A 60,948-nucleotide genomic window follows, 5' to 3' on the forward strand; every position below is an offset into this window, starting at 1 on the left:
TTAGTATTAGTATTTAATTTAAAATAATAATTAATATTTTTTTACTTGCATTTATTTTTTATTTTTAATACAATTTAATTCAAGCAAAATTTAAATATTTTAAAACTATTTATATTTATAAAAAGATATTATTAAATTACCATATAATTTAATTTTAATTATTAATAAAGAATAAGCATTTCTAGTAAAAAATATCTTCATATTATTTTTTTCATTATATATTAACAATGTTAAAAGTAAAAAAATAAATTAAACAGTCATGTTATGATTTAGCCAAATAATATAGACAAGAGTTTGCTTCACGTAAGAAATATTGAAGTTGACAAGTCCACTGTTAATAAAAAAAATTATGATAATCTTGTAAGTTAAAAATAGAGTTTTGTATCAACCATTCAAATCAGATTAGTGCAAATAAAATTTTCATTTTAATATAGTTTAATTTTAGTATTTAATACAAATAATAACTTTAACTACTTATTTTGTTTAACACTCTAAGATTAAAATATATAATAATTTAATAACATTAAATAAAAATAAGTATTTGTAATACGTTTAATTTTTTTAAGATTAATTTTGTTAAAAAAATAAAAAATACAAATAAATAATATAATATTATATTTTAATTAGATGTTAAAACTAACTTGTGCTAAAAATAGTCTAATTTGATAGTAAATTTAATCTTAGATGAATTTAATATTTGATAAAAAGTTCAAAAATTAAGTTATAACTTTAAATTACTAATTTTATTTTTCGACTAACATATTTTTCGATTAATATGGAAGAAAATAGTAGCTAATTTTAAAATAATAAAAAAATATAAAAATCAATTTATATATCAAACTAAATTTGAGAGGGTAAATAATATTTAGCCCTTGAGAAAAAAAAGAAAAAAAAAAAAAGAAGAAGCTATGTAACATTTTGGATGTGGCAAACAAGTTTATACTTTGATTATTCATTTGGTAATCGTTTATCCCCATTTACTAATTATTCTCTTTTTTTTTATCTTTAAAAAAAAAAAAAGACAGAACGAAAAGAAAGAAGGAAAGAACAAGCTGGGTTTTTCTTTTAATTTAATATATTTCTGAAGACTTTCCATTACCTGGACGGAATATATATGTACAAAATTCAAAGTATTAGTATTGATAGATTAAATAAAATATATGGTACTTTATTCCTTGCATTATTATAGGGTCGAAGGGGGGCACTGGGTACTAGTGTTCTTTGTCATTGACAAGTGTTGGAAAAGAGTGCAGCATCATTTATTTCTTTCCTTTTGGGTATTGGCTTGTTTTAATAAATATATTTAAGAAAATAAAAATAAAAATCTTTGTAGCTATATTTTGAGTCCAATTTGCATTGGACGGTCCAAACTTCTATATTTAGATAAAAAATGGTTCCCCACTTGTTTTGTCATTTTTGTTAATTTTGGTTCTAAAAGTTGGAAATGATTATTATTGTCTCGTATGGATTGCATCCAATCTTCCAGCAGCTTTTGACCTTTCCAATTTCTCATTTTGTTTTTCTTATGCCCTGTTTCCTAATTTCTGTGTCTCCTACATTCTTATTTTTTTCATTATCATGACATACATCATTTCATTTTGCTGCTTATCAATATAGGGCAGAATTAAAACTTGCATCTTAATATTTGTCATTTTTTGAGAATAATTATTTGACCATTTTAAATTTTATTTAGTCTTTTGTAGTCATTTTAAGCAATTTTTTTAACCTTAAAAATCTTATTTTGTTGTTACTAGAAATTTATATAAGACAAACGTTATGATATAAAATTGATTTATATGGGTATTAAAAAAATACGACCTAATGCATGTGTAGCCTCTTAAACTTTTTGAAAATAGTCACTTAATTATTTGGATTTTTGCCTGGTCATATAACCGCATGAACTAGTTCTTTTAAAATCCTAAATTTCCATATCTCTTTATGTAATCAGCTTTGGTTGACATATATTCAAATATAAATAATTATATAATGCACATATATTTGATGAAATTTTTTAAAGAAATATTATAACTTGAAGAGTGGATATATTCAAAATGAAAATATAATTTTATAATTATTATAAAAAAATTAAATTTATTAAATATTAGAAGCAAAGTTTAAAATTTGGAGATTTAGTATTCTAAACAGCATTGTTTTGCTTTCCTGGCTTGTTTTTCAATATTTTTTTAACACTTATACAATCAATTTCATGTCAAAATATTTGTCTTACACGCGTTTTTAAAAACAATAAAATAAAATTTATCTTATCCAAAAGAACTTGTTCAAGTGGCTATAAGAATCAAACAAAAACTCAAGTTGCTAAGTAACTATTCTCAGAAAGTCCGAGGGGTCATGGATGCATCGATCTTGAATATTTATATCATACTAATTTACTTCCAATTGTCTTTATTTACATGGATACACGCACATATACAAGTCAGCAGCATATGATTAATGTGATCCAAAAAAACTAGTTCTTGTGGTTATAAAGACCAAATAAAAGTTTAAGTGGCCAAGTAATTATTCTCAAAAAGTTCAAGGAGCCACATATGCATTTGGTTTTTTTTTTTTTTCAAATCTTGTTTCTCAACATTTAAAAAGTCAGACACTATTGTATTCTGGGTGGGCTTTGAATTCGAGACTCTTTCTTTTCTTTTTTTAAAATTGTAATTATTTTTAAAAAATATTATATTTATTTATTTTGTTTGTGAGTTTCTATTAATACGTAATTTTATGAAGTGAGATTAGCAAATTCAACATGAATTATAAATTTTAACAAGTTATGAAACATATTACCTTTTTGGGGTTTTGGCAAATTTGAGCATATCTATTATTTTACAAGCTTTTTGGAAAAAAGATTCTAGCTTTAACAGTTTAGGAAAAGAAGGGAGCCAAAAAAGCAATGAAAAAAGAGAGAAAAACATAAAGGAAAGGAATACAAAGAAAGGAGAGAAATGATGCTTGAGAGGTAAAGGCAAAAGGTTTGTGAGATAAAGTAAATAACTTGGAGCAGAACAAGAAACATATATAGGACATGAAAATAAAATTGCATTAAAGAGTTTAGAATAATCTAATAACATAATCAAGTTCAGATTATTATAAAAATGCATGAAATTAAAGTAAAAGTCAATTTTTAAAGTTTAATTCAAGCTGCAATAATATTTTCCTTAAAAATAAGAAATTTAAGTTTAAATACTCTCTTTCATAGGATATATATTTTATGACGAAAATAAATGAATAGCTACTTTTGATAGTTCATGACTTATAGGATGTCGTATGAGATTTTTCTTTTTTTAAATAAATGAAAAAAGTATATAAGTAAAACCTAAGCTTGAATTTATAAGATGAAGATGATAACAGATCATTAATTTTGCTATCAAATGTTGGACTAATAATCATAATGATTTATTCTAGTATTTGAAGGCTATTTTTAGTTTATCTGTGATGACTGTGTTATTTGTCAATTTTTTTTTTTGAAAAAAATATAAGATTTGATCATGTAATTTAATTTTTTTAACATAAGAGGTTTTTATGGTTTTTTTTATGATATTTTAGTACTCGGCGAATTAAAACATTAACAATTTACATTCAAGTTTACTAACATTGTTAATTAAATAATTTTAATTTATTTATTTAATATTCATTATTTGCAATTCTATCATCATTCCACTTCTTACTAATTTAGCTTTTATTCAAGATTAACAAAGTTAATTTTATAGAATTTTGAGAGAAAAATTAAAAAGAAAAAAAATATTTTTATAATTTTAATTAATTTTGATAAATTTTAAATAATTTGATAAGATTACAGAATTTAATATTTTGTTATCTATCCAATAAAACTAATTTTTACAGTGATTAGATTTCGTTTGAGATTTAATTTCAAAAATTATTAACAGTGTGAATAAATTTAAATAAAAATTACTAATAATATAATTCTCAAAGTATAAAAATTTATCTATAAAATACTAAAATTTTATAAAAAAAATCACGTCACATTTTGTGTCAAAAAAATTAAACGATAAAGTCAATTTTTATATTTTCCTTTTTTTTTTTTATTTACTGTTGCAAGCAGCTGACATCGCAAGCGATGCAGACAGATGAAATGACATTTTGTACTAAGCCTTTTAGGACATCTCTCAGTACCCAAAATTGTTTTCGGCCGTGGTTATTAGTTTTTTAAGGTTGTCAGGTTCCTCTCAAACGGCATACCTATTCTAGTTTAATTAAAATTTAAAATTTAAAATTTGAATATGAGATTAATTTTAAATTTTTAAAATAATATTTTAAATTTATAAAAATTATATTTGGTATCTCTAAATTAGTAAACTAACTTTTAATAATAGATAAAAAAATATAGATTGATTTTAAAGCCACTAACTTTTAAATGGATAAAAATAATAAATATCTAACCCGCTTAACTTATAATGCAGGACTAAATAAGTCTAACTTTAATTATTTTAATAAATAAAAACTTTTATTTAAAAATAAAATAGATCTAAATTCTAAAAAAACTATGAATGTGTCGTACTCTTTATTTAAATTGTTTAAATAAAATAAAATTCAGACAAATATTAATTTTTAATATTAAAAATTAAAGTTTTTAAGTATAATATTAATTTTTTTCTATTTTATTAAAAAATTGAAATTAATAATTATGTTACTATTCACTATTATTGCCGATTTTGACAAATCACCGTTTCATCAGTTTTAGTTAAAATCTAGATCTATTTGTTAAAACAATTAAGATTAGACATGCATTTGATTCTTTGTCCATTTTTAAATGTGCATGTGATCATTTATCCATTTTTGGATATGCATTAATTAGAACTTGTAATTAAGATTAGAAGTATAGATCTATTTGCTAGAATAATTAAGATTAGATATGCATTCCATCATTTAGTTGTATTTCCGTAATACAAGTTGGAATAAGTATTTGATGGTTTGTGCATTTCTGGATATGCATTAATTTCCCCTCACCAGAATTACTTAAAACTTGTTCAAAACTTTTCCCTGGATTGAAATATTCCTTTTTTTGGCAGTCGAACACTTTTGGAGTGTTTCCTTCTTGAGAGCAATCCCTCTTTCTCTTTTTCCAGCCCTATAATCTCATCAAGAAAATCAACTTTATTACATTAAACACAAAGTCTAATAATACAAATTTCATGCGACTAAACATAATGTTTTTATATTTGCATTTTCCACCAAATTAATGGACTGTCCACATTAAGAAAAAGAAAATAAGATAGAGAAAGGCACTGGGTTTTCCTCAAAATCCTCGACACATCCATTGATACATTTGAAGCACCTAAAAATGATTTATTTATATATATATATATATATATATAGAAAGATAATTTAGGCTTGGTATATACACTACGATTAGTAGGAGAGTAATATATATGTATAAGTATTTTATATTTTGGTATTAAATGATTGACACATATTTTATCATTTAAAATTAATGAATAGACATCAATCATCTATCGATTTTATGTATAAATTGGGACATATAATAAGTCTAGGCACAAATTCTCCATATATCTTTTATATTTCTTTTTTAACATAATTTTTAACCATATTTTCAATTTATCTCTACTTGCACAAATGTTGAATTCTCAATATAAGTCGAAATAATATATTTAATGTATTTACCATAGATAAAATCTAAATTATAATAGTTGAATAATTTATTAAAAATAATAAATAATTATTAACATTAGTTACTAATTAATAAGAGGGTAAAGAAACCAGTTCTAATAGAATAAATTTAATTTCTAGAGTAAATATAAACCTTTTTGGCTTGAATTTTATTTAACTACAATCAAATATATGAAAAATAAAAATTGAATACCACTTGATAAATTCAATATAGTAAAAATAAAATAAGTTAACAAATTAAAGTACTTTATATATAGTATGCAGATTACATAAAATATCTATCGTTTTAAAGTATGGATCTTAATTTTAAAATTAATGGCAAATTAAGTTCAAAACTAAAGCATTGAAATTATTTGATATTTTCTATACTAAATTATTATATATCATACAATTATAACTCAAATATTAACCTAAAAGATAAAACTAATTATTTTTTAGTAATAAAAGAGAAATTATCGATTGCTTCATTTTGGAACAATACTTTAAAACTTAATTAAGAATAAAATTAACATGCAAATTCAAAAAATAAATATCAGAAATCAAAAAATCAAAGCCTAATATGACATGACAAACAAACACGTACTAAAACATCAAAAGATAAAATCAAGACATAATAATAATAGATCAAAAATATAAAATCAAGACATAATATAATATCTCTATTAGTACCAAAATTTTATCCTATACTTCCAATTGAACTAATCCTTTAACTTTTTTCTTTTTGGTATTGAAACTTTAATTTTCGTTATAGACGACGGTACGTATTAGGAATCCATCTAGTTTTTTTATGACGTGGAGGGCGGAGCTCCGCATCATCATTCCACTTATCGCCACGCCATGCTTGACTTTTCAATAAATTACTCTGCTGGTACTAAAACTTTGCTACTTCTATCCAAATAGTATCAATTCTTTAATTTGTTTCTTTTTAATACCATATTTATTATTTTCTTTTTCAATCTACGATAATTGATGGAGACTCACCTAAAGATGAATCTTCATGCGAGTTAAGAACTCGTCAATGCTTGACAGTCCATCTAGATCACTAACATACTAAATGGGCGAAACCACTATTCCATATACCTACAAAGCACTACTCATTAAACACCGGAACCCACGTTCCTCCTGATCTTTAAGACCACACCAGACATTAAAATAATTAACACTTCTCTTATAAACACCTACCTAAAACATTGATGAAAGACTAATACTAATACAACCCTTCAACACTATTCCTTAAACCCTTGAAATGAATTACATTGTTATTACCTTACACTTTTCGTCACATTAGTACCCATTAGAATTTCAGTAATTTTTACTGATGTGGCGACCGAAATTTTATCTAAACATGACACTAATTAACACATAAATAAAAAATTACCGGAATCCTAATAGGTATTATTAATTGAGATATAACTAATGAATGTGATACTAAAAAGAGACAAATTGAAAAATTGATACTATTTGGATATAAGTGGAAAAAATTTGATACCAATGAGGTAATTTATCCAAAGTCAAATATAACGTAGACGATGAGTGGAATGCTGATGTGGAGCTCCACTCTCCACGTCATAAAAAATTGAATGGATTTTCAACAGGTACCATTGTCTATGACGAAAATTAAAATTTTAGTACTAAAAAGAAAAAAAATTAAAATATTAGTACCAATTAAAAACACATGCTATAATTTTAATACCAGCGGAGCTATTTACCTGATGCCGAAGTCAAACTCTCTCTAACTGGATGACCAATCATGAGACCTTTGTAAAAGGTCTTGCCTATTCTATCTTCAAATATATACTTTTGTTATCAATTCTTTAATTTGTTTCTTTTTAATACCATATTTATTATTTTATTTTTTAATCTACGATAATTGATGGAGACTCACCTAAAGGTGAATCCCCATGCGAGTTAAGAACTCGCCAATGCTTGACAATCCATCTAGATCATTAACATACTAAATGGGCGAAACCACCATTCCATAGACCCAACTCCTTAAAAACTGGAACCCACGTTCCTCCTGATCTTTAGAACCACACCATACATTAAAATAATTAACACTTCTCTTATAAACACCCACCTAAAACATTGATGAAAGACTAATAGTAATACAACCCTTCAACACTATTCTTTAAACCCTTGAAATGAATTACATTGTTATTACCTTACACTTTTGTTGACATTAGTACCCATTAGAATTTCAGTAATTTTTACTGATGTGGCGACAAAAATTTTATCTAAATATGACACTAATTAACACATCAACAAAAAATTACCGGAATCCTAATAAGTATTATTAATTGAGACATAAATAATGAATGTGATACTAAAAAGAGACAAATTGAAGAATTGATACTATTTGGATATAAGTGGAAAAAATTCAATACCAATGAGGTAATTTATCCAAAGTCAAATATAACGTAGACGATGAGTGGAATGTTGATGTGGAGCTCCACTCTCCACATCATAAAAAATTGAATGGATTTTCAATAGGTACCATCGTCTATGAAGAAAATTAAAATTTTAGTACTAAAAAGAAAAAAATTAAAAATATTAGTACCAATTAAAAACACATGCTATAGTGTTAATAACAACAGAGCTATTTACCTGATTCCGAAGTCAAACTCTCTCTAACTGGATGACCAATCACGAGAGCCTTGCAAGAGGTCTTGCCTATTCTATCTTCAAACTATATACTTTTGTTGTTGAAACTTGAAAGAAAAAAAAAAGAGTAATTACCATTTGCATTTTGTGTTTTTCCATATTATACTAATTACTTTCAACATTTGAAAAATATATTTTTTTATTTTTTTATTTTGTAATTTTATACTAAAAATTCCTTCATCGAAAATTTGTTAAGGAATGATTAATTAGGTTTGATTTTATACTATTTGTCCCTTTATTGTTTGTATAATATACAAAATTTTTCTATATTTTATTTCTTGCATTAATATTCTCTTGCATTTTAAAAGTCAATACAATTAAAGAACTAAATTGATAAAAAAATATAATTTGATCCTCAAACTTTTTATCAAAGTTACAATTCTACTGTAATAAAATTAATAATAAGAATAATCTCTATTTTATTTTAACAATTTAAAGTTAAATTATATGAATTTTTAATATTTTGATTAATATAAGTATTTTCAAGATATTTAAATTTTATTAGAATTTAATTATGTTAAAATTAGAGTAATTAAAAAATACTAGTTAATTATTTTTGTATAGACACTAAAATTGATTTTTATATAAAAATTAGACAATGGGGTTTTAGTATAATATATAAACTATAAGGGGCAATTTGTATATTACATCAAAAATCAATAGGTAAATTGTATAGACCAAACTAAATTACCGGTTGTTTAGTAGAAATTTTGATGGAAGGGGCTTTCAGTATAAAATTATAAAATAGAAAGATGAAAAAATATCTTTTTTAAATGTTAGAAAGTAACTAATATAATATGAAAAAATACAAAAGAAATCACCATTAGCCATGAAGATAGCTCTTGAATTTTTCTGCAGACTAAATATAGAACATGCATAAATAAATTGATTAAGAAATTTCTAGCTTTTTTAATGATGTTTATTTTAAATAGTATAATTTCTATAATAAAGAGTATTTAAAATATATTCAAACATAAAGAGTAAAATATTTTATTCAAATCAAGTAGACTCTTTATATTTTATTTTTTTATCTTACTTTTGTTTTATTTGTCATTCATTTTTTTAAACTTTTATCGATAGATAAGTAAGAATTATATATATCAATTAAATCAAATGTGTATAGACTTGTAGTGCATTTATTAGATATAGAATAGAGAGTGGAGTTTGGCTCTCCATATATAGAGTCGAATTAGCTCTCCACTCTATATTTAAAGAATAAAGAATGCATTGGAGTATCATTTTATGATATGACTCTTTAAAATAAAGAGTTTGGCATATATAAATAGTGTATTAGAGATGCTATTTACTGAACATAAATTTTTTTAAAAAAAAATTCTTTAGATTTGGTATATTGTCCCCACCTATACACTAAATCGATAGATGATTGACATAGATTTACTAGTTTTAAATGAATGAATACGTGTCAATAATCTAATACCAAAGTGTAAAACACTCATAATATATATAATTTTTTTATTAATTTTGGTGTATACAATAAGCCTAGATAAAAATTATCCAACTTTTTAATTCTAATTTTAAAAAAGTTTTATCCTTTAAAAGCTTTACAACTATTAAACTATCAAACTTGGAGACTTATCATTCTTAAGAAAGAGTTTTAACATGTAAGAACTTTAAAACTATTTTACTATTCTTAGATCAGTGATTTTAGTATATAATAGTTATTTACTTGTAGGCTGCACAACTATTGTTATTATTTTATTATAAAATTAAATTTATAAGTAAATAATAAAATTTTTAGTATTTTATAATTAAAAATATTATTTTTAGAATTAGAATTATTATCTAATTATAATTAATTTACTAATTAATATAATTAATATTTTATTTCTTACAATAAAATTAGAATTATTATTTAATTAAAAAATATTTTATTAGTTAATATAATATAAAATATAATCAATATGCTATCTTTGAGAATTAGAGTCATTATTTAATTAAAAATGTAGCATATTAATTAATATAAGTTTGAATCTTATGTACTAACATTAAATATACATGTTAAAAAAAAAACTTATGTGTCAAAACATAAATACATATATCAAAACAATTTTATATCTCAAAAACTAATATATATATATAAGTAGATACCCCGAAAATAGATACTAATAATCCATTTATAATCATAAATTATGGTATGAATTGAGACTGGAGTTTAAAATTTAAATTTAAGGGATCGATACGAATATTTTACCGTCCAACTAAATTATACATCTTATTTTTAGCGTCTTTAATAAACATAACTGAAGCTTTTCTCCTTTAGTATTTTAGAAAACCTAAATATTATTTAATAGTTTATTAGTTGTTACTATTCATTAATATTATTAACTTTAATGCATTCTACAATTATTTTGTTTCAGGATAATTACTATACATCTCTTATATTTTTATATATTATACTATTTATCTCTTAATATTTAAAAATTATATTTTTTTCATTCTTTTATTTTATAATTTTATACTAAGGAATCCTTCCATTTATTCAATAATTAGTTTTGGTTAAACACTCTTTATTTTTTAATTTTTGGTCTAATATGTAAATTATCTTCTATATTTTATTTATTATATTAGCATTTTGAAAATCAACACAATTAAATAAATAAATTGATAGAAAATACTTAATTTGATCCTTAAACTTTGTATAATGTAATAAAAATTATATTCAGTTTATTTTGATAATTTAAAAGTAAATTATATAAATTTTTGATATATTGGTAAATGTAATTGCTTTTAAAATGTTTTAATTTTACTAGGATTAAATTATGTTGAAAATTATAGCAAGTAAAATAATATTAGTTAATTATTTTTATATGAATTCTAAAACTGATTTTTCTAAAATAAATTTTAATTTTAATTTAATAAAATAATTTTAAATAAATTTGCTACTTAATAATAAATTTAATAATTAAGTTGAATTTTTTAATTAATTGAGTCTTTTAACGATGTTAATTTTTAAAAAATAATAATTAGGTTTATTAAAAATAAAAAAATTTCATTATAATAAATAAAATATATAAAATAGTTTGTGTATCAAACAAAAAATCAAGAGATAAATCTTATTTAATCCAACATGTTTAACGATTGTTTAATAAAAACTATAATTAATTTTTTAATATAAGTTATAAAATTAAAGTCTATATTTTAAATATTAAAAAGTAATTAATATAATATAAAAAATAGAAAGACAAATAATAATTACTCTTTTTATTTTCTCACCATTTTGTTTTCAGTTTTTCTTTTCATTTCCATTATAAGATAGGTAAACTTTCATCATTCAAGGTATTTCATAATAAAATATAATTTACTTAATTTTCTAAAGACCAAGTCACTATATCGGGTGCCTTAGTTTTAGTTTATGTATAAAACATTATTAGAATTACATATAAACTCACATATTTAAATTTTTAATGTATTCAAATTGCTTAAATATCAAGTGGTTTTAATTTCTAAATAAGTCTACAGCCTTTAAAATCTTAAAAATAAATATTCAATTTTTAGTAAATAATTCTTTATATATTTTAAAATTTTATTACTATAATTTTAAATACTTTAAATCAATATATTTATTATTTTTAGATAAGAAGTACGGATAAGCCCATGAATTTTTATTAAAGTATAACTAACTCCTAATTTTAAAGTAGCTCAATTATATTTTTAGACCGACAAGGAGAACAAATACCTAAAGCTAATTTATTTTTAACTAATAACAATGATTTTATTTTTTATCAAATAAAAATTATTATTTTATAAATTTTTAATACTAAAAAATATAACTAATATTTTTGTAGATGAAAAGAAAATGTAAACTTGAAAGAGTTAGAGTAGTTTCTTTTAGTGCTAGAACAAAATTATGTGTTTCATATTATTATGGGGTGAAATATCTACAATTAACTATAAAAATGTGATTTTTATATTAAATTTTATAAATATAGTTAAATTATTTTAAAATTTAATTATATTTTAATGAAAAACTCAAAAGCGTTTATTAGTGTCTTTTTACTTATTTTTAAAAACTTGAGGTATATATTGATATTAATGTTAAAGAGGTTGGTTGGTTAGCAAGAAAGAGGCGTAGAGATTCTTATCTTCAAAGGATTGAAAACGAAAGAAGAAGTGAATCAAAATAATGTTAGAAAAGAAAAGAAAAGAAAAGAAAATGTGGCTAGTGAAATTAAGTTATGGTTTTGGTTTTTGAATCTGATTTTTGGGAAATGTAATGTTCGCATACAGAATGTTTGTGCTTAACCGAAAGCTATTGCCTTCCTATGCACGTGCATCCTCACACTCCTCCCTTATTTTGACTTTACACTTACTATTCCTTTCTCGCCATTCTTTTCAACTTATTCACCATTTTGCCACTCTTAGCTTCAATTCAAGGAGTCCTTACTTATTTACTTTATTTATTTTCATTATATATTTATTTTTCAAACAAGAAATATCATTGTGAGTACCTCTTTATTTATTTATTTGTGTGAGCATATTTCGTATATATTCTTATTTCCAATTGAATTTTCTATGTTCAGCTCTTAAAAGCTAAAATTTTTAATACTCATATTTAATTTTTATATAAAGTTATTGATAAAAATAAATAATATGCATAAACTATCTGTTTAAACATAAATTAGGATTTAAGTAACAAAAATTAGTAATTTTCTATTTTAATTTCAAGACACTTATTTAACAATTACAAGAAAAAAAATATGGCGCACCTACATATTTACAAAATTATTTTTGTTTTTTTGTATATAAATATTTTTGATAACTAAACTCTCAAATATTTTGCTAGTTTGATAATGCTAAGTATATACATTGAAACAACAATGATATTAGTTTTATCTCTATAATAATAAATGACATTATATTTTATATTCCAATGGTAATGATTTTTTATTAAAAGTAAAAGAAAAGTTATTATAAATTTTCTCTATGTATATGAATTTATATTTTGAAATAATTTTTAGAACTAAAATTATTTTATATATTTAATTTATATATTAAATAAATCTTTTCTGCATTCGTCTAAAAATAATAATACTGTGCTCAATATAGTTTTCGACCTTGATGAGACATGTTAGTAAGTTACATGCTAATATAATGAAAAATATTGAGCCGAGTTGGATCAATGACTTATTAAACTGTGATTTAATAATTAAATAATTAAATAATAAAATTAATAATTATTAAATTTTAAATATATATTATCCAACATGAGTAATATGATAATAATAATTGATCATAATAAAAATAATTAAATATTTATAAATTAAATTTTTAATAGTAAAATATTTCTTTTATCATAATTTATAATTACATATCTCTTTATATTATATATATATATATATATATATATATATATAAAACGTTAAGATTATTATATACTTTTTTTATATTTATCTCTATTTTTTAGTATAATAATTCTAATGATTAAATACTTAATAATTTTAGATTAAGTAATACACATCCATTATTTTTTGCGTACGTTTTACCTATTTCTTGTGACATCGCTATTTTTATAAAATTATTTTTTTAATACCTTAAAATAAGTAATGCTACACATTCTATTACTTTTTACCCCATCTTTTATCCACACATTATTAGTTTTATAAAATTATCTTTTGATATTTTAAAATTAAAAAATAATTTTATAAAAATAATAAATATCATATGAGATGGACAAATATTTAGTAGTTTTTTTTAAATTAAAAAATAATTTTATAAAAGTAATAAATAGGAGGTCAAACGGGTAAAAAGTGAAAAAAAAATGTTTACCATTTTTCTTTTATGCATAGTCACGTGACAGCAGTGTTGGAGCACCACCCATCAACATCACAATACTAATTACACACCTGAATTACCATTTAAGATTTGTCTTCTAAGCCCACCCACCAGCCCACTTCGTCCCTTCCTATACGTACGTTTCTACACTAAATTTCTGTATTGGATGGGGTCCACTTCCATTTCAGTCATTTTAAATTTAATCAGACGGTACACTCAGTTTATTCGCTCTCCACTCCTCAAATCATCCTTTTGTCCCGGTAGTAAGCGGGCCACCACTACTACAGTAACAGACACCCTACGTCATACATGCTCCGAACTATGACAATTGAGGGACTATGCAACTCAATTTTAACATAATTATTGATTAAAAAATTCTATTATAATTATACTATAATATAGTTAACTTTTTTCAAACTTTGTTATTTTATTATAAATAATTAATTTTTATTTTTAATTTATTTTTTATATAATTATTTTTTAGTTATGAAATAAAAAGTGAAAGGTGTAAGATATAATTCTTAAAGAAAAATATAAAAAAATATTTAGAAATTATTTTTTAAAATTTTAAAATAAAAAATGTGACTCTTAGATTATTTTAAAATTATCTTCAATACACATCCTCCACATTTCAACAATGAAATTTTACTTTTTATTTTGAATTGATAAATGCATTATACATTTTTGTATGTTTTATTAATTAATATTTTTATTTATTTTTATATAATAAAATAAAAATAATATTATAAAATAAAATAAAATAAAGAATAAATTATATAAAATCCATTAAATTTAAATAAATTAAAAAAATTATTATATAAATTACACTTTTTAACAAACAGTATTATAAATCTTTTATAGTAAATAACTAGGATGACTCGCTATTATTAATAAAATAATATATAATTTTTTTGTAATAGTTATTGAGTTTTTTCAGATTTATGTTCTTAATTGATTATGTAAATTTTATATTTTAAACATTTCCAACTGAAGAAACATTAATTTATATATTTTTGAAATACAATTTTTAAACTCCAAATTCAGAGATGGGCTCATTGTTTTTTTTTTTTTCTTTTTCTATAAAGAAAATGGGCTCATCGTTATGTCAGGGGGAGAGTGTAATAGCGCCGTTGATTTGACCATTTTGAGAAATATGGGACCGGCTGGGTATTTGGTAGATAAGTGAGATAAGAGGGGTGAATTTGGAAATGCTGAAAATCAATAAATAAGAATAATAGGAAGGCTTATAGAAGACAGAACAGAAGATAGAGAGAGAGAAAGAGAGAGGGATTTGCAAATTGTTCTGTTTCTCATAATATTTATATCTTTATATTTAAATTTATTTTGTTTTTTGTTTACTTTTGGTTACTTTATTATCTGTTGCACTACTTTTTACTTTGTTCCAAGTTCCCTCTTCCTCCTTTCTTCCTTTCTTTGTTCTTCTTCTTCTCTGTTACTTTCTTTGTTTCTGTTTCTGCTTCTTCTTCTGTTTGTGTTTGTGCAACCAATTTTTTTTCTTTTGAAACAAAAAGAGAAGAGAGGATTAGTAATGGCAGAGATAAGCCACCCTCCAATGGAACAACTTCAAGACCTTGAGTACTGCATAGACTCTAACCCTCCTTGGGGTTCGTGCTCTCATTTTCTTTTCTTCTTATGCTTAACTCAGTGACTACTGCTGTTTCAACCTGCTCATTTTCATTATTCTTGATCATCGTTTATTTCCTTTTCGTTTGCTAGGAGTGCACTGAGATTATCTGGTTTCACTTCTAAAAGAAAAATGAGTTCATGTACTATGGCATTTAGAGAAGAAACAAATATATGAAAAAGAAAAGAAAATGGAAAGACGTGTGTCAATATGTATTTCAAGAATAAGTTCTTTGGGTTGGTGTGTTGTGTGTGTTATTCTTTTATTATTATTTTTTAAAATTTGAAGTCGGTCGTTCATGCAGACTTTGCGGACGAGCTAACGAAGATATAGGCATTTAGTTTTCTTTTCTATTTTCTCGACTTTTCGAATTTTAAAATTTTTATTTTCTGTTTGGCTACTGGGGAATTACTGGACATGCTCTTGATAGGGAGGGAAAAAAAAGAAAACAAAGGAAGTTTATAATAGAATGTAGGGATGAACATGAATATTTTTAATTTCAAGTAATAAATTCTCCATTTGCTTTTTATTAGCAGACTTGCCGATGTTTGTATGTCGAGGTGTCTCTCTCCTCTATTATGATTATATCTTTTTTCTTTCGTGTCGTGTTGCAGCTGAAACTATCTTATTAGCATTTCAAAATTACATATTGATGCTGGGTACAAGTGTAATGATCCCTTCTTTACTGGTTCCTGCAATGGGTGGCACTGATGTAAGTATGCTACCCCTGTTCTGGTTTGTTTTGAGCTTGCATTTGTCTTTATATATTCACTCTTGGAGTTTAGTGTCATTGCATTTTTGGATTTTTCTTGAAATGCTGAGTGTTCTGCCATGACTGTAACTGGAGCCTATGAATTAAACCCGCTTGCTCTTCTTTTCCCAGTTATGCCACTGCCAAGCTTATAACGTGAACTTGAATTATCTTGAATGTGCACATTGCACAATAATTGCATCTAATTGGGGTTTGGCCTTCAGAATTTATGTTTCACTTGCACTATGCAATAAGGGCCTTTTGTATTTTCATTTTTATTTGAAGTTCTATATTTGACAATATTACTGTTCATGCAACCAGGGGGATAAAGCACGGGTGATACAGACTCTTCTTTTTGTATCTGGTCTTAACACACTTCTTCAAGCACTGTTTGGAACCAGGTTGCCAGCGGTAGTGGGAGGGTCCTTTGCTTATGTCATTCCCATAGCTTATATTATCAGCGACTCCTCATTGCAACAAATTACTGATCGTCATGAAGTAAGTTTGCCTCTCTTCTTCCTTCCCTTCGTTTGCACAATATTGGAGATCCCATGGAAAAATGGTTAGTTAGAACTTCTACCATGCATTTGAATAGTCAATGCAGTACTTGAGTGAAAATTTACAACCATGACCATTTCATTTGATCTTTTACTTAAAAAAGAAAACAGGAGAAAAACAACCTTGGCCCTTTAGTCATTAAAATTAGATGGTCATATCCATTGATCTAAGGAATTTCTTTTTTCTTGATTATCTTTCTCCTTAAAGGGATAATTTGAAAGGCAACTTAAAAAAAAATTGTCATTTATGAGGAAAATGCAGCTCAAGCTAACCATGTCTAATTGTGTAACTGCCCAAATCTCCAATGTATTACTAGTCAGTGCTTTTAGGTTCTTTTTAGTCTTGAACTATTACCTTAATGTTCAGTTCAAATCCCATGAAATCTCAAAGTAGTTTATTTGCTTTTCAGAAGTTGTGCTCAGTAACTCTTTTATTTGATAGGGTATTGAAAGAGATCTTCCCATGTGATTGGTTTGCAGAGATTTATTCATACAATGCGGGCTATCCAGGGAGCTTTAATTGTAGCCTCAAGCATACAAATCATCCTGGGCTACAGCCAAGTTTGGGGTCTCTTTTCAAGGTATATTTCTTGTGTTGGAAGATTAAATGATTAACCAGTTCAATGTTTCTCTTGCTCATCATTTTGTTTTTAATCTACTTTTAGGTTTTTTAGTCCTCTTGGCATGGCACCTGTCGTTGGATTGGTTGGGTTGGGACTGTTTCAACGAGGATTTCCAGAAGTATGTATTGCCTCTGATGTGCCATATACGGTTTTAATTTGACATCTACATGGCTACAGCTTCTGTCTTTCTTTTATCTTGCAGCTATTGTGTCGTCCTCGTTAGTCATGTATTCCAAAATTTAAATGTCAGCATAGTCTCAACGGCTTAGTACTTAGATATGATTTTTTGCCTATGCTTTATCTTTCAACTCTTAAGTCAAATTGAGAAGTGCAACATTCTGATTGAAATTTGCTAGAAACTCTTACTCTTGAATGAGATATATTTGTCTTAGTTTTTGTACAGCATTACCTATCGAACTTGGATATCAGATGAAAAGTGCTGTTATATCTAATTTCCTGTAATCACAATAATTGATATATAATTTATACTGCCATATTCTTAATCAATGTAACTAACAGTTCATTTTACCATTTCAGTTGGGCAATTGTGTGGAAATCGGATTACCCATGCTCTTGTTGGTTATTGGATTGTCACAAGTAAGTGATCGTTTGTAATTGGAAATTATTGCTATAGGATTATTTCACAAGGTTGGATCTTGGCATTGCAGTATCTAAAGCATGTGAGACTGTTTAGAGAACTTCCGATTTATGAACGATTTCCAGTGTTGATATCCATCACAATCATCTGGATCTATGCTCTTATTTTAACTGCCAGTGGGGCTTACAGGGACAAGCCAATTAGAACCCAACATAGTTGTCGTACAGACAGAGCAAATCTTATATCTACTGCCCCATGGTATATCAAAGAATCAACTCCCATTTCTTGAAGTGTGAACAATATTATGGCTTCTAGAGTTACAAGTATTATGTTATTTCAGGTTTAAGTTCCCATATCCTCTGCAGTGGGGCCCACCTACTTTTTCAGCAGGCCATTCGTTTGCTATGATGTCCGCAGTTCTTGTGTCTATGGTTGAGGTAAGTGCCACTGGGTTGTCATCTTGTTCGCTGTTTACTTCTGCATTTGCATCCCTTAAATGGATTCATGTAAGCAACCTTTTTTGGTTGCTTTGTTATGTTGTTTCAGATCTTCAAAGGTGTCAGCTCTTTTGAAAATGTAATAGTATGAATAACACCATCTTTGAGAGTATACCTGTGTAATTTTAGAATGTTGATGCTACAGTCCACTGGTGCATATAAAGCAGCATCTCGACTGGCTATTGCTACTCCACCTCCTGCATATGTACTGAGCAGAGGCATTGGTTGGCAGGTAAAGCTGGTTTAACACAATTGTCACTACTTGTAGATATATTTTTTTTATTGTGTCCAACTTCAATGAAGAATTGACTGAGAACTATAACATACAATTAAACATTCTGAGCTGTAGAATTTTACCCCTTTCCCCACAACCTAAATGTTATAATACTGTTGCTTGTTTTGGCAGGGCATTGGTGTATTGCTTGATGGTCTTTTTGGAACAGGCACCGGTTCCACTGTTTCTGTGTAAGGGGCACGCTTGAATGAGCCATCTGTCTCATCTTCTTATATCCTGTGTAGCATTTTCAATATAATTTTGGTTTTACCAACTTGGGTATGGCCCAGATGGTACATCGTACACCTGGGGTGATCCAACATGAACAAAACCCTAGGCCTAACATCCATAAACTTTTTATAAAGATCCTGGTTCATGTATTTCAGGGAAAATGTAGGCCTCCTTGGATTAACCCGAGTTGGAAGTCGCAGAGTTGTTCAGATTTCCGCTGGCTTTATGATATTCTTCTCTATCCTAGGTTGGTATTCTTGTACTTCTATACCATGGAAATTTCGCAGCATGACCTGAGCCACAAAGTTCTTTCAATATAGCTGCCATGAGCATTCATTGTACAGAAACACAAATGGCAAGCCAATTTATTTTAAGAATCAGTTTTCAGTTCTAGTGGCTGGAATAAAGGAAATTATTAGCATTGTGTTTCTCTCGTTCAGGTTGCATGGTTGCAAATTCTACCTGTGATGTTTCACTGTTTCTTGATTAGGATTGACTCATAACTATTATATATGTTTTAAACAGGTAAATTTGGAGCTGTGTTTGCGTCCATACCTTTTCCAATATTTGCTGCATTATACTGTGTTCTCTTTGGACTAGTTGGTACGTCCTTATATTTATTTGTTGATTCTGTGTTCTCTATGCTTCATATCTGTGTATGACAATTTCTTTCCTGTTTCAGCTTCCGTGGGACTATCATTTCTTCAATTCACAAACATGAATTCAATGAGGAACCTCATTATTACTGGGCTTTCACTCTTCCTTGGGATTTCCGTTCCGCAGTTTTTCAATGAATATTGGAATCCCCCACGGCATGGTCTCGTTCATACCAATGCAGGATGGGTAAGTACTATCTCAAAATTGAGTACCAAGGTTGAAAAGCTTACTGTCAAACAACAAAATCTTGAAGTATTGCCTGTTGGCCAGCACTTGGGGAAAGTCAAAAGGTCTGAACTGTTTGTTCTGAATTGTTTCTGAGCTATTTATCTATCCATCTCTTTTGCAGTTCAACGCTTTCCTGAATACAATATTCTCATCTCCGGCAACAGTGGGTTTGATCGTGGCCGTGTTTCTGGACAATACAATAGAGGTGGAGAAGTCGAAGAAAGACCGGGGAATGCCATGGTGGGTGAAGTTCAGAACATTTAGAGGAGATAACAGAAATGAGGAGTTCTACACATTGCCATTCAACCTGAACAAATTTTTTCCACCAACATAATTGACCCAAATTAGAGCTAATACATTTTGCAATCTCATTCCAATTCTAATTGACATTTTTCTCGAGCTGTATAGCCAGAATCATTTAGCAGAATGCTGATCTATGTTCTTTTAATTATCAATCCATTTTTTTGTGGACCGCAGAGTCCAGGACAACATATTCAGGGCATGATTGGAAGCGCAATAAGAGTGGAAAATGGCCAATTATTTTTCTTTCACCTGTAACCAAATATTTAACATCAATTGAAAGGGGATTAGCAAAGACCCATTCAATATTTTTCTATAATCTTGCCTTAAAATGGGCATATTTCTTGGCCATTGCATTAATTAACATCCCACTAATGAGAACAAACTAGTTTTCAGTCAATTATCCTGGGAAAGGGCAAGTTTCAAGAACAGGCACCAAACGTACAGACAGCCCTTGTTAATCCAACTAATACCCATGAAAACAATTGATTCGTTTGATCATCAACTAAAATTAAGTTCATTCAACATTATTTTTTTCAAATTTTTCTGTTACTTTATTATTTAATAAAGGCAAAACCCATCAATAAACCCTTAAACTTTTTAATTAAACCCTTCCAACTTTTCAATTATATTTATCAAGCTCCTAAATTTTTATTTTATCCTAAAAACGTTTGTACATTTATTTTTATTTAAATTAAAATTCTTTATACATGTTTTCTAAAATTTTTATTTGATCTATTAAACTTTGCATTTTATTTGATCTTTTATTCAAAACTATTGAATTTTTAATTAAAAAAATAATAATATTACAGTTTAATTAAATAAAATAAAATTAAAAAGACATAATAAGATAAAATTAAATTTTTTTAAGATTTTGCTTTAATAAACTATGATTTACTTTATTTAAAATAAAGTCGCCGTAAAATGTTAAAAAGGCATATTAAAACGCTGATTATTGCGTTACTATCATCCGTTCGTAAAAAGAAAAGACAGCCAAGTTGAACCTGAAATTGAGAAATTGAATTACTTGCATGATATGAAGCCTCAGAAAGCCAGTCTAAAATTGACATCAAATGAAATTCAGCCGGTAATTCCAACTAAAAAGAAATCATCATTGGCCTCATTCTTCACAAATTCCTCTTTTTTCTAAATAAAAGAAAAGGGAGTATTGTTTTTAATAATCAATATAAAAAAAAAGTACGTTGGTGGAAAGAAAGAATGTAATCGCCGAAATCGGCTCCATGAATCAAAAGAAATCAGATCCACAGATTCCTATCAGGCAGCGAAACAAGAAATTGATTTAGGTCCAATCATAGCATCGCCGGTCAACGCCTCATGGCTACCGGCGACGTGGCATTGGACCGATCAACAAGTTGCATTAATCTAATCAATTAAGAAAAGAAGATATAACCCTCAGAGACCCGTTTCAAATCATCCACACAACGGCACACTGTAAGCCCGCACAGAGCAGGCTACTAAGCGCAACCGCTGCTGGTTAAAGTGTCATACGGCACTTCCTATCTTTTAAGGGATTTCTTCCTCATTGGGAGAGATAAATTTTGCAATTATCTTCAATCACCCAAAACAAAAAAAGAAAAAAGCAACCCTAACTTTAGGGTACAAGAAAATCAGACATTGCGACTCCAGCGACTCAAGAACTTCTATCTATACCTTCAAATAAAACCTGCGTCAGATGAGTAGAGAAAGGGAGGAAGACGACCCTTTATATAGAGAAGTAATGCGTAACCCTAGTTTCGAATCTTTCGTGCTGATAGTAATGCATATGTAGTTTGATAGCTGGGCCCTTAAGATCGAAAATGTTTTTGGCCCAATATAGGTTAATGTAGCCCAATTGTCTTGTTTTTCTTTTTTCAAGAAAAATAACAAAAATATTCATTTTTTTTTAAAAAATACAATGCAAACTTTTCTTTTCATTTTACCGTATAAAAATATCAAAAATACAATTTCTTAATTTTTTAAATACGATATTAATTGTTTTTTAATTTTTCTTATTATTTTTTTAAAAAAAATCAAATAAAATAAAAAAAGCTAAAAAATAATTAAAAAAATCAAAAAATAACTACATTGTGTTTTTAAAAAAAATTAAAAAATAATATTTTTGATTGATATTAGGATATTTCTAAAAAGTTTCTTTTTCTATATTGCTAAATAAATTCAATTAAATTCTCTTTTAATAGGATGTCAATTTGTACCCTAATATGGTTATCCACTCTAATCCTACTTTATTTAAACTATATAATATATTAGAATTGACTAGATAATGATTTATACTAAAAAGAGGAAATCACATTAGTTGTGGAATCACATTAGGTGTGGATAGGATATGAATAGTATAATATTCTACTTATTATCAATATTTATATTATATTGTTAGGTTCATATTAGGTATATATAATTAAAGCATTTTAGTGAAGAGGGAGTATATGAGCAAAAAACATGTAAATAGGCTTTAATTGGACTGCGGGTATAAAAGACTCGGAATAAAGACATGTAGACTACCAAAATTGCAGACCTAGCCGAATTCATCAAAGCATACGAAGAAAAAATTAATTAGTTATGATGTAATTAAGAAAAATTATCTCTTAAGTTGTTTATTTTATTTAGGATAATTAAGAGGGCAATTATAGCAGTGTTATGCTTAGAGAATGACTCTGAAAAATGAATCTCTATAAGAAGTAGAGATCAATTAAACAAGAGGCATTGATTATTCTTCTCTTTGCAAATTCTCTATAATTCATTTTCTTCAATATTTAGTTAGTTTTTGCATTATTCTTTCAAGGATCAAAAAAGTTTTTCAGGATGTGGAAAGTGAGGATCAATCTTCTTCATCCCTTGAAGAACTTCTGAATTTTGAGAGAGATTTAATTTTCTGTTTTATATTTCTGATGTCTTTCCATCAATCACTATTGGATTAAGTATGTCAGGCTAAATTCCATAAGTGTTTAGTTTGACTTTTTACTTATGTATGAACCTTATTTATTATGAGTTTAATAAATTATTTCTTTATCTTCATACATGTATTAGTTTCATTTATTATTATTGATTGACCTCATAATAAATTATTTCTTTACCTTCATACATGTATTAGTTTCATTTATTATTATTGATTGACCATCATATCAATTTAATAGTAATATTTGTTATGAAAATTTTTAAGTTAAAAGTATTAGAAATACCATCTTTACTTTAGTCTATGTTGATATAAGAAGCCTAAGTTGCATTATTAGCTTGAGTGACTTAAGGAAAAGACACATCACCATCTCATTCATTAAATTTGGGCTTAAGAAAAAATAAGAGGACTGCTAAGTATAAGTTAGACTAAATGCTATTTTATTATATAGTTTATATTAATTATTCCATTTGTATATTTACTTTATGTTTATTTAATTTCTTTTATAAACTTTAAAACTATTCTCAAACATTAGCTTAGAGTGTTTTAGATTTATTTTTAGTATTTTTGTATGATAATGGGTCTTTATAGTATATGGTTTGTAGTTTCTTGTGAGATCAACCTCGTGGTGAACTTTCTTGTACTAACATTCGGTTCGTACATTTGTGAGTACTAAGTTTGAGATATCAAGTTTTTGGCGTCGTTGCCGGAAAGCTGTATCAATATTATATTGATTAATTGTCAAGTTTTATTTTTTGTGTTTGTGTGTTGCATGTCTATGTGTTTTTGTTTTGTCTTCAAGTTTTATTTTTAAGTTTTTAAATCTGAAATTTTTCCTTTGGTTTTGTATGCCTAGCAGAAAAATAAGATCAGGTGATTCATCAACTCAAAATCCGTACAACTTGAGATCAACTGTTAAAAAGGCAAAAGAAGACCAATAAGTAGAGAGTGAGTTTGTATCTCCAAGAGGAGAAGAATTTGAAGAAAAGCTATAACTAGGATTTGAAGAAGAGGTTGAAATAATGGCTAATGACCAAAGAAAATTTGCAGTTCAAAGATAAATAGCTATGAAGGATAATGCTCGTCCCCTAATTGGTAACACTAATTCATGCATAGTTCTAAGTGATGCATCAAAGAATTATGAACTTAAGAACATTCATTTTTTAATATGCTTCCTTCATTCTATGGTATGTCTAGTGAAGATGCATTAATATTTATTAGAGAATTTTATGCTATAGTTTATACATTCCTATTATCTAGACTAAATGAAGAGCAACTAAGGATGAAATGTTTTCCTTACTCATTAAAGAGAAAGTAAATGCTTGGTTAATGACCTTGCCTCCTAATTCTTTGAGAACTTGGAATGAAGTTTATAAAAAATTTATGCATAAATTTTACTCACATCAAAAGACCAAAGAATTAAGAACTGAAGTTTTCGACTTTTATCAAAAGGATACTGAATCCTATCATGAAGCATGAGATCGCTTCAAATCACTTTTACTGCAATACCCACACTACAGATACCCACTTCCTGTGACCAACTAATCATTCTATAATGGTTTAACACAATAATATCAATGTATGGTTGATAATGCAGCTGGGGGTGCTATATTAGAAAAAACTACTAGTGAGGTTTATGATATCTTTGATATGTTAGAAGCCAATTCACAACAAAAGAGTGCAAGAACAAAAAGAGTAGAAGTGAATGAAGTTGTGTCTAATAATGAGATGACTATGCAAATAGTTGAATTAACTAAATAAGTTAAGATACTTACTTCAACTAAGAATGTACGAAGTAATGAGGTAGGTAGTATATGTGGAGTTTATAGTCATGGTGCTAATTTTTGCTCATCTTATAAGACTTATGCAGAAAATGATTATGAACAGGTTAATTTGATAAAATCTTATCAGCCTAGGCAACCTAGGAATAATCCATACTCCAACACTTCCCATCCAAGTTGGAGAAATCATCCAAACTTTTTTTGGAGAAACAATGATCAAAACCTACCACAAATATTGAAAAACTAAACCAACCCTGGTATCAAAATCAAGAGCCTCAATACCTAAGGAATCAAAACCCTCAATATCCTAATCAAGGACAAGCCCCTCAAAGAGAATCAAGTTTGGAGGAAATACTCCAATCTTTTATGACAGCTACCCATGATAGAACGAAGAGGAATAAAAAGAAAATTGATTCTGTAGAAGCTTCAATGAAGAAATTGAAAATTTAAATTGGGCAAATTGCTAAACCTGTACAAAAAACAAGAAAAGAAAATTTCTAAGTCAACCTGAGCAAGCTAAAGTAATCACTGTTCTTAGAGATTGTGAATTACTTGATAATAATATTGAAAACTTAATTGAGAAATATTCTTCTTATATAAGTACATTAAAAGAAGATGGACTAGTTGATGTGGAAATAACTGAAGATGGTCTATAAAAAGAAGGAAGAGTGGAGCCCAATTTTAGGGTCCCCAAACATCACTGTGAAGCAAATAAAATGGTGTTGATGGTAAATAAGGCCTAGGGACATAAGATTTTCGTTGACTTTTAGCAAGCAAACAACTTTCACAATTTAGTTTCAGGGGAGTCACATTCTTAAAAAGCAAAGGAAACAAATGTTTTAGATAAATAAAACTAGGATGGCCCAATCTGTAATGCCAAACCATTATTTGTTCATAAGCAGATATGGAAATATTACGACTAGACTCTTGAGCAATATTAGCACTAGGTGAATTATCCTCAAGGCAGTAAAGGCCATTGATCATTCTACCCCTGCCAGTCGTCATCCTCGAATTCTTGTCCTAAAAAACACAATGAGATTCATCGAAAATAACCAAACAATTAGAATTTTTTGTTAGTTTACTAACTGATAAAAGATTGTAGGCTAATTTTTGGAACATGAAGAACAAATTTCAGGTTGATATTTTTTGAGATCTGTATTGAACCTTTTCCAGCAACAGGAGAGAAACCTCCATCTGCAACCTTGATCTTTTTATTTCCAGAACATGGTGTATATGATTGGAAGAGTTTAAATGAATTTTCTATATGGTCTGAGACTCCAGAATCTATGATCCATGGAGCAGAAAAGGTTGAGGAATTAGACAAAAAAGAATTGAATAGAGCCTTAGATCCAATACCTGGATGAGCCATAGAAGCATTAGGAAAGTCAGATGAGGTAGACCTGGATTTCAACAGCATAAGAAGATTCTCCATTTGTTCTTTGGTGAAAGGGCCAGCATCAGCTTCATTAGCAGTAGGAACTCCTCGTCCAGACTTTCTCGCCTCCTTTGTTTTTCCAATTTGGAGTTTTTCCATGTAGTTTCCAACATGTTTCTCGAGTGTGACGAGGCTTATTACAATAGTCACATCAGACCTGTGGTTTTTCACTGGATTTTTCTCATGTTCTACGCTGATAAGTTAATGTTTTGAAAGACGAGGCAACCTCTAAAGCTGATCCTTCAACAGCAACTCCAGGACCCTTCTTTCCTAGCATCACATTTCTTCTACTTTCCTCCCTTCTAACCTCTGAGAACACCTCACCAATTGAAGGAATAGGCTGTCTCCCAATAATTCTTCCTCTAACTTCATCAAATTCAATGTTTAGCCCTGCCAGAAATTTAAAGATTCGGTTGTCTTCAACAGTTTTCTTATGATGCTGAAAATCCTCTGCTGATTTCCACTCATAGCTGTTGAAGGGGTCCAAATCCTGCCATATTCGCTTAAGCGAATTGAAATATTTTGTGACAGTGTCTTCCCCTTGACGTAGATCTCCAATTTGAAGAGTCAACTCAAAAATTCGGGACTGATTTCCCAAATCAGAGTACATCTGATTGATATTTTCCTATAACTCTTGTGCCGTTGAATAGCACATATAGTTAGAACTGATATCTTCCTCCATTGAGTTTACAAGCCATGTCATTACCATGGAGTTTTCTACGTCCCATGCTGCGTAAGCAGGATCTGTGCTTACTAGAGCCTTTGTTTCACCAGTTAAATAGCCCATCTTGCCACGACCTCTAATATACATCCGGACTGCTTGTGACCATCGGAGAAAATTATCTCCATTCAGCCGAATGGTAGTAATCTGAATTGAGTGAGAATCAACCCCAGTTTTCAAGGATTCGTTTCTGTTTTTGGATGAACAGGCAGTAGTTTGAGGATTAATGGTAGAGTCTGATGTATCAGACATGATGAAGGGACAGGGTAAAGTAAGAGGAAAAAATGAAACAGAACAAATCAGGCGAAGAGGCTCTGATACCAACTTGAAAATGATGAATGAGGGGAATAATTATTTCATTGATCAAAAGGAATATATACAACAGGTTTCAGCCTATATTTGGAAACTATACACAATTATATCCTTAATCCTAGGAATAAGATTTTACACCAAATTAGCACCACTACAGCTAATACACAGTTATATAGAATTTCTTTCCACTAATCTCTCCTAATTTACATGGTTTTTTTACTCAATATTCTACTTCACAAAAATACAGATTTTCCCACAATAATCCCTACTGACTTTGTGGTTCTTGACATGAAAAATATACCAGCAAGGGATAAGGAGCAAATAATACTCTTTGGTAGACCTTTCATGGAACTACCAAAACAGTTATTGGCATGTACAATGGGAAGCTGAATATGACGGTCTTGAGAAAGACTGTTAAATTGAAAGTGTTTGATTCTCTAACTCTATCTCCTAGCACTTCAATTGATGAATGTTCATATGTTTGATTGTATGGATTCTTTTGTTTATGAAACATATTTACAGAATAAGGATGATAAATTAGAATTTGCATTAACATTTAGAAAAATTGGAGAAAACTTAGACGAAGAAGTCTTAAACTTTCATAATAAGTTAGATGAAGCTATTCTAGTGTCACTTGATGATGAAAGAACTATTGAACTTTTAAATTCTCCCACTGTAAAAGAATTAGAAAATATTAATGAACCGTCTAAACTTGAGCTTAAAAAGTTGCTTAACACACTTTATATATGTCTTTTTGGGAGAAGGAAATATATACCTAGTAATTGTAGCTTTTGATCTTTTTTCTTCAGAGAAAGAGAAAACCATTAGAGAATTAAGAAGACTTAAGAAAGCTATTGGATGAAAAATTTCTAATATCAAGGGTATTAGTCCAACAATATGTATCCATAAGATTATTTTAGAAAACAATGCCAAAGTTGTTAGAAATACCTAAAAAAGACTTAAAACTAACATGAAAGAGGTGGTAAAAAAAAAAGTCTAAAAATTATTGGATGAGGGTAATATATACCCTAGCTGATAGTAATTGGGTAAGCAATAGCCACCATAATGAAACCTTACACCAAATCATAAAAACATACCAACAATAATTAAAAAGATAAAAATAAACACTGAAAATTCAGTAAAAAAATACATATCATTAAATTTACAGTCTAACGAATATGAAAAATAATTGGAGGGGGTTAGCTTTTGGTGGCTAAATAAAGCCACCATAAGCTACCTCTTTAGAAACTTTAAGTTTGGGTATAAGTAGACCTGTTCATGGGCCTGGGTACCTGCTCGGCCCGCCTAGGCCCGCACTCTTCTGGCCGGGCTTGGACAACAATTTTTGAGTACAAGTCCAGTCCGGCCCGATATCTAGTTTAGTTAGTAAAAAGACAAAAAATGTCATACCTAACACTCGAACTTATGACCTTTAACTTATAATTAAATGTCAATACCATTTAACTATCTATTATTTCTATTTATAATTTTATTGTTATTAATAATATATTATCAAAACAAAACCCTAAATCTAAATAAAACTACAATTTGGAACAGATTTAATAATTGGTCGGGCCAGGGCGGGTTTTTCAAAAGATTTCGGGCTCGGATTTGGACTCAAAAATATAAAAAAATTCTCAAGTCTAGGCGGGCTCGGGCTTGTCCAAAATCAAGTCAAGCCCGGCCCATGAACAGGTCTAGGTATAAGAGAGAAAACGATAGAGAGAAACAATAGACTTACACAATAATAATAAAATCTTTCGTTACATTTTGATGACATGTCAATAAAAATGGGTCTATCTATTCTATAGTTGTTATTATTTTGTAAATTATTATTATATAAATTATTTAATAAATTAGTATATAATATAATATTAAATAGTAAGTAATCATACTGATAAAATATTATAATAATATGTTAGTAAAACAAAATTGAAAGTATTATATATATTTTTTATGATTTTTTGTTTTCAAATTTTATAAAAATTTTGTATTAAATTATTTAAACTCTACCATAAATAAATAAATATATATATATATATATATATATATATATATATATATATATATAGTTTAATATATAAATTTTTTATAGAATTAGAATTGTATATGAAATTATTATAGGATTAAAAAATTAATCATTAATTAGGATTAGAAAAATTAAATTAATTATTTATAAAATTAAGATAGCAAAAAATTAGCATTAAAGTATAAACTTTACAAGACCATTTGTGAATTATTCTTTTACCCTCCAAACACACACACACACACACACACAAGCAGTCAAAAATCACCATTAAAACACAAATCCACTTATTCTTCAGCCACCAAGAATCCATTGCAGAGACTTAAGTTAATTTCATAGCAATAAATCCACATATCTGTCAAAAAAGAAACCATCATTCACAACTCCATGACACCAGCAACTCAAAAACAAATCTACTTACATGCAAATCATATATACAACTGATTGAGATTGAATATATCTTTTATATTCTTTATTTATTAATATTTGAAATTTAAAATTAAAAAGAAAAGAGAATCAAGGGCTTTGAAAGGGAAAAAACCAGCGCCATTTTCCATCAATCAACCATTATACATCTAGATCTTCAACGAGCTGCACCGTACAATTTAATTTTTATTTTTATTTTTCGATTATGAATCCATCTTATTCATGCAAAAGCTAGCAAAAGGAACTTATCCAAAAAAAGGAAAAAGTAACAAAAAATAATAGAGAAGAGAGTGGAGAAGGGAAATCCAACAGCATATGGAAGAGAGTAGAGGGACTGCTTTTTTCTTTTTGTATTTGTGTTCCTGCTAAGCCATTCTTCCCACATCTTCTTCTATCTTGTTTGTCGATTCCTCTACCGTCGTTGATGATGGTGAAATAAAAAAGATCTGAAATAACACTTGCCAGCAACTCTATCATGAATCTCCTGAAGGGATCTAATGTGCCTTTGGGCTTTGTCAGCAACAAAAAGCAGGGGATGCTCTGTCCAAAGAAACATGACAGTCAAGATTTGGTACTAAAGAAACTTAAAAATAAAGTAAAATTATCAAACAGTTGAAAGGGAAGGGTATATAGTAAAAAGAGTTAACTGAAATAATTAAAGCAAATTCACTTTTTCCCAAAGTTAATTGCAGTAGAATATACCAACAAATGGATGATGCCTAATGCCGGAAAAATATTTAGTTTCTATGCTCACTTGCAGAGAATGATATCGCGTGAAAAACATTTTCAATTGCATGCATAACAAGGGGTCTCTTTATTAGCATAGAGCCATCTGTACACTTGAAAATTGGTTTAACTTACAAACTTTGAAGGAGCATCTTTTACATAAATGTATATATATATATATATATATATATATATAGAGAGAGAGAGAGAGAGAGAGAGAGAGAGAGAGAGAGAGAGAGTACCCTCATACTGGAAAAGAGTGCACCTTCTTAAAGTATGATCAGCTTGGAAGAATTTGATGCATTAGGAACAGAGATATGATATGGACATTCAGAGTGGAAAATTATGAACTCATTTAGACTGAAAAGCCATAGAATTGCAAACCAAAAATGTTTTTTCCGTAAGAATTATGCATGAACAAGATATAGGCTATGAGCCTTGAAAGTAAAGAAGTGGAACAAGAACAAAAATGAAAGAGAAATTGTGTGTAGGAATACCTCAGCATTTATTCATAGTATCACCATCAATTTCTATGTGGCGAATGTGAGAGATTTTGGGCCAATCCTCCCCTTTCTCCTGTTTACACCTTTGTTTCAGCGAAGGACAGTTGTAGATAATTAAAGAAGAAAGGGAAGTGGGAAGCCCCTCTTCGGGTATGGACTCCAGCTTAGGACAGTCCAAGATATCCAACTCTATAAGAAAAGTGAGGTCCTGAAGCCCCTTGAAGTTCAGAGATTGCAGATTCTGAAGATTTGAGATTGTAAGACAGACAAGACTAGAAGGCAGCCCATCTTCTGGCATCGACTGGAGGTTAGGACAGTTCCAGATCTCCAATTCTTTAAGAGAGGTAAGATAACAGAGCCCCCTGAAGTCCAGAGATTTCAGATTCTGAAGATCCCAGATGTCAAGATAGGTAACAGTCAAGGGCAACTCCTGTTCTGTCACAGACTGTAGCTTAGGGCAGTTGCTGATTGTTAGTTCCGTAAGAGAGGTGAGATGCTGAATCCCATCATAGTCCAATGATTTCAAATTTTGAAAATTGGATATTTGGAGACAGGTAAGAGTAGAAGGTAATAGCATCTTCTCAGGAAAAGATTCCACATCTTCATTCTTGCTTATACTGAAGTATTTTAAAGAAATTGTTTGCAAATTCCATTTCATGCGGCCAGTAACAAGTTTGTCACAACTTTCAATGACAAGTGAGTATAATTTGGGGGGCAAACCTCCTTCTGGAAATGACTCGAGTTTTGGACAATTATTTATTGCCAAAGCATAAAGAGAAGGGAGAAGGGAGTGCATACATTCAGGCAAGGATTTCAAATTTGAACAATCGCATAAGTGAAGACTGGTCAGATTTGGGGCGTTTAAACCTCCTTTGGGGAAAGAAATTAACTTAGGACACTCCCTAATTTTTATGGATTCGAGAACATTGAGACCTTTAGAAGTTACCTCTGCTTCAGAGATGCACTCAAGGTTTTGACACCTATAGATTTCAAGACTGTATAACTCAGGGAACAACTCCAATGGGAAGCACTTGAGTGAATCGCAGTTTCCAACTTCAATTTCTTCCGATATGAAAAGGACACCAATTTTCTCCATTCCTTGAAGCAAAGGATCTACTGAGTGGAATTTTACAACTTTGAGACTACTAAAATCAAAATTCTGCAACAGCACATTACGATGATCATCCTTTAACTTCAATTTTTGGATGGCTGGAGCGCTAGGAAATGAAGCCGCAAGTTGCGGACATCCCACAATCTTTATTGTTGTCAGAGAAGGAAGGTTACCGGGCAGTGTCTGTATCAGGTTGGGACATTCGTTTATGTAAAGCTGTTGCAGGAGTGGGAAAGCTCCATTTTCCCCTTCATCTACATGACAAATCCACTCGCGCCACTGTGGCATTCTTTCAAAATGTAAAATTTCAAGGGAACCAAATGGCTTCTTCGGGTGTGTGCAACTTCCATAGAACTCCAGACCAACAGAAACTATGGAATCAAGTGCTATGATATAAAGAGATTTTAGAGACACTAGCTGCCCGAGTGGTGGTAAAAAGGAGCAGTATTTACATCTACTAAGCTCCAAGGTTACCATATGTGAGAAAGTAGGATTTGCTATCCAATCCGGAAATCTTGTACCCCCATAACCAACAATGCACAAAGACTCCACATTCATATGAGGCTGTAATTGCTCAACTATGGCTCTTTCATGAAGTGAATCATCAGTCTCACCGTCCCATCTCAAGTCTAACATCCTAAGGTGCTTTTTATTCTTCAGATTAGCTGCCATAGCATCTTGGGCATCTGCAACATTTTGAAGATTCCAAATACAAAGGGATCCTCTTAGATTCTGAAGCTCCCCCAGTTCCTTGATACTGGAGCCACTCTCTTTCCCCAAAACGAAATCAGTTAACATTTCAAGCTTCGTCAGTTTACTCATCTTCAGTGGCATCTCTTGCAATTTTGTTTCTCTAATATCAAGATGACACAAACTGATTAAACTTGACATGGTAATTGGTAATTTGATGAGATCTTGGCACCCATACATTAATAAAGTTTCCAAGTTATACAAACTATTTATGGAGTCAGGTAACCTTTTGATCGATGTTCCAGACAGATCCAAATATCGTAAATGTTTCAAATTGCCAATAGTATTTGGCAACAGAACTACATCATCACACTGAAACAGAGATAGCACCCGCAAACGCCTGAGTGACGGCAATAAGTCATACTTTACCTTTCTATCAGTCCACCATGACCACTTCACACGCAGAGTGCGCAAATGCTTAGCTCTATATATGCTCTCAAATTTGACAGAGGTGTCATGATTTGTTCTTAGATATGACAGATGACGAGTTCTCTTGGCAACTTCACATGAATCGCCATTCTCCCATTGAAAGCAAAATTCCCCAGAAACATATTTAGCTAAATCATTAATGAGGTCGTGCATGACGAAAGCTGATTTATACAGATGTGATTTCTGAAAGAAGGACCTTGATACGAGATCTTCAAAGTACTCAGCACCAACATCTTCCTTTTCCCTACTCCCTTTAGGCTGAACTATAAAACCTTCCGCTCTCCACAAAAGGATTAATTCCTCCTTTGAAAAATTATAGTCCTTTGGGAATACAGCACAATATGCAAAACATCTCTTCAGATGTGGTGGTAGGTAATGATAGCTTAATCTTAGGGCAGGAAGAATTTCATCATTCGATAGCTCCCATAGAAGGCTTTTAAATATTCTTTCCCACTCCTTAGTATCTCTTTTAGAACGCAAGACCCCACCGAGTGCTTTTGCCGCTAAAGGCAAGCCTCTACACTTTCTCACAATTTCTTGACCAAGTATTGCCAACTCTGGATGTGCAGCTGAATTTCCTTCACCAAATGCATGTTTCGAAAACAACAGCCAGCAATCATGATCGCTTAGCTCTGTTAGATGATGATGATGGAGAACATTGCCCATGATTGACGCTACAGTTTCATGGCGTGTTGTGACAATTATCTTACTGCCCAGTGCCCCCGATTTCAAAGGCTTCCGCAGAACATCCCAGTTAGCATAATTATCATCCCAAACGTCATCTAAAACAAGCAGAAACCTTTTTCCCTTCAACTTCTCCTTTAGCTCCAGCTGAAGGAGATTCAGTGTCGTGATATCACATTTCTTCCTAGTGACATCTTCAAGAATATCTTTTGTTACCTTGAAGACATCAAAAACTGCGGATACACAGACCCATGCTTTAAGATCAAATGACTCTTGCACCCTGGGTTCATTATACACATACTGAGCAAGGGTTGTTTTACCAACCCCACCCATACCCACTATGGGGATCACGCTTAGATCGTTGCCATTTGCTTCAAACAATTGCTTGACTATGGCCTTCTTATCAAAATCCCTCCCATAAATACCAACAGATTCATCCACCAGAGAAGTTGTTGGTATCTTGTGTGAATGCCTTTCTTCAATACCCTCTCTAAGACCAAGTGCTTCCTTTTGTTTCACTAGAAGTTCCAGTCTCTCAAGGATCTCTTCTAGCTTTGAGACCTCTTCTAACTTTACTTCCTTCACCTTCTTAAATGGAGAAAAATTAGAGAAGAAGTTCCGCACCTGATCCACATCGGTTTGAGAAGTAGCTTCCACTTCCGACCTCAAACATTCATAAGCGATTTCATCCAACAAGTCATCAGCTTCGTAGGCAGCATCTTTGAGCTCGTCAAGCCATTCCTTCACAGCTGGTTTAGTGATTTGCTTCTCTTCTGCATCGTCAAGCACTGCATTAACAGAAATCATGGTAGTCTTCAACTTGTTCAACAGTGCATCGTTGAGCTTTTGGCCTTTAAAGAAGTCAAGAACCTCGCGAGAAGCCATTCTATCAAACAACACCTGAAGGAAAGCTGACAGAAATGACCCTCCTATCAACGCCCCTGCCATCCTTGTCAAAGGAATGGATCGAGTTGGATCAGATTTGGATTTTGGTTGGAGGAAAGAAGAAGAAGAAGAATGAGAAGAGTAAAGTGGTTTCAGAACTGTAGTTAGTAGACTTCCACACCTACTTCTGGAGTGAAGGGACCAAGGGTAATTACAATTTGCCCCCTGAATTTTATCATCTTAGTCAGTCTGAATTTTACTTTTTACGAAAAATCAATCTTACCCTTCGCTCAATAAGAAAATGTATCATATTCTACAGAATCAAACCTATGGGATTTAAGGAATGACGGATGGGAATAAAAAAAGAAATAAAAAAGAAAAGAGAGGGAAAAATAATAATAATAAATACTAAGTTTCCATTATAAATATTTCTAAAGAAAAATACAAAGTATAAAGAAATTTAGTGACATGGTTTAAATTCTTGATAAGAAAGTTTATTTGATTATTTTTATATTTTAATATCATATATTAAATTATTAACAATTTATATTTAAATTAGTCTTTTAGTCATACGCTGCACAACTGGTATTATTATTTAAATTATAAAATTAAATTGATAAATATAATCTAATAAATATTTTAATATTTAATGTTAATTTATAAAATTTTAGAAAATAATAATAAAAAACTATTTAGGATAATTTCTAATTTTTTAAAATTTTAGAATTTTCTTAATATAATAATATAAAAATTACTTTAAAAATTTATTAATTAATTTTAATATTATATAAATTAATATATAAGTATAATTGATATTATTAATTTTTTAAAATTAAAAATTAACTTTTATTTAATATAATATTAAAAATATTATCTAAAATATTATTTTTTAGAATTAAATATTATCTAATTACAAAACTAATTTATTAGTTTATTTAATATTAAAATATAATTAATATGTTATTTCTTAAGATAGAATTAGTATCATTAACTAATTAGTAAACTATTTATTACTTAATTTAATATTAAATAATATTTAATGTGTTATGTTTTAGGATTAGAGTTAGTGTTTAATCAGGAATGTAACTTACGAATCAATAAATTAATAAAAAATAATAAAATAACACATAAATTTAAATTTCATGTATCAAAAGTAAATACACGTATAAAAAATTAAACACACATGTCAAAAAAATTTTAACTTTCAAAAATTAATATATATATATATATATAGATTCACCACCAATATTAATTCAATAGTTATAGCTCATTCTTTCTAGGTCAATGTCTTATAATTTTACCACTATTTGACTCTTTACCAACTTAGCTTTCTTCTAAAACTAGTAAATTTTTATAAATTTTAAAAAGATTAAAAAAATTAAAAATAATCTCACAATTTAATTTTATCTTTAAATCTAATCAATTCTAATGAGTTTTGAATAATCTAACAAAAATATAAAATTTCACTTTTTGCTATCTATTCAACAAAATCGATTTGCAATTATCTGATTATGGTTGAAATTTAATAACCAAAATTATTAACGATACTAACGATGTAATTCTCAAAATACTGAAGTGTTACCAAGATAATTTAAAGATCTCATTTTAAGACATTAAGCCTTTTTTTTAAAAAAAAAATTCCATTATAAATACAAGATATAATTACTAATAAATCTTGAATTTTATACTTTTTAATAATTTTTATTTTATTGTTTCAAAATTTTAAAATATGTTTAAGAATATTTTTAAATGTTAATTTTATGGTGAAAGATGAGGTAATAAGTCGACTATAATGTAATATGAATCAACAAAAATAATTTATCTTAGACTTAACAATATAGTCATAGACGTCTCATATATATGTATTTTTTCACATATCTTATATCTAAAATCAATAAAACTTTTGTTAACTCACTAATTTGACTTTTAATAAGTAGAATTAACTTGTCAGATCATCTTTTTTATTATAAAATTTTAAAAATATTGTTGAAGATTGTCTTTAAAAATAAATTAAGAGTATGGATATTCATTTTTAAAATTTCAAAGCAATTAAATAAAATTATTAGAAAATATAAAGTTTGAGATTTAAATGGTAATTAGGCATAAATAAAATATTTATTCACTATTCGATTAGTATTTTTCTCTTTTAACTTTGCTTTTCAATTAAATTGAAGTGATAAAATATTCTTATTAGTTAATGATATATTAAATAAAAGATAACTAATATATTTTCTTTTAGATTTAATATATTATATGTTTTTAGATTAAATTTTTCAATATTGTCATATTACATCAGTAAGTCTTTTTTAATAATTAATTTTAATATTTTATTTAATAAAATTAACTATTATATATATATTAGTTGTATTTTTCCATTAATCATCTGATATTTTTATCTAAATTACCAACTCTAGCATTGTAAGTAGAAAAATTTTAACGTTTCTAAATGTTGAAAGTAGAAATGATGAATTTATTGATATGTAATTCTGATCTTTTACAATTGATTGTGTTGGTATTTATATGTACATATCCAACGGTAGCCTATTCTACTTGGTTGCCTTGGTATTTCTGTCCAACGTCCCTTTTTTTCTGGGAAAGGTTGGAGCGGCCTTTCCCTGCCACAGGGATGGTTGCTCCCTTTCTTCAGGGCATGTAATGAACTGCCCTGCACATGCTTTTCTGCCTGTGCAGTGTTTGAGGCCATGCTTGCTTTATTTCCTCTTTCAACACTCCCCCTCAAGTTGGGTTCATAGAGGTTGATCGAACCCATCTTGCTTAAAATTGAGTGATGCGTCTGTTTGTCAAGTGCCTTGGTAAGGATGTCTGCCAGTTGGTCCTGGCTCTTGATATAAGGAGTTTCAATTTCTCCTTTTTGAACTTTTTCCCTGATGAAGTGGCAATCCACTTCAATGTGTTTAGTTCGTTCATGAAACACAGGGTTTGATGCAATGTGACGGGCAGCTTGGTTATCACAATGCATCGTCATAGGTCCGTTGATTTCAATCTTCATGTCTTTGAGGACTTGCTTGATCCAGATGAGTTCGCTAGCTGTAGATGCCATTGCACGGTACTCAACTTCTGCACTAGATCTAGCAACAACATTTTGCTTTTTGCTTTTCCATGTTACCAAGTTTCCTCCTACAAAGACACAAAAATCAGTGGTTGACTTTCTATCACAGCTTCCAACCCAATTTGCATCAGAGAAACCAACTATAGAATTAGAATTGTTATTCTTCATCCATATTCTTTGTCTTGGGGTTCCCTTTAGGTATCTGAGAATTCTATCTATAGCTTCTAAGTGACAGGTGCGAGGGGCATGCATAAACTGGCTCACCATACTTACTGCGAACGATATGTCGGGTCTAGTGACAGTAAGATATATTAACTTTCCTACCAAACGTTGATAATGTCCTATGTTGGTTAGAGGTTTTCCATCTTCCAGATTGAGTTTGACTTTGGTTTCCATAGGAGTGTTGGCAGGTTTAGCCCCTAATTTTCCAGTTTCTTTTAATAGATCAAGAGTTTATTTCCTTTGACATAGAAATAAACCTTTAGTAGACTTTGCCACTTCTATGCCTAGGAAATATGAGAGCTGCCTAAGGTCCTTAATATCAAACTCTTTCTTTAGACTTTGTTTGACATCCTTAATACCTTGATCATCATTTCCTGTTATTATGATATCGTCAACATAGACTAGAATGATGATAGTGTGTGTGTGATTGTGTTTAACAAACATAGAGGAGTCAGAATCACATTTAGTAAAACCAATTTTTAATAGAAAGAGGCTTAGTTTGGCATACCATGCTCTCGGAGATTGTTTAAGCCCATAGATGGCCTTTTTTAGCTTACATACCAGGGAAGCATCTATGGCTGATTTGTGGCCAAGGGGGAGAGTCATATAAACTTCTTCTTCTAGGTTTCCTTGTAAAAAGGCGTTCTTAACATCCATTTGGAATAGTCTCCACCCTTGATTAGTTGCAACTGAGAGAAGGATTCTGACAGTGTTCATCTTGGCAACCGGAGCAAACGTCTCTTGGTAATCAATTCCATAAGTTTGAGTGAAGCCTCTGGCGACAAGTCTGGCCTTGTATCTCTCAATGGTCCCATCACTATTATACTTTATTTTGTATATCCATTTGCATCCAACGGGTTTCTTATTTACAGGAAGAGGTACAATATCCCAAGTGTTATTCTTTTCTAACGCTTGAAGTCCTTCTTTCATGGCCCTACACCATTTGAGATTGGTATTGGCTTCGTAAAAGTTGGTTGGTTCAAGATGAGATGAGATCTGGCTTAAGTAGCTACGATATTGGCTTGATATGGTATCATAGGAAATAAAACTTTGGATAGGATTAGATACCGAATGAGATACATAATCTCTTAATTTCAGGGGGGGGGCAAGTTTGACGAGTGGACCTTCTCAAGATGATTGCTTTCTCCTGAGGTTGAGGTTGGATTTCAGAGATTTGGGGTTGAATTTCAGAGGTTGTATCTCCAATTGTATTGTCTCCCCCTGAAGGAATTGACCTTGAGACTGGGGACGGCTCCCCCTGTAGAAAATTCTGAGTAGGGCTGCTAAGATAAAAAATCAGAGTTAAGCGGAAATACTAGCGGGCAAGGCCCATGAGGATTACCATGATTTCGGGTGGTGTAATAAGGAATTGTCTCAAGAAATGAGACATCACGAGAGATGTAGGTTTTATGAGTATCGGGGTCATAATATTTATATCCCTTTTTAGTGGAGGAATATCCTAAGAACAGGGTTTTGACAGAACTTTTATCGAGTTTATGTTGACGGTTGATGTGAACATAACAAACACAGCCAAAGATCCTGAGGTGACTCAAATCAATTTTCCTACCTTTGAGAACCTCTAGGGGACTCATATGTTTTAAAATGGTAGTGGGGAGTCTATTAATCAGGTAGGCAGCAGTTAAAAGGGTATCTGACCAAAAAATCGATGGGACATTATTTTGAAAAAGGAGAGTATGAACGACATTGAGAAGGTGTCTATTTTTACTTTCAGAAATATCATTTTGTTGAGGAGTATTGATACAAGTGGTTTGATGAACAATACCTTTTTGTTTAAAGAATGTAGAAAAATTTTGGTTTATGTACTCTATGCCATTATCGGAGCGAAATTTTTTTAAAGTAGCATTATATTGGTTTTGTATAATTGGAAATGAGAAAAAACTTCATTTTTTCCTTTTAGTAAATACACCTAGGTAGTACGAGAATAATCGTCAATAAAAGTTATAAAATATTTAAAATGATTATAGGAAGTAATAGGGGCAAGTCCCCGAACATCAAAGTAAATTAAATCAAAAGCTTTTTCAGATACACTGGAGGATAAAGAAAAAGGTAATAGAGTGTGTTTAGAAAATTTACACGCATCGCAATTGTTGGAATTTAAGCTATAATGAAATAATTTATTCAAAACATTGTCGGATGGATGCCCGAACCGCTGATGCATTAACATGCCTTGGTTAGAGTTTGTTGACAAAAAACATTTCTTGGGTGGAGCATGAAGGTAGTAGAGGCCATTTTCTAGTTTTTCCTCACCAATCGTCTTTCCAGAAATTCGATCCTGAAATATGACTGAGGTAGGTGAGAAGATGACATTGCAGTTTAAATTACAAGTAATTTTACCCACAGATAATATATTAGATTTAAATTCAGGCAAATAAAAAATATTTTCAATGTGAGAGTTACGTAAATTTGAAGTGCCATATCCCTGAATTTTGACTTTCTCTCCATTTGCAATAGTAACACGGTGAGAATTGAAAACCAAATTAAGGTTTTTGAAGTTTTTTGGATCCCAGGTCATGTGATATGTTGCCCCTGAGTCAATAATCCAGAAATTTTGACAGGGTTTTGAAGAATTTTGCAAGGAATTTAAAGCAGTTTGAATCGAACCTGACCCGTCGGGTTGAGTTGACTCAAACCCGTTGGGTTGGAGAACCAAGGCCTGTAATTGGGCCAGCATTTCGGCCACTTGGGCCTGTAGAGCCTGGAGGGCCTGTTGTGCCTGATGGGCCTGCTGGCTCTACTAGCCTAGTGGGCCGTCTGGCTCTGCTGGGCCTGATGGATCGGGCCGGATTTGGAGGAGTCGGGTCGGGTCTAGTTTGGTTGATCCGAGTCGGGTTGATGTAACCCTAGGGAGTCGGATCGGGGCGTCATATAACTATCTGCATATGACGCCCAGCCCCTATAATCCTTTTTTTCCCTAGGGTTTTCTTCGAGCCTTCTTCTTCCTCCTCTTCTCGGCCCTTCGCCGCTCCCCCTGTCCCAACCTCGGGTTGGCTTGAGCTCCGGGTTTAGGTGCCAGCAACGAGCGCGATTGTGACCCTACTTCTTGCAGTGGTCGCATCGCTCGCTCGTGCTCGCCCCTCCCCCTGTTCGGCTTCCTTCGGTGAGATTGGGGCGACGCGATGCAAAGGCTTGATTCTCCGCGAGTTGAAGAGAGGCCAAGGGATTCATTAGATTCCTTCGCGTCTCCTCGCACTGAACTGTTGCAATAACAGTGTCGATGTTCGGCAGTTCTGGGGACAGGAGGATTTGAGACCTCAAGCTCTCGCAGCTTGAGTCCAATCCTCCTAGGTAAGTAAATACGAGGTCATTCTCAGCTCGTTTTTGAATTTCTACTGCATCTGTTGAAGGAGGTAAGTAATTCTGAAGTTCTTCCCATCTCGTCAATATTTCTGTGGCATATTGCGAGCTTGATTTTGTGCCTTGTGTGATTCTGGCTAATTCCTGTTTAAGATTGAAAATATGAGCAAAATTTTGTTCATGGCCATATAGGCCTTTTACCTTGTCCCATATTGCTTTTGATGATTCCAGCAACATACAAAGCCTGAAAATTTGGGGCTCCATAGTGCTGGTAAGCAACGACATGACCATGTGGTCTGTCGTCTGCCATTCTTCGATTTTTTCTGCTTCTTCTTCTGTCGGGGCTTCTGGTCTAGTAGGTTTGGGTTTGGGTTTAGTCCCTATTACGAACCCTAATTTCTTTCTGCCACTAAGCCCTATGTAAAAGGATTTTGACCACTCGAAGTAATTTTGATTACCTCTCAAGATTATATTGGTCAATCTGTTATCATTTTGAGACATGATGATTTTCCAAAAAGGAATTCTGAGAATTTGGTTTTTGTTTGCTTTGATTGGTACTTCACAGGTTTGAATCCTGCTCTGATACCATGTAGAAAATAGAAATGATGAATTTATTGATATGTAATTCTGATCTTTTAAAATTGATTGTGTTGGTATTTATATGTACATGTCCAACGGTAGCCTATTCTACTTGGTTGCCTTAGTATTTCTGTCCAACGTCTCTTTCTTTTTCTGGGAAAGGTTGGAGCGGCCTTTCCCTGCCACAGGGATGGTTGCTCCCTTTCTTCAGGGCCTGTGATGAACTGCCCTGCACAGGCTTTTCTGCCTGTGCAGTGTCTGAGGCCATACTTGCTTTATTTCCTCTTTCAACACTAAATCTCATTAAATTGTACTGATAGATCTCTCTCAATAATTAATCTTAACATATTTCTTAAAAATATTAAAATAATTAATCTAAATTTATAAATAAAAAATTTAGGTTTTATTAGACTAAAACTTTTCTGTCTAAAAATTAGACACTTTAATATTTAAAAATTAAAGTTATAAACTATTCAAAGAATTTAAAGAAAACCAAATTTGAAGTTAAATTCTTAACTAAATAAAATACCTTATATAAGATTATACAAAAAAAAAAATATAAGATAATATTTTAATAATTAATTAATATTAAGCTAAAATAAAAAAGTTATAATTTAATCATATTTTAATATATAAATAAAAATTTAAAAAATTATATACAGAATTTGGAATCAACCATTAGGGATGATAATAATAAAGTAATATTAATAAGAATATATAAATTCTTTTAAATTTCATTTAATATTTATATTCAACTAAGAATGTAATAGTACAAAGTAGAAAAATAGAAAGGTATTAAAACTAATTATAAAAATAAAGAGGTTTATTATTATAATTTAAAAAAATACAAGGATGGTAAAAATAGTTAATATATTATAGTTATATTAGACATTTTATTTACATTTAATGGAATTAAAATATACAAATATTAAAATAATTATTAAAAATATAAAACCTACTAAAATAGTTTGATATATTTTAGGATACTAAAACAATTAAGTCTATGTTTTATTTTAGTCAATTGCCAAATTTTTGTTTTATTTTAAAAAAAGTTATAAAAGAAACAAAAAAAATGCATCTTCATATTCAACATATTAAATAACAAATATAAAATTTATTTCTAAAAGCATAAATATTATATAAAAACGAATTACAACAAATAAGATTTATAGGAAATAAATATAAAATAAAAATAAGATTCTAATCTTGCAAAATATATTAACTTGTAAACATGAAATTTATTTAAAATGATGACTTACTTTATTAAATTTTAAATTCTATACAATCTTATATACTTCATTTTAATGAAGATAATATTAAAGGTAAAATTTTAAAGTTTAGTAAATGCAATAGGCTTAATTATAATTTAAATATAGAATTTTATATTTTTTAATAATTTATTCAATTGTTTCAAAATTCTAAAATTATTATATATTTTTTAATTTATTGTTAAAAATATATTTTGATAATAATTTTTAAAATTTCATAGTGAAAAAGATGACGTAAAAAATTAATTGTATTTAATAAAAAAATAAAAATTATGAATCAGTAAAAATAATTTATTCTAAACTTAATATTATAGTTATTAAAAATATCATATATGTGCAACTTTTTATATATTTTAAATTAAATATAATAAATTTTTTATTTATACACTAATTATTATATTAATAAGTATAATTTACTTGCCATGTTATTTTTTTATTATAAAATTTTTAAAATTATTATTAAAAAATATTTTTATAACACAAACTAAAACATTTATTCTAGAATTCTAAAATAATTAAATAAAATTATTAACAATATAAAATTAGTATTTAATTAATAATTAAGTCAATGCAATACGGTAAACTTCAGGAGTGAATTGTAATTATCCTCAAAATTAATCTGACAGCTTCCTTTCCCAACAGAGCAAAGACAAAATCACGTGACATAAAAGTTGGCGTTTCTGTAAGGAGTTTCTTTTGTCGGTGAAAAGATGGGTAGAGAGTGATATTTACGGTTTCTATTTTTTGAACAAGAGTGAAATTTACGGTTGCATCTTTGAAAAATCACTCTAAAATCCGAATTGAGTTTCTCTATTAAAAGAAATCACTCATTTTCTCTTTACTAAATAAATCTTTTATTCTTATAAAAATTAAATTATATTAATTATAAATATAAATGGTGAAATGATATCTCATTATATATATTTATACTATTTTTTATATATTCGTTACATATTATAATTATAGATTATATTATTATCTTTATAATAATTAAATATTTATAATGTTAATAACAAATAAATTTAACTTTTATATTATATTAAATTAAGCAGATATAAATTATCATTTTTATTGTCAGTTATTTCCAACCAATCTAGGCAAAGCATTTAAATTTTCCATTGTAAACCTATCGAGTAGTTGCATTCTGTAATTTTGTAAACTTAATTGGATTGGAAAACCAAGCAAGCTACTAATAGCTCACTAGTAAAAATACATCCTTACTACTTGTGAGCCTAGCATCCTTCAAAATTAATAAAATAAATTACTAATAAATTTTTGACACAATTTTTTATCGAGAAATTTATTTAATACGGTCATTTTGTGAATTTTTCAAATATATAATTTGAATGAGTTACATCCATAGAGATCCACAACATACATTCTCGAATCTTTTTATAAATTTGGTAAATTAGGACCAAAAAGGAATAAATGTATCTATTATAAGATACTCCAAAAAATTAAAAGGCCTGTATTTATTGGCGATGATTCTGATAGAAGAATTGTTAAGTCATAAGATGTCATTTATTTTGAGGATAATTTTTCTAAAGAAGAAAATGTGGATAAAGACTATCATCTATATGAGATGGAAGAAGAAGAAAAAGCTATTACAATTCAATAAGAAATTATTTTTCAAGAAGAGGAACCTAGCCCTATTCTTGACTGTGCAAGTGCACTAGGACTATCTCACCCATCTCAATTAGGTAAAAGAGTTGAGGTTGAGTCTGAGCCAATTTTAATTAGTAAAAACAATAATCCTCAATTATAAAGGAGTATACGTTCTAAAACTACTAAAGAGCACTTTCAAATAGAAAAGAAGGCTTACACTATCATTCCTCAATGATGATGAAGAACCTAAAATGGTTAAAGAAGCACTTAAATATCATGTAAAAGAAAATTGAAAGTTGCATTAAAAGAAGAAATGAAATCTATAAAAGCCAATTAAGTTTGAAACTTGGTTGACTTATTGCCACGTAAAGCCATTGGAAATGATTCTTAAAATAAAACGTACGTCGAATGGTTCCATAATAGATACAAAGTTATATCTAATAAGAAGGTATAAACTATGAGGAAACTTTTTAACTCGTTAGATTTTTCTCCATTTGCTTAGTTTTAGCTATTATTGCAAATTTAGATTTAGAATTGCATCAAATGAATATAAAAATAACTTTTTTCAATGGAGAGCTAGATGAAAAAATCTACACGGCACAACATGTAGATTTTATTATTGAAGACTAAGAGCGCAAAGTTTGCAAGCTCCACAGTCATCCAAATAGTGGTACCTCAGATTTCATAAAGTCATTTTGACTTATGACTTTAAAATGGTTGATGAGAATCATTGTGTTTATGTCAAAGGATCAAATGACAATTTTACAATTCTATCTCTTTATATTAATGACATTTTAATAGCTGAAAATGACAAGGAGTATGTAATGGATATCAAACAATGGTTATCCACATATTTTGACATGAAAGATATGGATGAGGGTGAGGCTGATTACATATTAAGAATTAAAATTAAAAGAAATTATTTAAAGAAACTCTTGTGTCAAAAAATGAGGTTTTGAGTCTTAATATGTGTCCTAAGAATCCATAAGAAGAAAAGAAAATGCCCATTATACCATATTCTACTATTGTAGGAAATCTTATGTATATTATGATATGCACTCTCTATGATATATATTTTGATGTTGGACTAGCTAGTCGGTCGAGAGCACTGAAAAGTTGTAGAAAGGACAATAAGATATCTCAAAGGCATTATGGATTATTGTTTATATTATCAAGGGTCAGAATCACGTCTAATCGGGTATCTAAGGCTGATTGGGGAAGAGACCTTGATCAACGTAAATCAACCTATGGTTATGCTTTCTTACTTAATAAAGGCATTTTTTTCTTATCACAAGAAACATACTAGTATAGCCTTATCGACAATGGAAGCTGAATTCATTGTATGTTCAACTGTTGTACAAGAAGTAGTTTGGTTGATATGATTCTTTAGAAATTTGAATTTTTAAAATGACTGTGATGGAGCCATTATAGTCTATTATAAGGTTGAGCATGAACGGTCCAATTCGGTTATCTGTAAATCACTAGTACTGTACCAAATTTCAGTTCTTTTAAAATTTAAAGTACTAGTACTATACCAAACATAAATGACACCATTATTAATTGAACCATTTTTTCGGTTTTTTGTTATTTTCGGTTCTAATATTAAGAGAAAATACAACTTTAAATCTTACCTTTAATCAAATACATTAAAAAAATATGATTGACATCCGAATGAAACTAGTATGGGAATTAAACAGAATTGTAATCACATTCTTGAACAATATGTTTTGTAATTTAGTCTACTTGCAAATATAATCATTTAATATTCAATTATAAACTATTAAAATATCTGCTTTTGCTAGCATAATAATATTTCACAGATGGCTAACATAAAAATAAAAAATTACAAACTTTATATAGCACTAAATATAAGTCCAATTTTAAGATACGGCTGAGTTAGGGTTTGTAAATCAAGAGTTTAAGTATGAGAATAAGTCTATGAATTAAAATTTGAGATATGTAGCTTGCTACTGTAGTAGATGATATTAGTGAGAAAAATTAGAGCTTAAATATATAGTAAATTAGTAATAAATATACGCAAATACAACAAATAATATATGTATATATATATATATATATATATATATATATTAATAAATATATGTACAAAAATTCGGTTCTACAGTTTGGTCCGAATCAGTACAAAATGGCTTGGTTCTGGTACGGTTATAATTAAATAACCAGTACCATACCGTAATAGTAAAATATTTTTAGATCAGTTCAGTTATAAAAACTTTTGGTTATTTCGATTCTAGTACTTTTCGGTATATGGTTATTCATTTTAGGCGGGAATCACCGATATTTATGCTCAACCTTAGTCTATTATGATAATCAAGCAACAATTGTTTTCACGAAAAATCCCAAATACCATAGTAAAACTAAACACATTGATACCAAGTACAACTATGTTAGAGACATTTTTGCTAAACGAAAAGTAGTTGTACAATATATTTCTATGCACCAATTGGTTGTTGATCCCCTTACTAAGCTAATATCAATAGATATTTTTCTTGTACATATGAGTTCTCTTAAAATACGTGGAATCTAGATAATTGATTATCAAACATTATTGAGCTTATATTATACTATTTCTTAAATAAAAATAATTCATTATTATGTTCATGAATATTTTAACATTTATTTCAGTAGCATATACACATCATATATTGCTTTATTAAAGGATCTTAATAAAATAATGTAACACAGGTTCTAGATTCACTCATTCACACGAGTAATCACCTCTATCATTAAATTGCAAGAAGAGATGAGACGCTATGATAGAATTATCATCTCAAAATAAAATGAGATAAGGTTATATCTATGAATACATTCGATTTGGATTACCTACATCCAGATAATCTATGAAAGCTAAAATTGAATTTTTAATTTTAACCTGCTAAAAGTGAGAACACAAAGAATTTATATTAGGCTCTAAGTAGCGAATAAACTTAGATCTGTACAATATTTTATTAAATATCATGGAAATAGAAAATATTGTAACACGTAATTCACACCATGTATGCTTATTCAACTAAGAAGGCGGCCAGAGATTAATCCTTTACTTTTCCATTGTGTGAACCCTTGAGGATATCGAGTATCCTCATATGTGTGTCCTTATACTTTTTACTAGTATTTATATTTTATACTTTGTTTTATTGTCTTATCATGTTGTCTATGGTTATGGATGATTCAACTTATAGAACATGTCTATAAAAGCAGCTAAGTATGAATTGCAAATCTCGAGTGAACAAAGAAGATCTTGTCAAGTATATTCATTGGCTAATTAATCTTTTCACTTAATAGAAGAATACATTGATTATGAATATGCATAATTGATATATATATAACATGCTTTTTAAGGGATTAAAAGATAACATGATAACTCAATATGATAAGTCTAGGGCACTGCGAGAATAACTAATTATTTTTTATTTATTTGTTGGACCTATTATGTTATTCCTAACATATGCATATACTCACTCTATTGTGTTAATTATCATTATAATTAACCTAAGTGCAAATTTGCTTACTAGGTTGCACGACCCATTTACTTGTATGATAATTTATATATTGTTAAAATTCAAAGAATCTCGCAATATGTCTATCTATCATGTACGAGTGGAAGATATTGAAATTTGGATCGAGTAGTGCATGACGGATTGACCCGGACCCATCAAACCTTCCCATCTAATTATCCATTATATTAATTATAATGATAATTATTAATTAATTAAATTTAATTAAGAATGCGGTTACCAATACAAGGAAAACTAAATCCACTTTAAAGTGGATATATGTGTGGTTAACAAATAGAAGAACTCTTTTACACATCGATAGTTAAAATAAAATCTCTTTGAAAGTTTTCTAGCAATACAACTTTTAAAATTGGATCGTGAAACAAATATACATCTCCTTTCTGATTTTATATGAGACTTAGTATTAACTATCACACTTATATGATTATAAAAAAAGTAAGTGATTTTCTCTTCATTATTATTTAACCCCATAAAACAACACAATATGGAAATTTGTTTGTATTTGCTAGCTTAAAGGTGGCATAGGAGTATGTTTCTGGAAGTTGCTCAAGGTCTAATTTCTTATCTTCCAGAGCAGGCTATGGACATAGATCCTATGTTTTTGTTGCTGGATAGGGCTGATAATTTTTCATACGACCCAATTAAACGACACAACACGTATTTAAACAGATTTAGATTTAAGATAAATAGGTTTGGATTATAAACAGGTCAACCCGTTTATGACATGTAAAAAGACTAGGTTTAAATATGTTGATCTATGTAACCTGCGAATGACATGAATAAATACGCTTATTTAAATGGATTCATAGATTAACAAGTATATACTGATATATATAAACACGTTTAAACATATTTATTGTCACTTTTCATATATTAATATAAAAAATTTTAAAAATAATTTATACATATATAACTATATTTTAAAATAATAATTCAAATTTTAATCGTTTTATAATTAAATATATAAATTCTTTAAAATTATAATGGTTAGTTTTTATTTTAAGATATAACTTTAGAAATTTAATTTATTAAAAGGGTTAACAGATCGGCCCATTTAACCTGGTTAATAAACATATTTTTATTTAAATTTAATATTTTAATCTAATTAATTAGTCAGATTGTATTTGAACTAATTATTTTTATATTATATAAATATCTCGATATGACACAACCCGCAACCCTATTACTAAGGGATATTGATTCTATGTGTTTTATATCTTCTAGAGCAAGTTGTCGACTTGAATCCTTTATTACTACTGCTTGAGAATACTGGCTCTATTGTGTTTTATGTCTTCTTTTTGTTTTCAATTTTGCTCATAGGACGGTCAATCAATCTAGTTGTTCATTATTTAGCAAAACGGGCTCATGCCTATGATTATATTATTTTGATGGAAGAAGTGCCTTTAGTAGTGCAGGATGTTGTTTTGAATGATTCAATGCTTTCTTGAGTCTAATGAAGTTATATTTTCATAAAGAAAAACTTTGGTGACTAGTAAATTATACATCAACATCCAAATTCACTTATTATTGAGTATGTTTCTAGTGCTCGTGAGTTAAAAAAAAACGTACATGAAGAGATCTTACGATTTTTCTTTCAAGACCAAATCAAGCAAAAAGTATAATTGGATCCATGAATTTTAATTTTTTTCTATAATTAATTCCTCATATTTAAAATGTTGAAATTGGTGTCACTAAACTTTTAAATTAATAAGTGTTTGTCCGTATTTTATAAGCGTAGCATGCAAATATTTATTTAATAATAAAATAATAAAAATAGAATGGCAAAAATATAATTGGGCTTCTGAATTGTAATTTTTTTATTTATTTTATAATTAAATTCTTTATATTTAAAACGGTAGAATCATACTCTCTTATTTTACAATTTTATGTCACAATACAGTGCATTCATTATTCAACTCCAATACTTTTTACTTTTTTATTTTTATCTTTTCCATTTTTGCCATTCCTATTTTATCTCTTCTTTTTCTTCTTCTCCTCCTCAGACAATCGTTTAAAGAAAACACCTAAAATAAAAGAAACAAATTATTTCTTGTCAATAAATTGAACTAACCCGCGGTCTCTGGACACAAAATCCACTTATATTCAAAGGTCTATGTATCAAATGTTTGTATGAAAAGTAATAATTAAAGAAAAGACTACATCCTTCATCATAGAAAGATATCTAACTATAAATTTACAGAGAAAGAAAGAGAGGGAGGGTTAAGAAGGTTGAGAAGCCTTTACAAGATTGTGGAAGTATTAGAGAGAGAAATATCCATTTAAATTCCAGTCACATGTCAACTCTACCGGAAGTTAAGGGACTTACAGAAGTTATCTTCAAGAGTGGATTTTTTTTTTTTTTTTTTTTTTTTTTGTGTTTTTCTTGGGTTTACTTTTATGTGTTTAATTTCTTTGAAAATATATTTAGTAAAAATAGTTTATAAAAAAATTAAAAATCGGTCATTAAGAACTTTTAAATTTTTATATTTTTGGAGATAAGACTTGATGACAATCTTAAACAGAGTCTAAATAAGCAATCATGCAAAAAATTCCTTTTGAAAAAGAAAGTAAGTGATTTTTATGTATCAAAATTAATTAGAACAAGTTTACATGTTCATACCTTTTACAATTACTTTTACTCAAACGCCTTTAGTAATCTGCGCTCCATTCAATTTTGTTCTCTTTTTTCTTTTTCTTTCCTTTCTTCTCCAGTCTCCTTCGATCAAATTCAAAAATTCAATAGAGTTTTTTTAATTTATATGTTCCTACTAATACAAAAGTGTCACAATGAGTCAGTATTAAATATTTATCCATAATATATATATCCACATTGACTTTTAAAATTCAAACTATGAGAGAAACTTTAAAAGAAAAAAATTGAAATTGCCGTCCCCAACAGAAGCAGCAAAAGTAATTATCTTCCACTTGTTCGAAACAAATGTCACAAATGTCGATGATGGGCAATAGCAGCGACACAACCTGGGTCGGCAAAAAGCCCATTAGGCGCATCGGAGGCATGTCCGATGCTCTCTCAATAGCCTCCGATCTTGGATTTTCTGTTGCTCCTCCTCCTTCTCAGGTTTAATTATAATTATTGTGTTTGATATTCATATACTGACGCAATTTGGACTTGTCAATATACAATTGTCATTACCGATTAACAATTGTTTCCCCATGAATTGGCTGAACAACCTTTTCTTGAATAAAATTCTATGTAGGAAGAACTCCAGACCTTATGTACAACTACTGGCGAAAAAGGTGATGACTTGATTAGGGTTTTAAGAGAATTAACTGCTGTACAAAGAAAAATTGCAGATCTACAAGTTGAACTTCAAGGTCGGAAGGTAAAGTTTTATCCTTTTTCCATTTTTTTTTTACTACACAATTTTTATCAGTTACATCAATTGAACTGACTTGTAATATGAAATTTTAGGATGATAAAAATGTGGCACATTTAACACATGTCAGTGAAATGGAAAAGAAGATTGAGACTTTGGCTAGGATTACTACCATTCTCAAAGATGTTATTCAGAATAAGGTAATTTTTTTGGATTGTTTGTGCAATGCAGTCACAAATGCATCGGCATGAAGATATATGAGAATTCCGATTTATGCATGCTTGTTTACTTTATAAGATGAATGTGATATGTGATTAGAGTAATAATCTATGTTGAATTAATCAGAGATAATAACTGCAAAACGTGATAAATCTTATTGATGAAGCTCAAAGGCTTTAATAAGAATTACAAAATCAAATAACAGCCAGCTAACAACTCTCCTACAAACCTGGCAAATTGACTAAATCAGAAACGACAATCCAGGAGTCAGATAACAACTCCCTTATTCTAGCTAACAACCAACGGCTAGTAAACAAAGCTAACTAATTTATTCTAACATTTCCTCTACTAAACTCAACATGGATCTGGTTGAGTTTAAAACAACATCAGTAAGGTATAACATCAGCCACTCAAAGTATTAGCAACTTTGTTACTCCATTCTCTAATGCCAAGTTTGGTTCTCAGATTCTCAAAAGTCTCAAGCTTTACAGCTTTAGTCATTATGTCAGCAATCTGAGCACTACTTCCACAGTGTTCCAGCTCAATCAAACCTTCATTAACCAGATCTCTAATGAAGTGAAAACGGACGTCTATGTGCTTGCTTCTGCCATGTAACACGGGATTTTTGGACAGCTTGATAGTAGACATATTATCACAATAAACTGTAGTTGCTCCTTCAACACTTTGTAGCCAGTTCATTTGCTCAAGAACCCTTCTCAACTATATACACTGAGCAGCACATGAAGCTGCTGCTACGAACTCAGCTTCAGTCGTGGACAATGTCACTACGGGCTGCTTCTTAGAAGACCATGAAACAGCCCCTCCAGCTAGAAAGAAAACATAACCACTTGTGCTGCGTCTGTCATCAGTGTCACCTGCATAGTCACTATCTGTGTATCCTACCAAAGCTCCACCTTGTTCCTTCCTTCTATAGAGAATTCCAAACTCCATAGTTCCCTTAAGATACCTTAGAACTCTCTTTGTAGCTTGTAAGTGCATCCTTGTTGGACAAGCCATATACCTGCTTAACAGACAGACTACATACATGATATATTGACGTGTTGCTGTTAAGTATAGAAGGCTGCCAATAAGCTGTTTATACTGAGTACTATCCACCAGCACCTTATCACCCTCCAAAGTAAGCTTTTCTCCTGGAACTATTGGATTCCTTACTGGATTGTTGTCCAAGAGACCAAACTTCAGTAGTAATTCTCTGGTGTATTTCTTCTGGCATATGAACACATCATTTGAGGTTTGACTGACTTCCACTCCTAGGAAATACCTCATCTTTCCAAGATCAGTCATCTCAAATTCAGCTTGCATACTCTTCTTGAAGTTACTGACCAACCTCTCATCACTGCTGACAAACATTAGATCATCCACATAAACACTAACCAATAACACATCAGAATCCTGCTTGAAAATGAACAAGGTGTGTTCATAAGGACATCTCTGAAAGCCAGCATTAACAAAATACCTTTCAATCTTACCGTACCAGGCCCTTGGTGCTTGTTTTAAGCCATACAAGGCTTTCTTCAATCTATAAACTTTATTCTCCTCCCTTCATTTCCAAAACGTCAAATTCCCTTCTGAGAGCCTGTAACTGAGCTCTCTTAACTCTTGCACTACCTTGAAACTTGTTCTTCATGGAATCCCACAGTTCCTTGGATGTGCTCTTCTGAGAAATAGCCTTCAAAATTGTTTTATCAATGCTACTGAACAGATAGTTCATAGCTTTGAAATCCTTGAGCTTCATTTCTTCTAAGCTCTTCAATTCTTCTGCCGACATCTTTTCTCCTTGAGCAGGAACTTTGACTCCAGACGTTACTACAATCCAATACTCCTTGGATCGCAGCAAATTCTCCATAAGAAGGTTCCAATGATCATAATCTCCATCGAATGTAGGGATACATGCCTTGGCAAAACTTGATTCTGCCATTGAAACAGCAACACTGAGTTTCTCTCACAGATCAGAGGTTTTGCATGGCTCTGATACCACTTGTTGAATTAATCAGAGATAATAACTGTAAAACGTGATAAATCTTATTGATGAAGCTCAAAGGCTTTAATAAGAATTACAGAATCAAATAACAGCCAGCTAACAACTCTCCTACAAACCTGGCAAATTGACTAAATCAGAAACGACAATCCAGGAGTCCGATAACAACTCCCTTATTCTAGCTAACAACCAACGGCTAGTAAACAAAGCTAACTAATTTATTCTAACAATCTATCATGCTTGTTTGAGACAATTTTGACCGTCATCTGTTGTTTGTCATTCTGTCCACTTGCTGGAGGGAGAGGGTGGTGGTCACTGAGGTGCCTGTGTTTTAGAGATTTCGATAGAAAAAAAAATGAGATAAGTATCACATTGGTTTTCCATTTTTTTACTAAAGACCAACTTTCAATGTTAACCTACTATTGCTGGAAAATTCTATAAGATTCAGGGCCTAAGCCTAAATTCAGACTTAAAGAAACAAATTTTCAATACTGTTTCTTGGATAATTTCTCTCAATTTATTTAGGGCATCCATCCTAGAGAATCAATACTTAAGGTAGCAAGGCATGCATATTTATATTAGATTAGTATCATCTTTCCAGTGAAATAGTGGGTTAGTTTGGGGGAAATGTTTGTTTGCTGGCACCTCCTTTGCATCGAGAAATGTTTACCCTTGTTTTTTCTTGGGATTTTTTTCTTCCTCGTGTTCTTTTCTGTTAACTTTGTTTTCACAAATTTTGGCAGGACCGGATAATAGCTCGTCTTCAACAACCATATTCGCTAGATTGTATTCCAGTTGAAGCAGAATATCAGGTTTGTTCATCCAGTGACAGTGTAAACTTAGCGTTGTCTGATCTTATATGCTGGTTTTCCATTGAAATGCGTGACTCTGTGCATGTTAACTTGTATCAATTGTAGCAATGTTTGAACTGAAGTGATAAGTAATATCTGGTTAAAATGATACAATGGCCTGTCTGGAGGGTCAATGTTGTGCTTAGATTTCTGAACTGAAGATTTGTTTGTGGACATTCTTTTTACCTTGAAATGGATAGGGTTTTTGAAATCTGTGGTCTACGCTTCCTATCAACATGATCGAGTCTTGTTATCATATTGTTGGTTGCAGAATTGCAGTCTAATTGTCTACCTGCTCGAGTGCAAAAATTACATTATTTTTAGATATTATGTAGGTTGTGTCCTTTGTGAATTGCTCCATTCAAAACTGTGAGAGCATGTAATGAACTTAATTCAGGATTTAAAGTTCAAATTTTTAGGTTTGGTGTAATTATGACACATTTATAAATACAAACATTTTCTGAATTAAATTGAAGTCATCAGATTCCATTCTATAAGAGCTCTTGCATATTTATTGTCTCATGATCTAGTCTGTTGTGGTTATAGATGAAACAGTATCTGTCAGTGAAATGAAAATCCATGCAGTTCAAGTTTGAGGATATTCAGTGTAATTTCACATTATCCTCCTTGTGAAGTTTGGTATGGTCTAAAGAGAAATATGTATAAAATCCTATTTATTACAGAATTTAGAATATTTGACCAACCAAGATAGTAGCCCCTCTCTGACTTCCGAGTATTACTGCCTGATGGAAGATTTTGGCATCTTTCCTCCTTATCAAAGTACATGGTTATCAAGTAAAATGAGAAATAGGAAAATAGAAGAGAGTGGGAATGGACTGTTTTCTATTCATTCTAGTCCTACTTATAAATTATGTTTAACATTAATGTGCCTCATAAATTCTCTGTTATGAAACCGTGTATATGACTTCTACCAATATAAAATTTTACAAGGAAAGCCTGATGAGAGAAGTAAACTTAGAAAATATAATATGCACGTTTTATTAGTTAAGATCTCAATATTTTTTTCCATCAGAGAAAAGCTGCTATTGTTGACAAAAGTAATTGCTCAAAATAATGCAAATGCTAAATCAATTCTTAAGTAGGGTTAAGATCAGGGTTGCTGAAATGTTAACTTGTTCCTTGGTGATTTGAACTTATTGTGATTGCATCATCTATCTACTTTGGATCTGTGCAGAAACAATTTTCAGAATTACTGATGAAGGCTGCAAGCGATTATGGTGCCTTGACAGCATCTGTTGCAGATTTCCAATGGAGTCAGAATTTTAAGGAGTCACCTTCAGTGTGGGGGGTATGCTTATGGAGATATATACATTATTTTGCATTTCTTTTAAACATTCTGTATTAATATTATAGCTTTTGGCATACTTTCTTGCTGTTGATATAGGACTAATTTAAATAAAGTTATCTTACTGTTTATTTGCGGAAGCTAGCGCAATTTGAATCTGAAATTTGTAGATAAATTGCTTTTAAATATGATAGTAGGGAAAGAACAAAAGAAAGAAAATCTTCTAAGACTCACACCTAGAAGTTCTCGACTTTTCCTTGTCTGCATCAGTTCTCTCAGGTCTTTTGCGATTTTGTTTTCTACCAGAGTTCCTTGTCTTTTTCAGTATGAACTATACCACTATATCACTTGATGTGAAATGTTATAAATCGTAGGGGGAACCTATAACTTTAGAAACTGCAACCATATCATACATTTGCATTTTGTTTTGAATAGCTTTTGAATGTATAATTCATTGTTTTGCACCAGAATGGTACTTGCCACTGGAACTCTCAGAATAGTTGTTACACCTGGAAAGTTTTGCCTGAAGTTTCACATTCTGTGTTATTATCACACAGGAAATGCTACGTCCTATACCTGTTGCTTTAGCATCCTGCACGCGATTCTTTGAAGCAATGTCTGCTATGAGAGAATCATTTGCTACACTTCAACATTTGAGAGTTGGCCATTCAGTTTCTGCATTGCCAACAACACCAGTGAATGACCCCTCACAAAGATCATTAAGGGATTCAGATTGTGTAACTCCTCCTCCTTGGAGAAATGAATCCATTTATGACGACTTGGCAGTTAAAAGCATAAGGAAACAAGAACTTGAGCAGCGAGAAGCAGATGATGCAAGTAGTGAAGTTGGCGACTCTCAAGCCGATGGCACAAGTCATAGGAGATTGTCTTGGCCTCCATCAGTCAAGAAGAATGGTTTATAGTAAAGAGGATAATGATATTATGTTTTCCTTTGAATGAAATTTTTATGTACAATATTTTCACTGCAATGAATCCTTCATGATCTTGCATCAGAAGCCTTATACAGCATGAAACCTTCATTTGCTTGTGCAGTTAAAATTATAAATCATCTGTTAATTCTGGTAGCACTGATATTTTTGGTACCTATATATTGCCGTCATTTGTTGTATGTTCCATATTGAATATTTCTACTTTCTAGCAGTCTTTAATGGTTCACCCTGGTTACCTAAACGTTTGGTTTCTTTTCATATTTCACCTTGTTATTGCTTTATTTGATTGAGGAGCAGCATACCTGGTTAATGGTAAGATATGGATAGAAAAGAGGCAAATGATTGAGAGGCAAATGCTCTTTTAATTGTTGGCCTTCTTGCCTTGCCATACAAAGCATATGCATGAAAATGGTTGGCTATTTGTTGGACAAAAGAAGAGACTATCATTTCTTTTTTTGCCGGAGTTAGAGTTATAAAAGAACTAAGCTTCTCATGAACTACTCGTAGCCTTTGAACTCATTTATTGAAACTCATTCCGAGTTCAAATTAGACAAAGTTAGGTATGTTAATAGGCTTATGAGGCAGATCATAAAATATAGTATATAATGTTTAATTTGTAAGCGACACAGTACACATTGTGCTGATTGAGCCATTGTCGAAGTTCCAACTAGAAAAAGAACTCCAAAAAACATGACATGTCAATAAAGAAAAAAAAAGTTTCAGATCCTTTCAGGCCAATAGTTCGGAAATGCTTTGAACTATTGGAAAAGGTGTCTCTAAAGCAATAATTTGGGGCCCTTGCCATTGGCAAACGCATATGGAAGTGGGCTAGGATGTGATGTTTCAACTTTCATAATCTTGATTTCTCAAATGGTTTCTGTTGTAGGTGGATGCTGCTTCTGCTGCAACGCTTTCATGAAAACAGTAGGGGAAGTTATTAGAGGGGTTGGCAGATGCTTGTATGTTGATACTTGGTGGGTAGACCTGTTCATGGGCCTGGGTATCCGCTTGGCCCGCTCAAGCCCGCTTGTCTAAGCCTGGCCCGGTTCGGCCCGATATCTAGCTTAGTTAGAAAAAAATGAAATGTCATACTATCACTCAAATATGTGACCTTCAACTTATAATTAAGTGTTATATACCACTTAGCTACATATTATTTCTGTTTATAATTTTATTGTTATTAATAATATATTAAACAAAACAAAATCTTAAATCTAAATGTAACTGCAATTTGGGACAGGTTTAATAATTGGTCGGGCTGAACCGGGCCGAGCTTTTCAAAAAATTTCAGACTCGGACTTGGACTCAGAGATATTAAAGAATTCTCGGGCCTGAGCGGGCTCGAGCTTGTCCAAAATCAAGTCAGGCTCGGCCCGAGCCCGCCCAGGCCCGGTCCATGAACAGGTCTATTAGTGGGTAACAATAAAGGCACCCAAATCAATCGTTGATCGTACGGCGCGTGCTTCTATTTGGTTGTTTTTCCAGTGCTGTTTTTCATTTTAAAGATTACAACTTCTGTAATAAACAACATCTTAATAATTTTTTTTTATATTTCTTATTTTATTTTATTTTTATTTTCATAAATATTAATGATTTTAATTTTTTTATTCTTCTCTTTTTAATTTTTATCAATAAAAAAATAAAAATTACAAATAAAAATCAATAATGTGCATATAAATTTATAATGTTTTGTAGATAATAATATTTTAGCTTTTTACACATGGAGAGTCAAATCAACTCTCTATTTTATATTTAAAAAATAAATAATATATTGAAATATTATTTTATAATATGACTCTTTAAATTAAATAGTTTGACATATATAAAGAGTGCTCTTGATACTGTATCCCTTATAGAATATCTTGATATTTTTAAGATTTTAAGCATATAAACTTTTTAATATTAAAAATAAAGAAAATTAAAGTTGAATCTTAAATTTACTTCTAATCACATTATTAAGTAAACTTTTATATTCAATTCTAGACAATAGAATTTCTTTCGATAAATAAAATTATTAAATCATACTTTTGAATTTTTTTTACAGTTTTATATGCTATAAAACAATCAGAAAAACAATTTAATTGTTTTTAAATATTTTAATAAAATTATTAATTTATGCTTTAATTGAACCTTTCTCACTAAGACGTCTTGTAATTTTGTATCAATTTTATTTGATCTCGAAGACCATAACAATCCATCCTTCACATAGATTTTTTATTATTTACTTACAAGAGTTTTCTTAACTATTTGCTTGTATTTTTATTTTGTTATGTTATATCAATATTATTTATTTTCTAACATTTTCCCTTGAGAATGTTATGATCAGTTTTCTAAATTGTCACAATACTTTGTTCTTTATTTATTATTTCTTGGGTCTAATTTAGTTTCCCTTTATCAATAAAATATTTGTTAAGCATCTCTCTTTGATATCCCACTGCAATTTTAATTTTTTTTCTGAAATTTCACATTGATATTTTCTATAAATTATTTCAAAAATTTACAATATATAAAAATGAAGAATAGTAGAGAAATAAAACAAAAGAAGATTAATAAATAAACAAAAAAACAATTGATAGAATAAATAAATCGATTCTTAAATAATAGAACCGGATGAATGCAAGATTTTTGAAGCAACAACAACCAAACTAAGATTTTGAGAAACTTCTTTTCCAATTGTTTAATGAAGAAATAGAACTAAAAGTAGAACATAAAAAACAAAAACAAAAAAAAGGAATTATGAGAATGAAGGTCTAATTTGAGAGCATTAAATAGAACGCTTATGTGTTTTACTTTTGTTCGTTAAATCCTCTCTTCTTTTAAAATTTTTGATTTAATTAGCAAAAATCAGATACTAAACTCTAACTTTTGGGGAAATATAATATTGAGAGTGGTGTTGTTATGTAAGAAAAATATAATAAAAGACAATATAATTAATTTTTAAAATTAATTTTTAGGTTTTTTTCTTCTATTTTGTATATTTTTCTATCAAGATATATTCTTAAAAAATTTATTTCTTGACTTTAATTTTGTCAAAATGTTTTCATATATATATAGTAAAACTTCTGTATAGTCATATACTTAAGAGTAAATATAATTTATGACCATAAGAATATTATAATTTATTGGAGATTTAAATATTAAAATTTTTATTTGAATTAAATATATTAATTTTATTAATAAAATAATAAAATTAGAGATAAGATAATTAAATATTTTATTAAATTATACAAATAGGATTGATGAGATAAAATAATATTATAGTAAAACAAGACATAATATATACTATATTTTTTAAAAAGTTATATATATAAATATTATTATATAGAAGAATATTTTATTAAAAGAATTTAAAAATTTTATAATTTATTATAATAAAATATTAAATTATTTAATTCAATTGAGTGATATAATTTTTAAAAATATAACAAATCCAAAAATGTTGATGCTTAGGTTCTATTAGTCTTTACATTTTATTATTATGTGGGCCATTTTGGCTTCCGATAAACAAAAAGAATACATT

General features: G+C 29.6%; 3 protein-coding genes and 3 non-coding genes across 7 annotated transcripts; 2 read left to right on the top strand and 4 right to left on the bottom strand.

Moving 5' to 3' along the window:
* The first annotated feature begins 15,361 nt into the window (after positions 1-15,361).
* Positions 15,362-20,715, top strand: LOC8282555 (nucleobase-ascorbate transporter 1). Its single transcript, XM_048377430.1, has 14 exons — positions 15,362-15,734; positions 16,369-16,466; positions 16,827-17,003; positions 17,543-17,643; positions 17,728-17,803; positions 18,223-18,282; positions 18,354-18,541; positions 18,624-18,720; positions 18,926-19,012; positions 19,187-19,245; positions 19,441-19,532; positions 19,811-19,888; positions 19,968-20,128; positions 20,292-20,715. Exons 1-14 carry the CDS (start codon positions 15,659-15,661, stop codon positions 20,502-20,504), a joined length of 1,563 nt encoding a protein of 520 aa, XP_048233387.1. The 5' UTR covers positions 15,362-15,658; the 3' UTR covers positions 20,505-20,715.
* A 791-nt stretch (positions 20,716-21,506) lies between these two features.
* On the bottom strand, positions 21,507-21,591 carry LOC112535767. The gene has a single exon (XR_003079847.1). It is a non-coding gene; the product is annotated as a small nucleolar RNA snoR77Y (small nucleolar RNA).
* Positions 21,592-21,686: 95 nt separating this feature from the next.
* On the bottom strand, positions 21,687-21,833 carry LOC112535768. Its single transcript, XR_003079848.1, has one exon. It is a non-coding gene; the product is annotated as a small nucleolar RNA snoR2/U65 (small nucleolar RNA).
* Positions 21,834-21,951: 118 nt separating this feature from the next.
* Positions 21,952-22,019, bottom strand: LOC112535769. Its single transcript, XR_003079849.1, has one exon. It is a non-coding gene; the product is annotated as a small nucleolar RNA U49 (small nucleolar RNA).
* An 8,161-nt stretch (positions 22,020-30,180) lies between these two features.
* LOC8282556 (putative disease resistance RPP13-like protein 1) lies at positions 30,181-35,336 on the bottom strand. Of its 2 annotated transcripts, XR_001535651.2 has the most exons (3): positions 31,306-35,336; positions 31,051-31,168; positions 30,181-30,622 (listed from the first exon to the last, which is right to left on the bottom strand). XR_001535651.2 is itself a non-coding variant. In XM_002525285.3 (2 exons), the coding sequence occupies exon 1, from the start codon at positions 35,231-35,233 to the stop codon at positions 31,307-31,309; it is 3,927 nt and encodes a 1,308-aa protein (XP_002525331.1). In that variant the 5' UTR covers positions 35,234-35,336; the 3' UTR covers positions 30,181-30,622; position 31,306. The 2 variants fall into 2 exon arrangements, 1 of the variants encoding a protein (XP_002525331.1); XM_002525285.3 differs by lacking the exon at positions 31,051-31,168.
* A 16,081-nt stretch (positions 35,337-51,417) lies between these two features.
* On the top strand, positions 51,418-57,607 carry LOC8282557 (AUGMIN subunit 2). Its single transcript, XM_002525286.4, has 6 exons — positions 51,418-51,844; positions 51,984-52,109; positions 52,199-52,303; positions 55,065-55,133; positions 56,368-56,481; positions 57,036-57,607. The coding sequence occupies exons 1-6, from the start codon at positions 51,704-51,706 to the stop codon at positions 57,399-57,401; spliced, it is 921 nt and encodes a 306-aa protein (XP_002525332.4). The 5' UTR covers positions 51,418-51,703; the 3' UTR covers positions 57,402-57,607.
* The last annotated feature ends 3,341 nt before the right edge of the window (positions 57,608-60,948 follow it).

Source organism: Ricinus communis, chromosome 7 (genome assembly GCF_019578655.1).
Source record: "Ricinus communis isolate WT05 ecotype wild-type chromosome 7, ASM1957865v1, whole genome shotgun sequence".
Classification (NCBI taxonomy): domain Eukaryota; kingdom Viridiplantae; phylum Streptophyta; class Magnoliopsida; order Malpighiales; family Euphorbiaceae; genus Ricinus; species Ricinus communis.

What these genes read in the sequence shown, in the direction of transcription:
- LOC8282555 (XM_048377430.1), top strand. Translation starts at nt 15,659, where the DNA reads ATGGCAGAGATAAGCCACCCTCCAATGGAACAACTTCAAGACCTTGAG. An exon ending in TGGTTATTGGATTGTCACAA is followed by an intron (nt 18,283 to 18,353) that starts GTAAGTGATCGT and finishes TTGGCATTGCAG; the next exon opens with TATCTAAAGCATGTGAGACT. An exon ending in TGTTCTCTTTGGACTAGTTG is followed by an intron (nt 19,889 to 19,967) that starts GTACGTCCTTAT and finishes TTCCTGTTTCAG; the next exon opens with CTTCCGTGGGACTATCATTT.
- LOC8282556 (XM_002525285.3), bottom strand. Translation starts at nt 35,233, where the DNA reads ATGGCAGGGGCGTTGATAGGAGGGTCATTTCTGTCAGCTTTCCTTCAG.
- LOC8282557 (XM_002525286.4), top strand. Translation starts at nt 51,704, where the DNA reads ATGTCACAAATGTCGATGATGGGCAATAGCAGCGACACAACCTGGGTC. An exon ending in AAGATGTTATTCAGAATAAG is followed by an intron (nt 52,304 to 55,064) that starts GTAATTTTTTTG and finishes AAATTTTGGCAG; the next exon opens with GACCGGATAATAGCTCGTCT. An exon ending in CAGTTGAAGCAGAATATCAG is followed by an intron (nt 55,134 to 56,367) that starts GTTTGTTCATCC and finishes GGATCTGTGCAG; the next exon opens with AAACAATTTTCAGAATTACT.